The sequence below is a fragment of the Zootoca vivipara genome, chromosome 14 (assembly GCF_963506605.1).
Source record: "Zootoca vivipara chromosome 14, rZooViv1.1, whole genome shotgun sequence".
In the NCBI taxonomy this organism is placed as follows: Eukaryota; Metazoa; Chordata; class Lepidosauria; order Squamata; family Lacertidae; genus Zootoca; species Zootoca vivipara.
Window position 1 is genome coordinate 33,701,612 of NC_083289.1, and position 72,089 is coordinate 33,773,700.

The window sequence follows — 72,089 nt, forward strand, 5'->3', positions numbered from 1 at the left end:
CTGGCCCAGAGACCATGTAGAGCAAAGACAGCTTTGCTTGTCAAACCCAATAAAGCAAATCAGTGTGCTATCAATAGGATGGAAAATGACTCTCCTTCCAAAACAGTGCACTGAGGATCCCAAGAGCTATGATTTACCAAGCTAAACAATCCCCCTTGAATGTTGAGTGAGAGAACAAACTCTTAACATAATGATATCCTCCTCGCCCCCCCCCCTGCTTACTTTTTAAATTGCTTACGTCAGCTGTAAACATCGCAATACTGGGTGGGGGGGCAGAATTCAAATGAATTGCTTTTGGAATATTGAGACCTTCTCTTTTGTTTCTCAGGTTAATGCTTGAAAGTTGCAGAGGGAACTTGTTGTATAATTTACCTGGTCATTACCTTCTCCTCATAAATCCTTGATGCAAACTACCAGAAATGTGCAAGAAGGGCCTCAGTCTTGTTTTTTTTACAAACAAACAAACAAAAGTGGGACTTGTAACTAGGGATGGTTTGCATTTAAAGGGTGAACATAACTAATTTGCACTTTCCAAAATAATAAACAAACTGAAATAAACACACTTCTCTGAATTTTGCAGTGCAGCTGTCTCACCAAGTAATGTGTACAAAAATGCATCTACTAGAATAAAGTGTGCATAAGAATGGAAATATTAGCAGGGTGGATTTGATTTAAATCAAACTGATTTAAATCACGATTTAAATCACGATTTAAATCACTAGTCAGTAAGGCTTGATTTAAATCATAGTTTTCTACATAAAGACTAATTCTTGCTGGTATAACTTTAATATGCAAGTAGATGAAGATTTTTAGAATAACAACTTTTCATATTAGTTTTTTATCCCCAGTTTAATAGGTTAATCATTCATATTTGGACAACTTTACTGTTGTACTTAGGAAGGAGAAAAATAATCCTTACCTTAATAATAACAATTTAAATAGATTTATTCAACTGAAACAATAACATTACAGCATATGTTATTTGTTTAAACAAACATCCATGTTTGTTAACTAATTTGGCTAAACAAAAACAATATATATATATATATATATATATATATATATATATATATATATATATATATATATATAGAAACTTAGACTGTCAGCCCAGCCTACACATGAAAAACTTAAATACTGTCCACTCCAAACAATCAGAAAAATATTGTTTCTATTCTATTCACTGAACTTCTTGAAACTTAGCACTGAAGGGGTTGTTTCTGTATTCATAGGTTTGTAGAACAATAGGATTAAGGTCTTTTTCTCAACTCTGTTCATGTTATAACATTTTTGCTGTGAAGAAGAGGCATGTGATCTCTGTTGAGTCAAATTCAGTTTTGAGAACTGCAAAAGTAAACCAAGCACCTGCGATAATATCTTGTAGGCAGAGAAACTGCCCAATAATCTTACAAAAACCTCTGGAAGAGCATGACATTGTGAATGGATTAATTGAATTTATTTAGCCCCAAAATTAAACATATACAACCTTATTCTACATAGTTAAAAAACTAATCTTTATTTCATGATGGAATAACCTTTGGGTGGTAATACATTTTCCTCAAAAAGCATTTTATTTAAAAAAAATCCAATTTAAATCAAAAAAATCGATTTAAATCAAAAAAATTGATTTAAATCAAAAAAATCCGATTTTTTTTTATTTTTTTAAAAAAATCATTTATTTTTATCCACCCTGAATATTAGTAAGCATAACATACAAAGATGCATTATGCTGCATCTTGTATTGCTGTAGCCTGCCCTGGAGCCTTTAGGTGAAGGGTGGGTAATCAATCTAAATTACTCAATGTGTGTATTAGAATTAATTTGCACTCCAATGGTGATAAATTTTCTTGAGGGCTTTAAACACAAACACAAACACACACACACACACACACACACACACACACACACACCACGATGTGGAGATAATGAGAACTGAATTCAAACCTGGAAGAGGCCTCAGAGGCAAATCTGAAAGCATACTTTGTCCCGCAGAACACAATGAGGATGATTGAGAATGGAAGCAGCACATGCAGCCTCATTGCACCTGGATGTTGCCAACCTAGTGCCCATCTCCTATTGCCTGACCCTTATTTATTTTTTATTTTATTTTTTGGTATTTAATATATTTGTAGTCCACCTAATATTCAAGGGTCCCAGGGAGGCATACAATAAACTTCAAAACCACATTTAATAAATAAATAAATAAATAAATAAATAAATAAATAAAATACTCATAGATAACACAGGCAGGAAAAGCAAAATAAATAAATCACCATGCACTTCATTCTTCCCCAAAGGCCTGGGCAAAGAGGTGCATGTCTTTGCCTGGCATTAGAATGAACACAGTGTAGGGGCAATTGCAGAACTCAGAGGGAGAGCTATTGAAAAGCTGCAGGCACGCAACACAGGAGGTCTTCTTCCACGGGGGTGGGGTGGGCTGCACATGAACCTTGCTCAGCAAGGAGGCTGCCGACTGGGCTTCCTTTAACAAACTTGAGACTTCTGAAGAGTGTGCCAAGGACAGAGGACATCGGGAATGTCTATTATAATACACATATTCTTCCGGACCTCTCCCTCCCTGCACATTTTTCAAAACTGTCTTTTAAGCATTATTGAATTCTGTAAACTGCAATTATCAGCCCAGCTAATCTATAGCAACATGGCTATCCCCAGGCCATCCCATCATCTTCATGAAGCCACAAATCTCAATTATTAACTTAACTGAGAAGCCAAAACAATGATCTAGAGTTGAAGTCAGGATGTCAGGGCAGCAACTGCAGTTATCACAGCTGGAGGCTGAAGTGCTTAGCCAACAGTCAGTTCAGCACCATTAGCTGCCCACATGCAGCCACTCAAGAGAAGGGACATTATCAAGGTTAGCAAGTTCCTTCTTCTCTGAACATGCAACACGAAACACACACACACACACACACACACACACACACACACACAGAAAACACAAAGAAGAAATTCAGTGCAAGACGTGATAAGAGGAAAAGAGTAGAGAACCCAGTCTCAAGGTTTCAGCCACTTAAGCTGAATGAATGTTTAAAAAAATTGCTCAGAATTAAATATGTAAGGTGTAAGAGAGGGTGGGAAGCCTCAAAAGAAAGGGACATTAAAAAACAGATTAAATAAGTGCTCACTCAGTATTCTAGAAAAAGAGGAAGAAAAAGCATACTGCTCCTCTCTTTCATATACACTCTTTATGTAAATTAAAAATAATCACTTTGTGAGTGACCTTTTTAACATGGCCTGAGGGAGGAGGGGACTGGTTTATTAGCTCAGAAGTTAAAGGAGGGGAGTAAGGGGGGGTGTCCTTTTGAACGTGTGATTTCTCAATGCCTTTAGCTTTTTTGTGAAAAAGTCTGTTTAAATGTCAGAAGTGTGTGTTTTGATCGTGGGAGAGAAAATTGTGCTTATCTAACTAGAGCCATCTAACCCAGGTATCCTCTAGTGGGCTCCTTTATGTACTAATGAGTTGTGGTGGGCTTGCCTGGCTCTTAAGCAGTGGTCATTGGGTAGGTGGCATCACTAGCTACCCTTTAAATTGTTCTTTGCTTCCTGGCCAAGAGTGCTAGCTGCACCCTTTTCCAGACAATGATAGCTTGGCCACTGTGACTTCATGTTCAGGCTATTGCAATGTGTTCCATGTGGGGCTTCCCTTACAGCTGGTCAGAAGACTGACTAGATCAGGGTCCCTTCCAACTCTGCACAGAGATGCTGGGAGTCAAATCTGGGATGTTCTGCATGCAAATCAATTGCTCTACCATTAAACTATGGATCTTCCCAAATTGGAACACAAGGTGCTGCCTTACACTGAGCTGCCTTTATACTGTTGCATGACACCCTAATCTCTGAGTGGAGAAATATTCCAAGGGTTTCAGGCACTTACCCAGGGTTCATGTTTCCTTCAGAATGAGGGACAGTGGAGAGACTGTGGTGTCTTTATGAATTACAGCTTATTTACACATATATACAACCTGAGTCTACAATGGAGGGGTCAGCAGCATTAACACCCCAAGACATAGCTGCCAAGTTCCGGCCTGAGAAATAAGGGACTGGACCGGAAGTAGCAGACCGGAAGTAGCGCTGCCACCATTTTGGAACTGGGCGGAGCATGCTCAGAAGCTACTTTTGATGCTGCTCTGCCCTGTTCCAAAATGGCCGCCACACCAGAAGTCACACTGCAGCCATTTTGGAACTGGGCAAATCAGCATCAAAAGTCACTTCTGAGCACGCTCCGCCCAGTTCCAAAATGGCCGCCGCGCCAGAATAAACAAGAGAAAAACAAAAAATTCATTTTTTTGGCTGGGGACAACTGGAAAAACGGGAGTTTCCCGGGGAATACGGAAGACTTGGCAGCTATGCCCCAAGAGGTTCTTGCTTCTTCCATAGTCACAGCCTTGGATTTACACACAACTCTGCTTCCCAGCTGCCCAGCCTGTCAGCTTCCAGCTTCTACCTCTCTCGCACATTCAACTCTGTCCTTTGTCTTTCTAACTACCAGCAAGCTAAGGAAGGGGCCCTCTCACCCATTTTATGTCTGTCACAGAGACACTTCCTTTATTACCTTAATGGTTTGTTCTTAGAGGGCCATTACTAATAAACCTGTCTGGCTATATTAAGAATTTGAATCCTTGCTTAGATTTTAGCACCTTAGATCCTGGAATTAGAAGGGTCTCTGGCATACAGCCTACCCCCACCCACAACTCGTGACAATACATTGGTCCATATAGCTCAGTATTGTCTACAGTGAGAGGCACTGGATTTCTTGAGTCCTTCCCAGACCTATCTGGAAATGTTGGGGATTGAACCTGTGACATTCCAGACACAAAACAGCTGTTAAACCACTGAGCAATAGTTATAATGCTAAACTGTGGCTAAATGTAACCAGAAGTTGACACTTCCAAGCTCCTGCATCTCAGGGGCACAGGGACTTCCTCAGCTGGTGGGGGTCAGTGACAAGTCATTCAGTAAACCATAGTTTCTTGTTATGTCCAAAGGCAGTCATTGTTTGAGCCCACTGTCTCCATTATTTGCCATTTTCCTGTCCACTTTATTAGCAAGCCCATAATTTCATTGCAATACCCAACACAAAATATGCAGCATAATTAAAGAAAACATTGTCATTTCAAAGTCATGTTCCTTACCGTTTCATAATTAAGGAACAGGTCTTCTCCCACTGATTCTTTTCCATGTAGGTTTCCGATGTTGCTGAGGCTCCACTATTAAAATTTATAAGATTCTTATACAAATGAGATGCTTGGTGTGAACAGTAAGTGGGTTTGTGTCCTTGGCTTTAATGAATTTGTCCTGTTATTAAGCAATTAGCACATTACTAATTAAACATACAGTGCTAGAGTTGTAAGCCTTATTCAGGTTCTCACCAAAGCAAGGGAAGCGGTGAATTCAGTGTGCAAGTATGCAGCAAAAGCACTCCTGGGATTTTCTGCAATGTATGGCACATTTCATTTTTAAAGCTTTTAACAAGCCCTTCCTCTTCCTCCAAATACATATTTAGTGTCTGAAAGCTTCAAGAGTCTCAGAGCAAGTATTAAATTATCATTAGGATTAGTTACAGAATCCATCTAAAAAAGGATCCCACCCAGATTTTACAGTTCCATGTTGTTGTCTGAGTGAGAACTTTGCAGGGACATATCCCTTTCAGGGTTGGATTCTGCCATGGATTCTGATGACAGCCAGGTTGCTCACTGGGGCAATACTGTTGAGCACATAACCCCAATCCTGGCCCAACTGCACTGGCTGCCAGTTAATTTCTGGGTCCAGATCATAGTGCTGGTACTGACCTATATAAACAATTATATAAACAGCTCAGGACCTCAATACCTTAAGGACCACTTCTCCCCTACAAATTGACGCAAAGATTTGCCATTCAAGGCCCTTCTCTCCCCGAGAGGTTTGAAGGGTGACAACACCAGAATGGGCCTTTTTCTGTGGTGGCTCCCCATTTGTGGAATGCTCTCCCTAGGGAAGACTGCCTGCCACCATCATTACATGTCTTTAGGTGCCAGGCAATCCTCCCTGGGAAGAGCATTCCACATTCCATCATTATATGTCTTTACCCAGGCCTTTGGCCATTATACATTTTATTGCCTTTTAAAAATGGGAGGGACTGTTATTTTAATTGTTGCTGTGATTGTTTTATTTTTATTTTTATTATTACTATGCAATGTAGATTATGTTTTTAATGTTGTATCCTGGGATCTTCAGATACAGGGCAGTATACAAATTGAAAAATAAATAAAATACAATAAAATAATGCGTAGCATTTAAACGCAGCTTTTCACAGATTCTTTCAAAAAGGTCACACAAAATAGGTATCACCAAAAATTAAACAAGATGCAAGTAAGTTATTCTGCCCACTGTAACTTGCATTCTCATGCTTCCTATTTATTTCCACCTGAAATATCTGAATTAATCCACTTTGTATAATTTGACTAATCATCAGCATTTGGAATTAGCAGCAGCTGCACAGATATCCACTCTTCAAATAAAGGCAAAAAAGAGGGAATAAACCAGCCCTCCTTTGGTTGACAGCAATGATGGTGGCATGAGTTTTGTTTTTGCTTTTATTATAAGCAAGCATTGAACCTAAAGACTTAAAGAGAGGGAAGAAGGAACAAGGTTTGTAGGAGGGAAGAACAAGTATAATTTTGCAAATATCTAAAGGGCATAATAACAATGTTACGAACAAGCATAATGGAGTGTTAACATAAAAAAGTAACTGCCAATAATGATGCACTTTGATAAGTGGGAAATGTACTTGTCTGCACTCCATCATTACTTCTTCAATCACAGTCACACTTAAACCTTGAGGGACAATTCCATTTATGAATTGTTACAGTGGTGCAGCCAATCATTAGTAGCACTGTGAACTGTTATGTTCAAAGCTACAGTATTATGCAGCTTGGATGATGAGAGGTGCATCCTTTGCATTATCAGCAAGGGCTTATTTAGGGGAAGGGCCATAGCTCAGTAGTAAAACATCTGCTGTGTCTACAGAAGGTCCTAGGTTCAATCTCCAGCATCTCTGGGTAGGGCTGGGGAAGACTCCTTGTGTAAAATAATGGAGAACCACAGTCAGTCAGCATGGACAGTGGGGAAAGTGGTGGTGGGGGAGGAGGAAGAGGAGGAGGAGGAGGAGGAGGAGGAGGAGGAGGAGGAGGAGGAGGAGGAGGAGGAGGAGCATGGACCTCTGCCTAGAAAGCACGGGGCAAAAGGTAAGTGTGGACGAGCCCTCAGAATAAGACAGCTTCCTATGTTGCTATTGCTATTGTGGGAAAGGAAGCACAGGGAGGAGACCAAAGTCCTCTTATTCACTGGGGAAGAACATCAAAGCAATGGGAAGACTATCCCAACACCATCCATCAGCCAGAGAAGAAGAAGCTGCAGGGACCTATATTATGATGTGCCTATTCTTCCTCCAAGGGAGATCAAGGTGGTGAATGGGCTTCCTGCTGCCAATCTGCTTTGCAAACAGGAAGCCCCAGTTTCAATCTCTGGCATCTCCTCCAGGTACTGCTGAGACACCCCAGACAGCTGCTGCCACTCAGTGTAGACAATGGTGAGTCAGATGGTCTCCTGCCACCTTCCTATGTTGTTCCCAAGTTAGAAGAGGTGGAATTCAAAGTTGTATGAAATTGCCCAAGTCATGGTTAAGTGGCTCTCACATTCTTTCGGAGGAAGGGCCAGACCTGCTCGGTTGGTGATGCACCAAGCCCAGCACATAGCCCCACAGTCAGGTAGTTAGTCAGGTGAGAGTTAATACTGCCTAATTTAGTCTACAGTTGTACCTGTGGTTTGGCTTGTACAGTACAGTGGTTTGAAAGGTGTGATTTAGGTAGTTTTTCATCAAAATGCAAACAAAATCTTATCCCCCCTCCCCCCGGCCAAGTGTGTTACCACCATCATTTTATAAATCTATATCAAGTCTCCCACAACATCCTTGGTAATCACCGCCCCAACACCAAACCAAAACCAAAACATCTTAAAAGCAATGTTGGATATCACATGGAGTGGTGCTCAGGAACTGAAGCGGACACGGAGCAATGGATTCAAGCTACAAGAAAGAAGATTCCACCTAAACAGTAGGAAGACCTTCCTGACAGTAAGAGCTGTTCGACAGGGGAATTTGTGTGGCGATACCCCGAACTCTCCCCGGAATAAATAAAGACACAGGACACATTGCATAAGGTTAATGGGCGTAGAAGGCCACAACTTTATTGATTACGGATGTAGAAAGGTATTGGCTTAGGCATTGGATCTAACCATCTATATCTGACTCCAGCCCACTCTGCTGGCAGTCTGTGAAGGGTTAACCACAATTGGGTGAGCCCTGTGATGCAGATCAACTAGGAACTCACCCCGGGGCCACCACTAGGGGCGTGCCTTAGGCCCTCACCTACCACGGCTTCGGACATGGTCACGCCCCGGACTCCTTAAGGGAGTACCCTTCAGCATTTTGGGGGAGGTGATGGCAGCAACCCCCCCACTTGTAACCTTTCAGAGATAATCCAATGCCTACCACCAAAACCAAAGTTGTGACAAGTTGCTATGAGGTAGGTGAAAACCACCAGGCCAGAGCCAATTTGCCAAGTGGGAAAATCCCTACCAGGCCCCTCAACGGCGACCAACCAAGGTCCATAGGAATGTCGGAAGGAGAGACCTGCCTAAAGGGAGGGTGGGAGGGAAAACGCAGCAGCTGTGGGTCCTGGAAAAGAAAGAGGCTGATTCCCTGCCGCGTGCTCGCTTAAATCCGTGAGCCACGCCCCTTTGGTGCGTCCAGATTGGATGCGCCAAGGGAGCGTCGCAGCTGGGAGCCAGCCAATGGGTTTGGGGGGGGGGATGGCAACCATTTCCCCCATCACGTGTAGGCTTCGTGGTGCCCACAATCTCCCCTCCTCCTACGGCGGAAGGAACTTTGCTGCCAAGGAGTGTGGTGGAGTCTCCTTCTTTGGAGGTCTTTAAGTGGAGGCTTGAAAGCCATCTGTCAGGAATGCTTTGATGGTGTTTCCTGCTTGGCAGGGGGTTGGACTGGATGGCCCTTGTGGTCTCTCCCAGCTCTATGATTCTATGAAGACACCCCTAGGAAGAAGGCAGTCTCTCTTTTGCAGTTGCTGGGCAAGACTGGTAATGACAACCTAACTATTCTTCAGGGAAGCAAGGCTGCCATTAGGGATTATACAACTAAGCAGTCCCTCATAAGTTTCCAGACAACCCCACAGTTTCCTGGAAGAACACAGTTTGAATGTGACACCATTCTTCCATGATGTTATTGATCTATAACAGGGGTCCCCAAACTACGGCCCGGGGGCCAGATGCGGCCCAATCACCTTCTAAATCCGGCCCGTGGACGGTCCAGGAATCAGCATGTTTTTACATGAGTAGAATGTGTCCTTTTATTTAAAATGCATCTCTGGGTTATTTGTGGGGCATAGGAATTCGTTCATATATATTTTTCAAAATATAGTCCGGCCCCCCACAAGGTCTGAGGGACAGTGGACCGGCCCCCTGCTGAAAAAGTTTGCTGATCCCTGATCTATAATAAAGCCAACAGAACAAAGACCAATATCCTGGTAGGCCTGAATCCTCAGGGAAATAATGGATGCAATGGCAGCTATCCAAAAGAAGCAATTGTGTGTGCACCTGAGAATGTACACTTTAAAAGGCTGGTAATGGCCAAACCCAGGATGAGCTATCAGAGCCATTTCACAAACTTCACAGCGCTAGATTGGGTTGCTCAGCAAAGTCAAAAGGCAGGAAGCTCAAGACGGAGGGGGGGGGGGAATAGTTATTCTTGCCACAATGCATAAACTGATTTGTGGAATTTGCAAGCTCAATATGTGCAACTGGATAAACTCACAGAGCAGCTTGAATCTATCACTGTCTACAAAGTACAGTTGCTAAATGGAACTCCCTCCACCTTCAGGGCATGGTGTGTTCAACATACTTTAATATATACCTCTACAATTCCAGGCCTCCCCAACATCCCAGACTGTTGGCTGGACTTCCTGTCTCTCTCTCTCCCCTCCCCGCAATCATCCATGGGCTCAGTGCTATTTTTCTGGGAGTACTCAAGGGTATACAGTATTGTCACCTTTTTTTCTAGAAGAAAAGCACTGTGTGGGTTTGTACCCATTCCCAAACAAGACAACCTATGTCTGTCAGCTGTGTTGCTGCTGCATTTATGATTAAGGTTATAATAAGGTGGGTTACAATTAAGGCTTTGTCATTCAAAAGTGATTGAGATTTGCACTCACTATGGACTCAGGAGCAAAAACATTCCTTTTCCTAAATAAAGGGATAGTGTTCAACTGGGGGAAGGGAAAGCCAACATGGTTCCCTCTAGTTGTTGCTAGACTACAACTCCCAACATCACTGACCACTGGTCATGCTGGCTGGAGCTGATGGGAGTGGTGGTCTAGGAAAGTCGGGCAGGAACCATGTTGGCTACTCCCTCTTCTGATGAGCAGATTTAGAAATTTGGAAAGGCCCAAGAGATTCACGGAGTATAATATCTAACACAAGCAGTGTCGGATTTACGTATAAGCTAAACAAGCTATGGCTTAGGGCCCCACTCTCTTGGGGGGGGGGCAAAATTTTAACAAACTGCATGTACATTTCCAAAATATGATAAAAAAACAAATAAAATAAAACCTACATACAGCAACAGTGTGTTGTGTTTTGTGGCCTAGCCTGCTCCATAAAATATCACTGGTTTGCTCATTTCTATATATAGGGTACCTAGATTCTGCATGTGCAAATGGCTTTAGATACCTATTAGGTCCATAAATTACCATATAGCATATATTCAACACAAAAAAAAAACCAGTGACAATTTGTTGTTGACAAAGGACAGCTGGACATATAAAAGGCCCCATTACCTTCAGTAGCTTAGGGCCACACCAGACCTAAATCTGGCCCTGAACTCAAGGAACAAAAGTTGATGATATAATATGATACAACTCAGCATAGGAAGAACATTCTGGTGGTAAGAGCTGTTGTACAGTGGAATGCACTACCTTGGAATGTGGTGGGCTCTCTTTTAAACAAAGGTTAGATGGCCATCTGTTGAAGATTCTTGTGTTGTGAGTCCTGCAATACAGGAGGGGGGTGGACGATATTCCCATTGGGGTCACTTCCAACTAACTCCCCCCCCCCTTTCTTTAAGTGTAGGAAGGAAAGAATATTTTTAGTGAGATTTCCTCTATAAATTATTTATCCAAGCTCATATTTAATTAAAGGCTCTGGTGACAATTCCCAATATTTTTTATATTCACAGAAAACCAGCATTTATGTAGATAATGGTGCATTAAAATTTATGAAGTGTAGGTTTATTATAAATACAGGAAAATTGCTAATTGGCACTGGAATGACATATTATACTTCCAAACATTTAAATTATTAATAGTAATGACACACTTTCATTTAAATTCAACAGCTCCATATGTATACTATCTGCTTTATATATTTTCCTATTCATTACCTGAATTATATAGGGGTAATAAAATACATACTTACTAGAGATTGTACATTGTATTAGCTACTATTTTTAATAACTAGTGAATATTGGTGTTATCATAAACACAGGCCACCTCCCATGTCATATGACTGCGCTAAAAGTAATAATACAATTGTTTGGTAAAACCAAGGGCCAGTCCAGATGACCAACCACAGCGAGGCTTGGGGGTTTCATGACCCCTCCTATACTGAAGAGCATGTCTCTGAAACAAACCATAGTTAAGATTAAGTATGGTTTGTTGTGTGAGAAGGTGTGATTAATTTAAAAATAAATAAATAAGGGAATGCCTACAATCTTCTCCCCCCCCCATGTTATGTCCCATTTCTGTATGTAAAGAACATAATTTAAAACATTTTTTTGAATGTAAGTAAAACTCAGTTCCAGAGGCTAACAGTAATAGCAAAAATCACCCAAGAATCATTATTTACAAAGCACAGTAGAAATATAACAACTCTCACTTTTATTCTTAATGCTACTGCACACAAAAATGAATAACTGTGAGTTGCATAAAGTAGCATATTGAGATGGTGGCATTACATCATTCAGTTTTCTTATTCACATTCATTACAAAATCAAGCCATTGTGATCCATAACTATCCCTCTTTAATTATCCCAATTTTATTTCATTTCTTATTTTTTACCAGGGATAGTCCCTGATTTTGGGTATCTGTCCTGGTATATCTTTGTCCCTCATTTACCTTCGGGGAATACTTGCGGAAATTATAAGAAGAAAGTTTTTGTTGCCATTGTTATTATTATTGTCGTTGTTATTTGTTTCCTACCATTCCTCATACGGAGTCCAAGTTAGCTATGAACATCTAATGGCTAACAATGTGTAGCTATCTTTAATTTTGTTATTGCTGTTATAATTCTAACTGCCTATCTATTTAGTAAATGTTGCTGAACATATTTAAGCTGGAGGTATTATTCTATAATGAGTACCAACCCAACAGAGTCATTGTACTGTTTAGAATTATGTTTAATTGTCCTTAGTTTTTAATTAAGGATACACTTTATGGTCAAAATTTCAGAAGCCAGTGCAATGTAAGTTATCACAGAGTAAATGAATGGGGGCTTTTAATCAATGTGTAATATTTGTGTGTGCTGCAGGGGTATCTCAAAGAATTGCTCTTTTATTTATTTGTTGCCTTTATATTCCATCATTCATAAATGGATGATTCTAGGGCAAGCAACATACAACCCTCATAAAGCAATCAGTAAAATATTAACCAAAACAACAGTTAAATAAAATGCTATCACATATAATATACAGTCCACCAATACAAGATATAGTAGTGGATAACACTAGTTTAAATCAAATCCAGTCGCCACAAAAGCCCTGGAGATATTCTTTTTACCTGTTTCAGAAACAGATGGAGTGGTTAATCCTCTGTTCAGGAATAACCAAAGCTAATTTGCAGGGTTTATGACAGATTGCTGAGTATTTTGAGATTAGGAATTTCTCCCTGAGTGCATCTGATCCCTGTCCTTTCAAAGCAAACTGAGAATAATAATAGCATTAGGCACTTTCAGATTTTGTCTGATCAAGGTGTAGCTTGATATCCCTTACCAGCCATAATTGATATACTATTAATAGAAAACATTATGTGCTGAAGGAACCCAACTTTTGATTGTTCTCTCTAACATGGACAGCAACTCAGTCTATTTAGATGCAGGTTCCTCCAAAGTTTTACTGTGTGAAGTGTTCCTTAACCATTATTTAGGCTGCACTGCTAGGTGTTACTGAAGCTGAACTGGAGAACTGAGAAATAGCTTTGCAAGTTTATTTGCTTTCAAATCCACCCAAAATATTTTGTTCTCTATAAGTTGGAAGTTCAAGCAATATATCTAGTACATTTTCTTGCACTATGGGTAGTTTAATCCATTTCATTTCCCTAAGTGATGACCAGGGATGTCAGAGAATTTCAACAAAAACAGAAACAGGAGTGGAAATTGCTGATGATCAAGTATTTGTTCCAAGTCCGGGGGGGGGGGGGGAATCCAGCGAATATTGCCCACATTTGCTGCAGTTGTTGCTTTTAGTCTACAAAGCATACATAATTGATTGCATCCTCCCAACTTAATGGGGTGGAATGAAGTCATGACAATGTAACACACACAATTAATTACAAAACTTAAGTTGCATAATTTTGCAACGGCAGACAGTGAGATGAATAACATGGTTTCTGGTGAAGATGAACTACAGTGAAACAGAAACAGTGTTGCATGTGAGGATGGAACGGAGAATTGTGCCTTATTACACCCTGAGTGACAACTCATGAGATTGTATAGGATGCTGCGGAGAACACTCAGGGCTGGTCGACACATGCAATTGAATGAAATCCTAAAGACAGAGCAGACTGCACCAGTTCATGCTCACCAGGTTTTTGTTTGCTGCATTATTTCAAAAATGTTTGAAACACCAGTGACAAAGATTCTAGCCTAGCACACTAGACAACATTTTCTATTTGCAGAGCATCTTATGTAAGGGACTATTTTAAAAATGTGACCTCAAATCTGTGGTACAGTCTGTTCTACAACTTCAGAACTCTATCACCTCAGTCTGTTTGCATGTGTAGACCAGAAGATTGATGACGACCCTAGAGTTGCACCCATCAAATAGTCATCAAATCATTTCTTCCCTGCTTTTCAGCCTTTAAAGAGGGCCCCAAGGTTCACAAGGGATAAGACTATCCATGACTACTAGTTATAGTTGCTATTTAGTAACTCCACTATCAACAAAGGTGGTTCCGAATACTAGTTGGTGGAATCAGGAGTGGAAGAAGGTTACTGCACATAGCTCTCACTTTCCTGTACATACCCAAGAAGCAGGATGAGCTAGGCCTTGGGTCTGATCCAGCAGAGTTCTTCTTATGTAGCCCTGCTAGGAGTTTCCAATTCTCAGTGTGTAGGTGGGAAAATACATAATGATGGTAGGTCAAATATTCATTTTCCACTGTGATCATAGTGCTGTTGAGCACAATAGACTATTGCATTTATGATGAGCAATGACGTGGGTGGAATTATATGATATATTGATTACAATATATATGTTTGTCTCTTATGCCCTACAGTAGCAACCATAAATATAACCAAATAAACAGCTTAAATATGTTCAGTATTTATATGCTGAACAATTCATTATATAGATCAGTAGTTTCTAAATGAGCATCTAAAATAAAATTCCTACTCATATTAACTTTGAACATCACTTGAACAGAAGGGCTTTCTGCGGAAATCAATACATATTGATTGCTAGTGAATTGCTTCAGAAAGTCACCATTTGTCTTCCTGGTGCCCATTTTCATTTTTTTTTATTTTACATCTGGTTGGTCTCCTAGCTCCTCATTTGGACTACTTGCACAGCTGACACAGAAGCAAACTACACAAGCAAACTTTCCCCTACTCCCTCTTTCTGAACTCTTATTTGCCTTTTATCTTCTTCTTCTGTCTTGTTTCTCATCTTCCCCAAATGGGGAAAAAAAGGAAGACTGGATTTTCAAATAATTCCCCAGAGGATAAAAACTGTAACCATTGGTACATAATGAAATCATTAGCAGCTTCTTTTTCTTTCCAATAGTTTTGTGCCTATAACCCAAAGGGAATATGCAACTGGAGTCTTTTTCAAAACTTTTTGAGTTTTTGTTCTAATTTTAGTTATAATTATTCTACTTTAATCTGTTCTTCAATAATTATTCCATTGTTTATTCTTATAATGAAAACATCTTAATAATCTATGTTTCCGAGCACAATTCAAAATGTTGGTGCTGACCTTTAAAGCCCTAAACGGCCTCGGTCCAGTATACCTGAAGGAGCGTCTCCACCTCCATTGTTCTGCCCGGACACTGAGGTCCAGTGCCAAGGGCCTTCTGGCGGTTCCCTTGCTATGAGAAGCCAAGTTACAGGGAACCAGGCAGAGGGCCTTCTCAGTAGTGGCACCCACCCTGTGGAATGCCCACCCATCAGAGGTCAAAGAGAACAACAATTACCAGACCTTTAGAAGGCATCTCAAGGCAGCCCTGTTTAGGGGAGTTTTTAATGTTTGATGGATTTCTGTATTTTAATATTTTGTTGGAAGCCGCCCAGAGTGGCTTATTATTATTATTATTATTATTATTATTATTATTATTATTATTATTACTTTTCAATGGGTATCATTGTGAACAACTCCTATTTTCTAGTGTTAGCCTCAGTTACTGGACTGCAGACAGCTGTCCGTACATTTTATTAGGCATACTGCTAAAGTAAGTGCTAATAGCTTCATGCTCTCATATATATATTGCTCTGTTAATCAGATTTTCTGATATCTAGGATGGATGTTTTCACAGTAAGCAAAAATTGGCCTTCTACCAATCTACAGCCAGCTGATAGTAGCAAAAAGTTTAATGATGATCGTAACAGCTCAACAGGGCATAAATTACACTGGAATAAACTCCACTTATTTTTAAAAGGGATAAATGCTATTGTATGCTATTCTTTTTCAATGGTAGACTAAGGACACAAACCCTTTAACAGTTCATTTCCTGCTGTAGGAGTTGTGACAATGTGGTGTGCATGAATATACATACTGTATATTGGTTTATCTTAAATAAATACCAACTTTTAAGGATGCATTTCCCCCCCCCCCTTTGAGAATACACGACCAAACAACAATGGCATGAAACAAATCAAAACAAAAACAAATGTGCATAACATATTTCAGAAATGCTGAAGGTTGGAGAGAGGATAAAGCAAAGGCAGCTGCAAAGTCAAATATTAGCTTCCCATTTCAACTTCATTGCTGCCCACAAAGCAGCACAATCTATGTAAAGATCTAAAGATAATTTCACCTATCAAACTTGGGTGCGATATTGAGATTGCCACTTACAGGAAACTGGTGGAGGGAGGAGAGCAAGAATAATGGATGGGGAAGTTCAAGGGCCAAATGGGGTTGTCCGAGCCTCTATCTAACTCTTGCAACACTGCCCAGGCCGCAACCCTCACTTGCTCTGCTTTGAACCCTTCTAGCGTGTTTGTGCCTAGTTGGAACGTTTCCGTGAACTAGGCCACACTATACATTTAAAGCACCATTGTACCCCTTAAACAGTCTCGACTCCCAAAAAGCATTATGGGAGCTGTCCTTTGTTAAGGGTTCTGAGCAGGGGTGCCAACGTGAATAAAATATGGGAGGCAGGTAAGCACTGCACTGTATAATCGATCACATGATACAGCACATTCCCCTCAGAGAGCTGCAATTCCTGAAGTGGTTTAACAGTAAGTCTCTTTTCACCAGGAACTCTGGAAATTGTAGCTCTGGGAGGGGAATAGGGTCCTATTAACCCAGGCATGGCCAAACTTGGCCCTCCAGATGTTTCAGAACTAATAATAATAATAATAAATTTTATTTATACCCTGCCCTCCCCAGCCAAGACCAGGCTCAGGGCAGCTAACAACGAATATAAAACAATTAATTAAAATGCATCTTAAAAACAAGATTAAATACAACATTGAAATTAAAATGCAGCCTCATCAGAAAAAGGAAAAGGGGGGAGGGGATCAAGTTGATTCCAGGCCAAAGGCCAGGCGGAACAACTCTGTCTTACAGTCTCTGTGAAAAGAAATCAAATGCTGGAGGGCCCTGGTCACATGAGACAGAGCGTTCCACCAGGCCGGAGCCAATTTTGAAAAGGCCCTGGCTCTGGTTGAGGCTAATCTGACTTCCTTATGACCTACAATTCCCATCGTCCCTGACCACTGGTCCTGCTAGCTAGGGATGATGGGAATTGTAGTTCCAAAACATCTGGAGGGCCATGTTTGGCCATGCCTGTTTTAACCACTCGTAACAAACTACAGCTCCCAACTGTTTACAGTGTTTAAACATATGCTAGTTACAGGTAGGTAGCCGTGTTGGTCTGACGTAGTCAAAACAAAAAATCAAATCAAATCCTTCCAGTAGCACCTTAGAGACCAACTAAGTTTGCCATAGGTATGAGCTTTCGTGTGCATGCACACTTCTTAAGATAACAAAAGCTCATACCTATGGCAAACTTAGTTGGTCTCTAAGGTGCTACTGGAAGGATTTTTTTGTTTTTTTGTTTAAACATATGCTGTGAATGTGGCCCTAAAGCACCTTGTTCAACTGGATGGAGGATGGAGAAGGGTGTGTAGAAACCAGACTACAACACAAAGGTCAAATTTACAACTGTCTACTTTTGCCGGTGTCACGCTCAACACTGGAAGATTGACGCCCAATTCTGAAACAGCTGCCAGCACATAATTTTATGAGTTCCTATCAATGGTTTTTCAATTTATTTGGACGAAGGATTTCTGCTGCTTTAAAAAAAATGTTTACACTGATGGGCAGCTATTATTTTGATCTTCTTTACAACTTCTTACAACTTTTAAACTTTACAATTTTTTTTTAAAAAAAAACAAATACATAAAATACATTTTAAATCAAACCTTTTAAAGTTAGTAAACAGTGTTAAGTACTGCTGTCTAAACCCTAAATCAACTGTAGGAACTTAGTTTTTGAGCTATTATTGAATGCCATTATGATGGGGGTGGGGGGAACACCTGGGAAGAAACAAAAGAGGTGTGATTTTACTGTTAATATGTAAGTGCAAACCACTTCATCTCATTCCAGTAAGATGATTAGATTCAATTCACATTTCATAAAGGATTCACAGCTGAAATGTCAAAAATGAGGTAATGCTCAACATTTGCAAAACCCTGAAACCTGTTCCATAAAAAGCAATTTAAACATAACAGGTTGGTTAACCTTGAATAGTCAGATTAATGATCCAGCAAGAGCCACAACCTGATTTCAATGAATAAACAAAACTTCATAAGAAAACTTTAGAAACATTTTTGTCAGAACAAGAGAAAAAGCAGTTGGGAAGAAACTGGTGCCACAAACTAGTACTGCAAAGTTCTCAAAGAGCGACAGGAATAACAAGTCTTTCTGAATAAAATTCCTTCCTGCCAAGGATATGGGGAATAACTTTCTTTCTCTATTTCTCTATTTAGAAAGGAAATTTCTCTATTTAGAAAGGAAATTTCTCTATTTAGAAAGGGAATTTCTAAAAATAAATAAAATAAATAAATAAATAAGGTTTTGATAACATTAATAAAATAATAAGTGGGCATAAATCTTGGCAAATCAAGCAGTTTCAAAGTCAGAAAAGGGTTGCAGTTCAGTGGCAGAGCATCTGTGTGGCATCCAAAAGGTCCCGGGTTCAATCCCTGGCATCTCCAGGTAGGGCCCCCACCTGAAACTCTCAAAAGCTGCTACCAGTTGGAGTCAGCAATATTGAGCTAAACAGACCAATCTGACTCAGTATAAAGCAGCTTCCTACACTTCCTTCCTCTCAGAACAAGAAAACAAACACAAGCTGCAACTAATTTTCTTCTGGTGAGAGGGTGTGGTGTGTGTGTGTGTGCGCACACACACACACACACACACACACACATCCTTAGAGTAACTACAGTAGATCCAACCCCTTACAATGTGAGTCCTATTCTTCAGCCCAGCTCTCTGAACTCCACAAATTTCTGCCCCACCCCATAACCAAGTTCTATAAAAAGTACAAAGATGATAGATAGATGATAGATAGAGCAGAGGAGCCATAATGTTTGGAGTAATCGCCACAGCCTGTGAAGCTGTGAAGGTTCTCTGAAAGTTGCAAAATGCCTCCTGTGACTTTCAGATCATGTGGGTGACTAGCTGCCATCTCCCTGCCATGGTCTCTTTACCTCGCATAAAACTGCTCAAGCTGTTCCTCAACCAACAAAGGGGGGAAATTGGTCACGTTGAAGAGTTTAAGTCTATCATATGGTCTTGCTGATACCATATGCATTGGTAGCTGTGGGCCATTCCCATAATACTGCACCTGGATGATGGCTGGCACATCTGTTGCTCTGGGTGCTGTTTCAACAAGACCCCTGGCCACCAAACACTACTCCAATCAATCAGATCCAGACGACAGGAAAGTGATTCTGACAGCTGTGACACTGCCTGTAGCAGATGGAGCTCAGTAGCTACTGGCAGGGCCAACCACTGGTCACTAAAGTCCCTGACAAAACATTAGCGTCATTACTGAAAGGAAGTAGTGTTTTGGGCATGAAAAGATCTGCTAAAAATAGGTCTAGTTAAGAAAAGCAGCTAAGGTGCTGATCCGATGGCCAGGGTCATAATGCAACATGTGCCGTTGCGTACTACAACTTTAGACTCAGTTTAGTTTCTTGCATTTATATATCACTTCACACACCCAAGAGCATCCTGAAGTGTTTTAAAATAATCAAAACACAATAACATAATACAATGATAAAATACAGAGTGGGAAGGGCCATAACTCAGAATCTGCCTTGCTTGCAGGTCCCAGGTTCAATTCCTTCCATCTCCAGGTAGGGTTAGGATAAGACTCCTGTCTGGAAGTCTGAAAAGTGTAGAAGACACTGCCCTAGATGGATCCCAGGCCTGACTCAGGTTAAGCCAGCTTCCTATGTCCCTATGTTCATACAGAAGGGGGGGGGACTCACCTAAAACGCAGAATACCCACCTCATCTACACTGGATGAACACCAAGAACTCTGAGCATATTTTTTTTGTCCAAATGCCCCAGACAAGTAAGTGCTTTTGCCTGTTGTCAGAAAGATGCCAAGTCAGCACCAGGTGAGCTAACCTGAGGAGAACAATCCATAAATGCTAGCAAAGCTCTCTTCTACAAGGTTGCGCTTGTATTGTTGTTATAATAGGAAGGAAACATAGGAAGCTGCATTATGCCACTATGTAAGACCACTGGTCCATCTAGCTGCATGTTGTCTACACTGACTGCCAGTTAAGATATTCCAGAGACAGTCAACGTAAGTTACATATGCAAGATCACTTCGTGCAGATCAGATAAGCTTTAACATCCCTTAATCATCCTATTGTAATTACAATGCAGTTGGAATGGTTAAAGGATGCTACAGAAATTCTCATCGGAATATCTCACTACCCCCACCTACGATGTTTGATTTCTGGGTTATTTACTGTTTCCAATGAAATCAAAGCATTAGTATCCCCCCCCCCCAAGAACACAGTGCATAGCCTGTTTACCACAGCTTTGAGATTCTTCAGTTCATCAGAAACAAATACAAATAATTATTTAATCAATTTCAAAGGAAGCGAAGAATCAAAAACAATGCTGAAAATAGTGTAATTATTTACATAACATCTGTGGAGTATTAAAAAAAACAAAAAAACAAGGCCACTCATATTCGCCTTTGTGATTTCCATTCCTGACCTCTGATGTACATGTGAACTCTGGCAATTTCCACTCTAACTTCTTATGGAATTCTCTGGCATCCCGATCTGTAGACTCATGCACAGGAACAGAACAGGAAAGCTATGAGCTCAGAGGAGATTCTTGACATGTGATGCCTCATCAAGAGGCTGAACCATCCCAAAGATTAGCAGGAGATTTATTAGAAGAGGGTTCTTGCATTCAAGAAAGTGATTTTGTGTCCCAGCAGATATTTGATGTGATGTGTCCCTTCATTGAAAAATCAGGTCACCGATGCATCTTTCTATTATCTGTGGCCTAACACTCCATTACCAAGACGATATAAAAATTACATTTCTGATTAAAGTTTTTAGTGCCAAACATTTCATACGATTACAGACCAAAAGTCAAAATTTGCATTTAAATAGACATATTAAATACTCAGCAGCACACAGTAAGAGCGGAAAGGGGCTGGTTAAGTAACAGACAGCTGTGTGTGTGTGTGTGTGTGTGTGTGTGTGTGTGTGTGTGTGTGTATCAGCCAGACAAATAAAAAAAGTCAAAATATGCACTTCTTCATCTAACTCAAGTAAAGAAACTCAAGGTGGAGAAGTCATTTTTAATAGCACAATGAGAAATCTCTTATAGGGACACTTTTGGGAAGTGCTAACATATAATGAATAACAAAACCCAAACTTGCAACATTTTATGTTTTGAAGTATCTCTTCTAATTCACTCAATTTTCTCAAGCACTTTGGGCTTGTTAGCAGTTTACAGTGTTTTATGTCTCCTCAACTATTGCTGCCTTAAGAATGGGGGGTGGGGGTTTCCTTGGGAAAGATACTCTTAATGGGACCGCTTTCCGAGTGCACTGCCTAACACTTTGAAGGAGGAGGCTGATCATCTTGGGTAATTAGCCCAATAGCTCCTTGTTGGGGACCATGGAAATGGTCTTGTTCCTCCCTACCCGTCAGGTCGACTTTCCTTCATGGTGGGCACATGGACAGGTTTTCTCAAATCCCTGACAGGTCCATATGGACATAGACCACCCTTTAGTTAACTTGGTCTCAGAGTGTTGTGGGCCTTAAAGGACATTGCTAGAATTTTTATCTGGGGGCAGAAGCATGCAGCAAGCCAGGACATCTGATGCAGAATGAGTAGAATCTTGTGCATTCTCCAAATGTTGTGATGCAATTCCCTCACCAAATAATGTGTACAAAAACGCATGAATTAAGAGGAAGTGTGCATAAAAATGCATATATTGGTGAAAATAACATAAAAATCCATTATATTGGAGACAATTGCTTGCATATGGGGCAAAATGCATATAGAATGTTTATAGTAGGATAAATTTGCACTAAAATACTGGTGAATTTTCATGAGAACTGTTTAATAAAATAAAATAAAATCACAGTCTGATGCAGAAATATGGAGACACCAAAACTGACAGATTCACCCACCCTTATATTCTACACAGAGTTGGAGGGTTAACAGTTGTTCTTGTAGATAGGCCAGGGTGAGATCCACAGCATTCTTACAGCAGAAGTTTTTAGAGGCCAGATAGGATGGGATTGCTGGGATTTAGGGAAGAAACATGAATCACCTTTATGCATGAATTATTGCAGCACGGAAAACCTAGTTTATAGTGCAGGCAAGTGAAGCCTTGGAATATGGATCAGCCTAGCGGCCTTGTGTCCTTTCATCGGGGCCTGATAAGCATAATTGCAGCAGCCACCTCAGAAAAGCTTAATTGAGGCTTAATTATGTGGGATTTAATGAAATGCATCTGACAAACTGCTTGAAACCCTCTGGCAAGAGATGGCAAATAAGTGCTTATGAAAAATCCACTGCTGGATTTGAAGATAATTGTGAGAAGGATATAGAAAGCCTTGTGACTTAATACCTGCACAGTTCTGATTTATGCCTTCTTCTGAAGAGGTTATATTACAGAGAGCTCAGACTATGAAATTATTAGACTATCACAGAATGCAAGTTAAGCAAAGAGACACAGGGGTTTTTCAAGCGGGGTGTGTGTGCCTGTGCTGGCTGGGAAATTAATTCTTAGTTCAGCAAAATAAGTTTCAGGTATTGTGACAAGACCCTAATGCAGTCCTGCACCTTGAAAAAAAAAGTTTTCAAATCTTTATAAATCAAAGTGTCTTTAGTGAATTTTGTGAATTTACATGAAAAGGAAAACAAACAAAAAAACCACCCCCACAAAAAAACCCAAAGGTGAATGCCCACTTTATGTTGAAAGAGAAAATATTAAAGTATAGAATGTCTTACACATGCTAACATATCCCCACTATTTTACACCTCAATGTTATGACTGTTCCATACATTTCAGAGCAGGAAACGAGAGCTTTCCCTCCAAGGAGGCACTCAGCAGAGAGCTCTAGTCTATGATCACTCCTGGATGAATTTTCCAGCATGATGCATGCACTTGCAAACTTTTGATTGTTGCATACTTCTGGCTGAATTTATCTGCACCGTGCAGGTACGTGATTTTTCCACCCACACTTAACTGGGTGTGGGTTTTTTTACACATTCAGAGAAAGCTGTGAGTGGAGGGGGGTCCTTTCCCCCATCCTCTATACTCCCTGGGAAACTCAACAAACCAGCTGTACCTGGAACTGGGGGTGGAGAGTGAAGCTGAATGGGGAAGGGCTGTGGTCAGCCTAAGGAAATACCATCTACCTTGACCCTGCCCTTAGAAAGCAAGTCTAGGATTTAGAAACTAGGGAGATGCCTGCTGTTTCCAGGATATCGTGTCCCCCCTAAAAGAGGGCACGTGTTGCGGTGAGACCTGGAGACTGACCTCCTGTGTGGGTAAGATTGGTCAGCCACAACACCCGATTGGTAGGTCCCTCAATGTTGGGCTCAATCTGGCCAATGGGGCACAGTCCAAATAGATCGAGAGACCTATATATACCCATGCACATGACCCAGAGCTTCCTCTTTTGGCTTGTTCATTCAGAACACTTGCCCACCTCTCCCTACGTTTAGGACATTTTTGTGCTTGACCTTGCTATGCCATTGTGGGACATCTGTCATTGGGATAGGGACATGGCAGGAATTTCCCCCCACTTGGCTGATTGGCTGTTGCCATGTGGGTTTCACCTACCATGTAGGAAATCGTCACAACTTGTAAGGTTGCGGATAGGCACTGGTTCAGGTGGCAGGGATGGGAGAACGGTTTCACCATCCCTATGTGAAGAGTATTCCGTTAAAGGAATCCAGGGACTTAAATGGTTTGGTCAAGCCCTGAGAGGGGTTTGTGCCCATGCCTGAGTCCAGGGGGACATCTGGGTGGTGGACATAACCTGTTCCTGGCTTTCTGCCTATCCGGGTGTTCACCCTAGGCTGACCTATGCTAGTGCCCTGGGTCAGCGCTTCCTGCAAGGGTGCAGGGAGCTAGTCGAACCAGAGCCTATGCAACCACTCACTTTCTGTCATCAATAAAGTTGTGGCCTAAATTCTGCCAAAAGCCAAAACTAAAATTTGAGTCAAGTGTGAATTTATTTAGGGGGGGGGTCTCTGGGTCTGAACACACGACTTGTCTCACTGTGAGACTGTAAGCTGTCTGTTGTTGCTTCAGTTTTTTGTACACCGCTTACAAATTTATTTATTTATTAATTGTTCATATTTTGCATGGCACACTGGGCATGAATTATTTGTTTCACATCATGTCTCCCTCCCCTGAATATCTGTGCAGAAATATTTCCATATTTGTTCTATGCATTATTGCATCAATTTATGTGCACATTCCCTTTTATTCATAGGTAAATCACCCCACCGCCCAAACAGCAAATGAGATGAGAATGCATGCACAATATATATCACAGAAATTTTGCTTGTTTGCAATGGTTTATCCATACACTGTGTGTATGTGTGCATTAATGAGGGAGGGGGGAGGGTTGTGAAGGAACTGGAAGTTATTTGTTTTGAAAACTTCCAATCCATCAATTACAGAATTGATTTTGGAAATTATTCCTAGGTAAACCAGGATTCAATCATCTCATCCCATGAAGCCCTAGTGTAACATCTGTCCTGGGACAGCAGTCAAAACTCAAAACACTTCTCTGGTGCAGAAATTTTCTCAAATCTGGTTGCAAGAATCATAGACTCATGAAGTAAAAATCAAAAAATCAAAACTGGCATTGACCTTGCAGGTCATTTAGTAGGACTTTCTGCCCTTAGGCTGTATACCCTTTAGCTAAATCATTCTTGACAGGTGCCTATGGAGACTTTTCTTAAAATACTCCAAGGGAGGGCATACAGCATCTCCTCAAGGAATCTCAATCCTTGCACTGCAGAAAGGGACTTAAAATAAGTAAACTTTCCCCCTGCCTTCAAGTTTGCAATCATAAAAGTGCAACCCTATGTTTACTTACTGAGTTCAAGGGAACTTTCTCCCAGGAAAGTGAACATAGAATTGCAGCTTAAGGATCACACTGACACAATACATTTAAAGCACATTTATATCACTTTAATGGTTATGGCTTCTCCTCACAGAGATGCCATTCCCAGGATTATTTGGGTGAAAGTGAAGCAAATTAAATGTACAGTATAGTGTGGGTATGTGTTGATTAAGACCTCTCTCTCTCTCTCTCTCTCTCTCTCTCTCTCTCTCTCTGTGTGTGTGTGTGTGTGTGTGTGTGTGTGTGTGTGTTCGTGTTCATATAATCATTGGTGGATACACCAAAGAATTGTTTTCCTCATCTTCTTCCTGACATCCTCTCTTTCCTAGACTCCAAAAGCAGTTAATCAAGTGGTGGGAGAGGAGGAGGGGGTAAAGATTGGGAGAGACAGAGAGAATGAGGACAACAGCTGAGGACTTAGGAAGGACATCCGTCAATCAAAAGAGACTCTTTGAAGCTAATCTGTAGGGTTTTTTCCCCCTCTTTGCTTTTCTCACTTCAAATATCGCCTGCCCCCCTTTTGTATGTGATGCATAACAAACAGCCAGAAAGTCATGTTATTTCCTTCTCCTAAAGCACCACTATACAGTGGTACCTCGGTTTATGAACACAATTGGTTCCGGAAGTCTGTTCATAAACTGAAGCGTTCATAAACTGAAGCGAACTTTCCCATTGAAAGTAAGGGAAAGTGGATTAATCTGTTCCAGACGGTTCGCGGAGTACTTAAACTGAAGCGTTCATAAAATGAAGCGAACTTTCCCATTGAAAGTAATGGAAAGTGGATTAATCCGTTCCAGACGGGTCCGCGGAGTACTCAACCTGAAGCGTACTTAACCCGAAGCATGGGTGTAATTGGTTCTTCATATACTGAAGCGTTCATAAACTGAAGTGAACTTTCCCACTGAAAGTAATGGAAAGTGAATTAATCCATTCCAGATGGGTCCGCGGAGTTCGTAAACCGAAAATTCATAAACCAAGGTGTTCATAAACCGAGGTTCCACTGTAAATTAAATCAGTGTCTTTTAGAAAAAATTGTTACAGGAAACATATGCTTAGGCAATGGTGGCTGGTGCCCATTGGGAGTGGTAGGTCAGAAGGTAAAAATATCAACATTAGGTGGAGCCAGAGCCAAAGTCAGGCAGAGCCACCTGCTGGCGGGTTATAAGTCAGAAGGCAGGTAGATGGGGACTTGGTTTGAGAGAGGACAGGTTGGTGGGACTATGCCTTGCTTGTTTGTTTGTTTGCTGCCTTTCCCCCTGAAGGTGGCACACATGGTTCTCCCCTCCTCAGTTAATCCCTACAACCATCCTGTGGGGTATATGTTAGGCTAAGAAGCAGTGTCGCCTAGTGAACTTAGGGACTTGAGCTGTGGTCTCCCAGGTCTTAGTCCAACACTCTCTACACCACATTGGACCAAATGGACCAGCTCCCACTGTGTTTATGGGTATGAGGGGAAGAAATGCCAAGGGTATTGAACTGTAAGAGGATCCTCTTGAGTGGAATCAAGTTTGATAGAACACAGTGGGATACATTTTAAAGCAGATTGTATAGGGTTGCCCTGCTAAATGTGCTTCCAGTTTTCAAAGTCAGCTTCAAAATCCTAGAATGTGACATTGAAGTCTCAGATCTTGAAAATGTTCAAGCTATTCTGGTCCAGCTTGTTAAAAGCTGGTTATTTTGATGATTGTTTTGAACTGCAGGAATCACATCGCTCGGGTAATAGCAAATGTTTCTTTTCTTCCACTCCACACCTGATGCCCCCTGCCAAAGCAATGCTGTTTTATTGTCCCCACTCCTCTATATTTGATAGAAAGGCATTAGTAGAACTCACTCATGGCATGTGTGTGTTTTTAATAGTTCAGGTCAAGGATGGGGAACCAGTCCTCCAGATGTTGTTAGATTACAACTCCCCACACCACTGACCATGATGACTAAGGCAGATAGGAACTGGAGTGCAACATATGGAGGACCACAGGTCCCACCACCACTGGTTTAGGGCCACTAAAAGTTGGAGCTATCAAATCCACACTTTCTGAAAGAATATAGGGACCAAAGCACAGCTATCCTTCAAAATGGCATTTATCTGATTTTGTAATGCAATATATAACTGGATATATTACGGCGAATGTACCTAAACTTGAAAGTATTAGTGAAAATAATATACGGAATGCATTATATTAGGGGAAACTGTTTGCAAAAATGTATACCTCAGTCAAAACAGCATGTAGAAAGGTGTTGCTTAGGAGAAAATGCAAAATATATATTAGGCAAAAATGCATATATTAGGAATATTTTCATCACCATTTTTAAATAAAATAAAATAGAAAATGGCTGCAAAATGTAGAATACTGAGTTTAATATTTAAAAAATGAAATGGGCAGATCCTTCTATCCCAATATATGACATGACAGGAAACTTCAGCAACGACCATCTTCAAGTGTGCAGTGGAGTCTTTCCTACATTGGTAACACTGTGTGAGATTTTAAGGAACAGTAGCAACAGAAGAGACCTGATAATAACCAGAGCTGGGAGCCTGTGTGTGTTTTATTGAAATTTTTACTTGCAGATAACAAAGATGAAAATTACATAGAAAGAAAAACATAAAGAAAGAACGTCCCACCTAGGAAAAGAGAGGGAATTACTCAAAGTGGATATGTCCTCCACTCCATGATTATTTAAAATGAAAAAAGTATACCAAATATGTAAAAACTCTGAAATACACTAAATCATATTAATCAGTTAAACCTACAATCAAACGTTACAGAGCAGTGACATTTTTCAGTGAAAACCACAATCCAAATTAGACATAGTTTAACTAATGTCTTGTATTAGACCAAATATCATAAGCAAATCATGTATTCCGTATTTTAACACAGTGGGAAGGAGTGCAGCACATAGTGTTTCTTTTCATTAACATAGGTAATAAATCTATATGGTTTGCTGATGAAATAGTCTCTTTCCTCTTGACCTCTTGAAACTTTTAACTTACAAGTGCGTCTTTCAGCTAATGCCAGCTGCCAAAACTTAATCATACCAAAAGTCCAATGTCACTCCCATAATTCCCAACAATTCTCTGGCGGAAGACTACCTGGGGAAAAGAAGAAGGTGACTCCCACATTCAGGTGAATTGGAGCACAGGATGGGCGAGTGGAGCAAAAGTAAAGCAGAGCAAAGGTGGGGCCTGATAGGGTGCTTTGGGACTCAGCAATTGCCAGATGACACCATAAGGCTCAGCTGAAAAAAGCTGGCAGCTCTTAATGTTGAATAAAAGCAGTTATTTGTTTGCTGGAGATCCACTGCCTTGCACAGAAAGTTACTGACTCAGACTATTGATCCATCCAACTTAGTATTGTCTACCCTGACTGATAACTGAGGATGGATAAACCTGGCCATTTTGGGGTTTTTTTCTCAGTTCAGTTCTCCACATTTCGGCATCAGTTTGTGATTTTAAAAAGTCCTTCTTAAGAGTTTACAACAGGAGTTCTCAGAAAGCCAGTACAACCTTTAGCTAAAGATCCACCTGCTGAGGTTCTGCTGCCCAAGGGGAATAGAAACAGATCACAGAACTCCTTGAGTCATCTTTAGAAGGACAGTCATGGAAAGTCAAAACAACTGCCCGATTCCAATGAGTAACACATGCTCAGAATCAATTTACACTTTGACAACTAACAAATTAAGAACATGAGAAGGACCCACCTAGCCCACAATCCTGTTATCACACTGGCAAACCTGACCTGAGCACAAGAGCACCCTCCCCTCCTGTGGTTTTCAGCAACAGGTATTCAGAAGTATTACTGCTTTCAATCGTAAAGACAGAGCAGAGCCATCATAGCTTATAGCCATGTCCTCCTCCATGAATTTGCCCAGAACATTTTTGAAAGCCATCCAAGATGGTGGACATCACTGCCTCCTGTGGGAGGAAATTCCAGATTTTAACTATATGTTGTTTGAAGAAGTGCTTTCTTTTTTTTCTGTCCTGGATGAACATTCAGTTTCATTGGATGTCCATGAGTTACGCAAGAGGGAGAAAAACTTTTTATCTATCCCTTTATACTCCCAGAGCTGGACCTGGATGGGTGAAGTCTTCATTCATGTCCACTCCAAACCCCTGTCCTCTAGGAGTCCAGCTTGGTGCTGGTTGGCTCCTGAGTTCCTGTGGGTTTTCCTGAACCAAACACATATATGAGAGGCAGGAAACCAGCCTGCCCAGTGCACTGAAGCTGGGAATCACTGTAAGCTCCCTCCAACCCTCCCTGCCACACTGGGCTGAAAACACCACGCCTGGTAAGTGGGGTGGGGGTGGGACAGGTATTTTGGACACAAGCATACAGACTCGCTCACTTTCACTCTTTCTCTTGCTTTGACTGTTGGCCCGCCCTAATCCTGCTGCCACTTCTGACATTACCTTCCTCCATCCTTTATCCTAGCACAAGAGCCATCCCCCTTCACAGCTGTGCTTTCTGCAAGTAGGACTCATCAGTAGACTGCTACATGAAAAGGACTCATGTCCGCTCCTCTTCCTTTACAATCCTCATGAAAATACACGAATAAGCATTTCCCCCCTTAATATATACTTTTGTGTCCAACATTTCTCAATATAATGCATTTTTGTAAGTTATCTTCACTAATTAATTTTTGCATTGCTATGCACCCCCCCCCCCAATAATATATGTTTTCATTTGTGTTATTTTGTTGGAGAACTGCATTGCAAAATTCAGAAAAGTGTGAATATAAAAGGATAGCTGCATTGCAGTTTCAGTGTTGTTTCAGGAAATGCCAATTGGTAGGATTGCATTAAAATGTGAATCTGAGATTCATCCTAGCCTTGCTGGGTTTTCTCTTGTGACTGGATATGCCACAAATTGAACCTGGGACTTTTTGCATTCAAAGCATGTGTTGTATCAGAGAGCTTTGGCTCCTTACCATGCTTCCTCGGTAACATGATTTACCGCTTGTTTCTGAGATAAACATATGCATTGTTCTTTATACTAAATGTGCCATAAAACTGCATTTCAATAATAGCCTATTATTATAAACCATGGGTGTACTCAGGAGAAATCACTACATAGCTGGAGAAAATAATTGACCGCACTCTTTCTCCCAAAACAGGGCCAAGATTATGACTGGTTATTGTTAAACACAGGCATTCACGTTCAAGCCTTTATTGCATACTTAACACAAGGTGATAAATCAGCTGCTTTTGAGGTCATCAAGGGAAATCACCATTTGCAAATAATATATTTCAGAACATTATGAAAAAAATGTGTCGCTGAACTATTTAAAAGGACCCAGAAAAATGAACGGGGACGTAGCAAAGATATATTTATTCCTTCCAGTTATGTAATGAATCTTTGGCATGAATAACACCATTGATTATGCTTTTTGCAATACCCTACCTGCTTTTTGGAAATATTTATTTATCCCACCTCTCCACACTGTGGTTTTGTAAGCCACCTCAGACAATCAACCTCTTCATAAAAGCTATGTCATGCATTTTTTCCTGTGCAATTCTAGAGATTTCTACCCAGAAGTAAGCAACATTTAGTTTAATTTCACTTATTCCTGGGCAAGTGAGTATGGGATCGTAGCTTTAGGGTGCAATCCTTGGCTTGAGTTATGCTCATTGAAAGGTGTTAGGATTATGTTGTTTGTTTGATTGATTCGCTTTGAGAAGCTCTGCTAGTCCAGACATGCTGTTCTCTCTCTCTCCCATAACAAAAGAACTGATGAAAATCTAACGAAGCTGAATGCTGCAAGATTCAGGACAGATAAAAGGAAGTCATTCTTCACACAGCACAGATAAACTATGGAACTCACTCCCACAGGAGGCAACGATACCCACCAACAACAGCTGAAGTGTCACAGGTTTCCCATCCCAGGTTTAAAAGATAAACCCAGCAATGGGATTTTGGCAAGGTTCTCAAACCAGACAACCAAAGCATTTTAATCAAAATGTCTCCTTTAAAAAAAACAACCCACCAACATAGATGGCGTCCAAAGAAACTGGACAAATTAATGGAGGATAAGACTAGCAGTGGCTAATAGCCATGATGGCTATGCTCAACCTTCATGGTTAGAGGCAGTTGTTGGAAACCCAAGGGGGGAAAGTTCCCTTGCACTTGGGTTCCACTTGTGGGTTTCCCAAAGGCAACTTGTTGACCACCAATGGGATGGGCCATTGATGGGATGGGCCACTTGATGGGCCATTGGCCGGATTCATTTGACTCTTCTCACTTTCTTATCCCTACACAGGGGAGACCTGGACTCTGGTCCTTGCCCTGAAAAAAAGTTATCCAGGTAACTTGGTCACTCCTTCTGCCTAACATAACTCACATGGTAGTTGCAATAATAAAACGGAATAACTATATACTTGTCACTCTGAGCTTCTTGAAGTTGAAGGTAGATACAAATATGTTTTAGGATTAAAAGCTGTAAGTAAATTACCCAAATGAGCCAGGCTACTCTTTCTAAGATAATACACTAATCCAGAATACAAGATATTACGGCCTCAAGTTCACTACTTCGGATGCAAGATGTGTATCGCCCACACTTTATGCTACATATCTGCAGGGGTGACAATGACAAAAATGAGATTCTAGGGGGTAAAGTGTTCTCTCCATCTTTTAAAGACACACAGAGGCACTAATAGCCTGGCTTCACCACAGTGCTTTGATTCCTAGAACTTTATCATTAAAGATTTTGGTCACTCAACTGCAGTGGGTAATTATCACATAAATTAGCAGAGACAGAGAAGAAGGAGACGGGCATAAAAATGGGAATATAAGGCGAGGGCCTTGCCTAATGCAGCAAAGCACTGGACTTAATTGTCCTGTAATATTTTCAAGCTTGACACCAGCAATGATCCAACACTCCAGTGGGATATCGCTTAGGCAGGAGAGAGAATGCTGGTTAATAAGGTACGATTTACCCCCTGGTATCACACTTTTATCTGCTGACCTGTCACAATAAAACAATTCTGAAGATATATTTTCAGAAATTGGTGATTAGCGCAGCAAGGGAAGGCTGCAGAGCAAAAGGGGTTATTTTCTGTATGCTCTCTCTCTCTCTCTCTCTCTCTCTCTCTCTCTCTCCCCCCCCCCACCCACCCACACCTTCAAGACTAATGTGCTGGTTTGTGGGCAGGAAAGGTGGAAGAACAGCAAAGAGGAACTAATTGGGTCAGTTACTACCGTAACACCGGCAACACAAAAAAATGGGGTGGCGTGGGGTGGGTTAACATGAAGGGAAAAGAAAATTAACTCATTGCATTAAAAGTTTGCATTATTAATTCATCATAAATCCAGGGAAAGGCACAACTACAGCTTTGCATGGCATTGGGACTTCCTAAGACCAATGGCATGAGGCAATGCACCCAGAAGTGGGTATGCAAAGCTGAACCTAGTGAAACAAGAATGACAGTAGTATTTCTCTCTCTCTCTCTCTCTCTCTCTCTCTCTCTCTCTCTCTCTCTCTCTCTCTCTCACACACACACACACACACACACACACACACACACACACACAGCGCCCCCTTTTCTTTTAAGGGGATTCCACACAGAGACAGCAACTCAGAGATGAGTTATTTTCAATATGACTGAATAAAACACCTTAATTTCTTATTAACATTCCAGAGATGAAGTTGTCACAGTAGGAAAAAAACAGTCTTGCAGCACCTCAGATACTAAAAATACTTGATTTGTTTGGGATTCAGAGGAAGCAATGGCTTCCTGTTCGTTTACTCCACCACTCCACCACCACTTACTCTTCATATTTGTTGTCAATGCCAGATTTACATATAAGCTAGACAAGCTATAGCTTAGGGCCCCACTCTCTTGCACCCCCCCCAAAAAAAAATAAAGGGGAAAAAAACAAAACCCTGGATGTACATTTCCAAAATATAAGATTAAAAACCCAATAAAATAAAACCTACATGCAGCAACAGTGTTTTGTGTTGTGTAGCATATATTCAACACACACAAAAAACAAATTGCCGTTGACAAAGGACAGCTGGACATATAAAGGGCCCCATTACCTTCAGTAGCTTAGGGCCTCATAAAACCAAAATCCAGCCCTGTTTGTTGTGACGATTTCTTATATTATAATAATTTCTTATATGTGTTAAGGTCTTGGGTTCCAGACTCACTGGTGCTTCACTTCTCCTCCCCTCCTTCCTTCCTTTTCTTTTTTGTGACATGGTAAAAAAAACCATAGTAACTCTTCTTTACCCTTCCGTCCCCCAATAGATCCCCCCCCCCCATTGACCAGGTACTTAATGCACACACTATTTTCGGTAGATGAAGGCTCACCCTTTCACATTGGTGCACATTTATTTTTGTTGCTTTGATTTCATAAGTTTTGAATTACAGCCTGAAACCAATTCCCAACAATGCAGTTTTTTCCCAAGGAGGTTCCCCACCACCACCTTCAGCTCAAGAAATCTCAGCCTTTGACCAGACAAGCAGGCAGCACTTTACAAAAATAGCATACACCTTTCAAACAAAAAATAAAATAAAAAATCAAGTTTGAGGGACTAGGTTAGAAAAGAGAGAGAGAGAGAGAGAAGGCATTCCAATATGTTCTTACATGGTGGTACATAATGAGAAGCAGCTACATCTCATTGCCTATGGAAGATTGCTGGACACATCATAAAACCTGTGCTATATAATTTAATATCACTATAATGCTCCATTATGAAGACACAGAGAATGAATAAGGAGGAAGTCTAAATTGCTGGTGTGCTACATTAAGGAAAGCAGTCAATTAAATCAAAGTTTTGATAGCTTGTGCAAAAGTTTAACTTCATACCTGTCTATTGGCCATGACATTCATAATTAGAACTAGACTCCTCTTTTTTGTTGCCCCCCACCACCACCACCATTTTTATTTGAAAAAGGTACTGGGTAGGGGAAAGGACCCCTATTCCCTTAGCACAGGCATCCCCAAACTGCGGCTCTCCAGATGTTTTGGCCTACAACTCCCATGATCCCTAGCTAACAGGACCAGTGGTCAGGGAAGATGGAAATTGTAGTCCAAAACATCTGGAGGGCCGAAGTTTGGGGATGCCTGCCTTAGCACAACAGTGGGCAACATGAAACCTGTTCAAGGCTTGAGGAGGAGTGGCTCCAAAGCAGAGAACCCCAAATTTGCATGTGCACACTGTTCCAGAAACAGTTGGAGACATTTTTGTTTCAACAGGCTTTCCCAGCTGGATAATGGGTCTTCAGCACAAGTGTCCACTTGTTAGGGTTTTAGTCTTGCTTTTAAAATTTATTTGTTGCTTTTTCATTGATTTCAATTATGTGTCATTCAACTTGAGATGGTAGTTTAGACAAAGAAGAAGAAGAAGAAGAAGAAGAAGAAGAAGAAGAAGAAGAAGAAGAAGAAGAAGAAGAAGAAGAAGAAGAAGAAGAAGAAGAAGGAGGAGGAGGAGGAGGAGGAGGAGGAGGAGGAGGAGGAGGAGGAGGAGGAGGAGGAGGAGGAGGAGGAGGAGGAGGAGACGACTGTTTTGGCATTAAGCGGAATATATTGTTATTTCTTTGTTTACATGTATTGGAAATCTTACACTGGAATTTTATTTATTTATAGTTGCAAAGGACAATAGCTAGCACACTCAATTTGCAGATGATGTGGGATATGAATTAATAAACAATAAACAAACAGCATCATATTTTATCTGTGTAATTAACCCTTCAACTTTGTACTCTCCAGATGTTTTGGCTTTCAACTCCTATTGCTCTTTGGAGTTCTGATCTGAAATATCTTGGGGCGGCAGGGGAACACACCTGGTTGACAAAGAAGAATGGTGCAAGTAATATAACTATTTTCTGATTCACTCAAGACAACACAAGAGCAGAAAGGAATAGTGAAATAAAATGTGCTGATAATTGATTTTGCAAGCTTCCACATGACTGGCCCTTCCTCCTTTGTCTTACCCATGTTAATTTTTATATTCTACTTCTCCCCCCCTCCCTCCCATGTTAATTGCTGGTAATAACTCTTTAACATCAATACTTGTTTTCAGATGCTTGCTCACTGCCTCTTGATATTTAATCTCCTGAAGGTGCTTGTCAATAAACGTGGCAGCTTTATCCAATTCCACCTTTTATTTATTATTTATTTATTTTCAATGGAGCGGGTAGGGAAAACTGTCTGAATATAGTTTGTAAAGTGATACTAAGATCAAAAGACAAACTCATCCTCATCATTTCCCTGCTTTTTTAAAATAAAAAAATAAAAATAAATATTTCTCACCTCATCCTTCACAATGACACACATATATGATCTATATATTCTAAATTTAGAAATACGCACACACACATTTCAGCATCAGCAATACAGCTGTGAAGAAAAACTGTTTGCTCCTCCACAAATAGTCCTTGGCACACATTTTTGCTCACCGACATTAGCTGTCAGGACTATGCTGAACAAAATGTGATTTTATACTAAGAAAAATAGAGTTCTTTGTCAGGTGAGGCAGAGCTGCTGTGCTAGCTTTCTGGCCAGTGGGCTGCTGTTGCTTACCAGCAGGGAGAGGAACAAAGTGGCAGGGAGGCTGGTGCAGTGCAAACACACCAATAGAGCCCATTCATCACTCCCGCTGGTACATTTGCACCATGCTGACCTACCTGTCACCTCGTTCCCCTCCTGCTCCCTCTCAGTAAGCAACAGTGACCCATCTGCTGGGTAGTATTTGGGACCTATTGACAACTCTTAGCACCCTTAAGAAACTACAGCTCCCAGGATTATTTGTGGGAACCCATGCCTGTTCAGAGTGCTTTAAATGTATGTTGTGAATGTGGCCAGAAACAGGCATTGCTTACCACAGGGAAGCTGCAGATTGTGAAGTCCAGACTTCGCCCACCTCCCCCCTAGCCTTCAACTAGGTGTTTCTTAAGCCAGGCCTACCACCACGAGTGTACCCATTGCCATTGGGACCCTCCACAACTCCACACCAAAGTAGTCACCAAAGTAGTCACCGAAGTCTTAATAAGACCTATGGTTGTTGTTGCTTTAAAATAAGATTCAGATTTAGGGTCTTCCCATACTTTATGGGCAGTGGTCAATCTGTCTGTCCCCCCTCTCTCTTACTTTTACACACACAACCATTTGAAATAGAATTTTGAAAACAGGGATGAATGAATCTCTTAATTTTGATTTCTCTCAGAGTCTCATAGTAGTTGTAGAACTTAGCCTAAGTTGATCTTTACAGAATCATTTATGGTCTTTGAACAGGACAAACATGCTTTCTGCTTGTTTTGTTTTGTTTTGTTTTGAAAAGACACTTATTAGACACTGTTAGAGGTTTTCCAATTTGCTTCAGAGAATCTGACATTCAGATACTGGTTAACATTGAAACTGGGATATTTATGCACATTGAGATGCATTTGACTATTTGGGGCAAATGATTTTTCCTCAAACAAGAATCTGCTCACTGGACAGGTAAAGGCTTCTTGGTAGCTTGCAACGTGACAAGATTTTGAGATTTACAGGATAAGGAACAGGAAGTGAACAGCCTTTGGTATTGATCAGCAACTTTCTTTGACCTTTAGGCAGGGCACAAAATTGCCTGACACTTCAAAGTGCTGCAGCTTCAGCATAGGAGTAAAAAAGGCTGTCAACAAAAGACTACATTGTATTGAACAGACCATCTGATAAAACAATATCTGTAGGAAGCTTTCACCTGCAGAGCAGTGGTCACTATACATTTTATTATATACATTTATTAAACCAACCTAATCACTGGCTAACATGGAGTTGGGTAAGAACATGGTATAGAGTAGCACTGCTGCCACTCAAGGAAGAGTCCCATTTTTGCAGCCTGCAAAAGGGGGGGGGGCATCATTCAAGATTCTGCTTGGCATGGTTGAAAACCTGAAGCATCTGAGACTGGCTGCGGTTAATCCTCAGAGCCCCCTTTAGTAACAGAGCTGTGCAATATCAAGATCTGAAATTGGCATTTCTAGTTTTGCAAGGCATGCTGTAAATAATAGGACCCTGGTCTATTGCCCTTGCCTGGTCAAACAGTGCATTCTGCTTCATACATTAAAGACACACTTAAAGAACCTGGAAGCCTGAGCCTGAATTCCGCACCCTCTCAAAATTCCCCATGTGTTTTATTATTTTTTTGGCATATAACATTTATCACTCTCATTCTTCCGATAAGTAGTTCCGATAAGCCTACATAAGTTTACCCAACTTTTACAACCACTATGTAAAAATAGACAAATTGTGGCTAGCCCAAGGTCACCCAATGTGGATGCATTATTAATTCCCTGTTTGTTTGGTTTATTTTTATTTTTTAAAAAGAAGCACAAATTCTCACCTCCCTAATTCCCAGTTTGAAATTAATTAAGCTTTGTTTTACTGGGTGCCCCCTTCTTGGCACTTGTTAAGTTTATTACTTTCGGGTTTTATAGGTTAAATCTGTTTTGTGCGGAGTTGTTACATTAAACAGTAGAAGAACATGTCTGAGCAAAGGCTGTCCCTTTGAAAGTGTTCATGTTAAATAGAATGTGCTTCCTTAGCATTGCCTCTGGGTAGACGCAGCAGCCAGTCAAGGCTTCAACACTTCTGTGACATCAACAACAAAAGGAAATGCACACACACAGTAATCCATGTGCAATATAACTTCAATGCATGTACAATTCAAAAACAAAACCTATAATGTATTTCTCCCAAAGCCACACCCACAGCTAATATTCTGTATACAGTAGGGGTTACATTCCAGGGATCGTGCCTAAAGCCAAAATTGTATATGGTCAAAACCCATTGGGTTCAACAGTGGGTGGGATTGCTAATACATTTTTTCCTGGGACTCCACCCTCTTCCTGCCCCCTTTTATTTTATTCATTTATTTTGCCATGCACATAAAGCTGAATGTGCACAAGTTAAATGTGTGTACTTTGTTGACTTACTGTATACCATTGTAAAATGCTTCCCAGTTCTTCAGGTGGTGTGAATTTATGGGGGAAGGCTATTACCCAGTCTAGCTGAACTCAAAGGTCTAACTATACCATCTAATCCAAACCAGTCACAAAGTATTTCTACCTCTTCTGCTTCACCCTCCAGCATCATTGAATGTCACATCCCAATGGCTGGAGACAGAATCCAGAGTATTAGGGACCATTCAGCTCTCTTTCTTAACTCTCTTATCAGGTTGGTCAGGGGAAGATATAGTGACAGTTCTGTTCATGATAATCGTGACACCCAAACTGATAGCAATATTTTGTAAGTGAAAAATGATTAAGCAAATAAGTCTAGTGCTGACTTTGCTCATTGCAACCTGCTAGAAAAAGATTGCTTGCTGTTAACATCTCAGATTTCTCCTGAAAAAGTTACTTTCTTAAAAGAACATTGTGCTTAAATCATGTTCTATTTCCCCATTCCTTGAAGTTCATTATCATCTATAGATCTGTGGTATTTGTCCTTTTGGATTTATTCTGCTGAGCTAAGGCTTTTTAAAAGAAAAGTTTAAATTGTAACTTCCGTAGGACACCTTGGCTAACTCTGTGTTGTGATTCCAAACTGTCCATTTTAGCCATGTACAGCTTGCTATAAGAATTACACCAATGGTTTTGCAAATTTGAGCTCTTGCTGACAAATGCTTTTGTGGATTTTCATTATCCTCTGAGAAGTTTAGACTCCAACCAATTCTGAACTTTTTACAGATTTCCCAGTAAACCTATTCAGTTACCAATACAGTTGGTTTTCTATACATTTGTTTTCAGAAGTTGGGTGTTTTGTGTGTGTGTGTGTGTGTGTGTGTGTGTGTGTGTGTGTGTGTATATATATATATATATATATATATATATATATATATATATAGTACAAATATATAGTTTTCACTCAAAAAACAGACCTTTCCCTTGGAAAATGTCCTCAAAATTTCAAATAAGAATTTGCCAGGAATATGACCTTACATCACAGTTTCAGCGGTGTAGCTGGACATACATAGCTACAACACACGGCCAACTTTTGTAAGGCAAAGCACTACAGACCTTAATCCTAAGCCCTAGGTGATGGGACCAGTGGCCGTGATCTTAGTTTTTTTGATGTTGACCTTCAGACCATATTTTGCGCTCTCCTCTTTCACCCTCATTAAAAGGTTCTTTAATTCCTCCTCACTTTCTGCCATCAAGGTTGTGTCATCAGCATATCTGAGGTTGTTGATATTTCTTCTGGCAATCTTAATTCCGTCTTGGGATTCATCTAGTCCAGCCTTTTGCATGATGAATTCTGCATATTAGTTAAATAAGCAGGGAGACAATATACAGCCTTGTCGTACTCTGGCCACTGCTGAGTTTTCCAAACTTGCTGGCATATTGAGTGTAGAACCTTAACACATCATTTTTTAAAAAAATTAAATAGTTCAGCTGGAATATCATCAATTCCACTGGCCTTGTTATTAGCAGTGCTTTCTAAAGCCTATTTGACTCCACTGTCCAGGATGTCTGGCTCAAGGTCAGCAACCACACTACCTAGGATGTATGAGAGACCTCCATATCTTTCTGGTATAATTCCTCTATGTATTCTTGCCACCTCTTCTTGATGTCTTCTGCTTCTGTTAGGTCCTTTCCACTTGTGTCCTTTATTATGGTAATCTTTGTATTAAATGTTCCTTTCATATCTCCAATTTTCTTGAACAGATCTCTGGTTTTCCCCATTTTGTTGTTTTCCTCTATTTCTTTGCATTGCTCGTTTAAGAAGGTCCTCTTGTCTCTCCTTGCTATTTTTTTGGAAATCAGCACATACTCAGGGTTTATGTAAAATAAAAAAATTCCTTCAGTAGCACCTTAAAGACCAACTAAGTTTTTATTTTGGTATGAGCTTTCGTGTGCATGCACACTTAGGGATATGTAATTGTAATAACAACAACAGCAGCAACAAGAAGAAGAAAGATAAGCCTAAGAACTACCCAGCAATTAAAAGGAGTAGGGGCTTTCTATTACCTTATGGTCAGATTCCCTTACAAGTAAAACTGAGTATTTTATACACTATGATTAAAATTTGATTGGTGCCAATAATTTGTGCAGATGCTTACAACCCTGATAAAAGGCACCTCCCCTCCCAAAACCATCAAAATGCTTATACCTATTATTTATATTGATTTATTGAACCTATTAATCACGTCTTTCTTTCTTTCTTTCTTTCTTTCTTTCTTTCTTTCTTTCTTTCTTTTTTCCTTTCTTTTTACAAAAAGTAACTCAAAGCAGCTTACAAAAATATAGATTATACCACAATGAATATAGACTGTTGTTGCCAAGAAAGAAGTGGAACTCAGAGAAGTTTACTAAAGTACCTTCCACTGCAGTCATTGACTGCAAATCCATCAGGACAGCTCCAGAATTCTTCCCTCATCCTCTCTTCCATTTAAACACTAGCAGAGATGACTGACACGTTCTAATGAGGAGTCACAAAATGCATAGATGATTTCAAGCTATTGAAAAACAGCAATCCTATAAACTTGAAGGACTGGGAAGTTTACAGGTATGGTTGACTGCCTGAGCAACCTGCCAGTCTCTGAAAGATTTCTATTTTGGTATAATGAAAAGGAAGTAGGTTGATATGCATATGAGAAGTGGGCATTGACTTAAAAAACATTTCACTGTATTTCTGAAGACTGGACACACCAGTAGAATAATAGCCATAGTCTAGGTAGGAAGTTTAATTGGGCTTGTTTTCTGCATCATGGCTGTCAAGCCTCAAGAGATGCTTGAAGGAATTTAAATATAATATTAAAAAAAAAACCACAACCTTTTGAGACAGGACCCAAACAAGGAAGGAAAATGAGAATTGGTCAAGGCTTAATCCATTATTTTTAATGACCTTCAATTGGAAACATTTAACAGAACAGCAAGTGGCACAGTTGAAAGAGAAAGCGGCAACATTCATATGCTAATAAGTTCAGCTCACCTATTCTATACTGAGCTTCTTGTATGATTATTTCAAAGCTAAGTGCATGGAAAAAGAAACAAATTGAATATAGGCACATACCATGCAATAGCTGAAACAATGATAATCTCTTATAAAGAGGCAAGCGCGCGCGCACACACACACACACACACACACACGCTAAGCGGTTCCTTCAGAAAGTACAGCTCTCTGTAACTTATGAGCACAAATGGGGGATTCACTTGTCAAATCAATCTTATGGCAGTATTATGTGCCTGATGATACTAACCAGTGTTTGCAGCTGAAGTACTATATCAGTTTCTCCACTGCCATTTGCAATCCTGCAGCTCTAAAACCTGCACTTTAAAAAAACCTAAAACAATAGTTCTTAATGGCCACTCCCAATACAATGTTACTGGTTTTTGTTTTTCGACTATTAAATAAAATGTTATTAACAAAAACGTGTGTGTGTGTGTGTGTGTGTCTTCTTTACTTGATGCTGTTAGTCACAGAGTGAAGGGGCCATCTGCATTTCCTGGAGTGGGGGTGGGGATTCCATCTTCAGGGAGCCATTACTGAGAAGTCCTATCCTGTGTCACAGCCAGCAGGCTACAGGTATTGGTAGGATATTGAGAATGGCTCTCCCTACCACTTATTCCTTTGGGGGCAGTCCCCCCCCCCCAGTACAATGGATTTTCTCTTTTTTTACTCCTACTCAAAGTAGGACCACTGAAATTTATGGGCATGACTAATTTAGGTCAATTACTTCCAGTGGGTCTACTTTGTTTATAACTTAGTTGAATATAACCCATCATCCCTGTGAGGTTGCCAGTGCTTTGGACACACCCAGCCAAAAAAAGACTCCCCCATAGGGTCACATGAAGGTACCCCTGACCGTTAGGTCCAGTCGCGGACAACTCTGGGGTTGCACACTCATCTCACTCTATAGGCTGAGGGAGCCAGCATTTGTCTGCAGACAGCTTCGAGGTCATATGGCCAGCAGGACTAAGCTGCTTCTGGTGAACCAGAGCAGCGCACAGAAACGCCGCTTACCTTCCCGCCGGAGTGGTACCTATTTATCTACTTGCACTTGATGTGTTTTTGAACCGCTAGGTGGGCAGGAGCCGGGACCGAGCAACGGGAGCTCACCCCGTCATGGGGATTCAAACCACCAACCTTCCGACCAGCAAGCCCTAAGCTCTGTGGATTAGACGACAGCGCAACCCGTGTCCCCGGGTCACATAGGTAGACTGCTATTAGATGTTTCAGAAATGGATGGCACATAACCATGTGGATCTTTAAACTAATTATTTTTTTAAAAAAATCCTGGTGGAAATGGGATGGAATGGGCATTGTGTGAAAGGGCCATAAATTGGATTGAGACTTTTCTGTCCATTCCTGCCTTGATGTTATTCCTTCCAGAACTTACTAAATATCCATCAAACTTAAAGAATCACAGCCCTCCCTGTCTCCCTCTCATTTCTTTCAGTTATCTGCCTCCAGAGATATGTTAGATAATTTGAGATGGAACACTCACACAGCAAAAGGCTATGAGAAGATCTGTCCATATTTGCTTAAAGCTTTCTGTTCCTGATTCTGAGCTTCAGCCTTCTAGTACAGCTCAAAACAGTTTTAAAAAGTTACCTTTGTTTATGTAATCCATATGGCCAGACATTTTGATCTTGTTTCTTTCAAATTGGATTGTAGTTTGCCTAGCAAACAGTTAACCTAAACCAGCGTTTCTCAACCGCTGTTCCGCGGCACACTAGTGCGCCGCGAGACGCTGGCTGGTGTGCCGCGACGTGCGGCAACGAGAAGGGCGATTTGCATTGTCACGTGCCTGGCGACCGCCAATAGACAGCACTGACCCGCCGGAAAGGAAGCCGGCCGGGTCACGACGCGGGGCGAGCGCAGCTCTCAACAGCCACCACCACGGGAGGGTGGTTTTAGACAAACTTAAAGAAGCTGGCTGGATGAGCTCAACCTGAAACTTGCTGAGCAAAGGATTGTGCTGGCAGAGAAATCAGCGGCTTGTGAAGCCTTATTACAGGAGATTGCAACCAACACAGCAATTGGCAAGTGTTTCTTACAGTCATAATTATATAGTCAATATAGGGCGGCACAGAGTTAATTTTTTTAACTTTTTTAATGGTGGTGTGCATCGTGATTTTTTTTCATGGAACAAGTGTGCCTTGGCCCAAAAAAGGTTGAGAAACACTGACCTAAACCCACCTTGCGTCAGAAGGAAATGGAAAACTACCTGGTAATAAAGAGTCAGTTTTTATACATCTAATGATGTTTGTACCTAATAGCACCAATAGAGAGTTGGCGTGTTTGGTTGTTGTTGTTGTTCTTTAAAAAATCCCCTTTTCAGGCCTTTTGAAGTTTCAGTTTGTTGATTATGGTACCTGGATTAAATTGGCAACATGACACTAAACTAGGTGAAATGGGAAACTTTCCAGTGCATCAACACTATGCATTGTCTTTTAAAATAAATTCTGATTATGTTTATTTTATAACTCAAAATGAAGAAAAATTAACTTCTAAAGCCCCTGAAAATCAATTATGTTGAATTTCATCACTAGAGTTTCCCAATTTCCTACTTACCTGTGTCTTATAAATTATATTAACACACGCTGAGCTTTTAAAAAGAACTGAGTTCATAAACAAGCATCCAAGGATGTGTTAGCAAAGTTCAGATAGGAAAATTTGCTGAACACAGGACCTACTTGGCATTTTTGAAAGAGTCACTACCTGAAGCCTAAGAATGCCCTGTCAAGCTTATTAATGGCCTTGCAAATCCATCGTATAATTTCACCATGCCTAATGAAAAAGAGGCTTCAAAAATGATTCTCAAAGGCAGAAATAATGCTGGTTAAACATTCTGTTATATCTCTTTGTTTCACCACTGAATTCACATTTGGGGTGGACATGGATATTCTCCATACTTTGTGTGTGCCTCAATATATTGTTTCCTGCAGTGTAAAACCCAGTACAAAGAAAAACTCTGAAACATGTGTGTGTGTGTGTGTGTAAAGGCTCTGTTACTATGGTGTGGGGTGGGGATAGTGGGGGTCCAAACAGCAGTCTCACCTACATTTGAAAATCAATATCTAAAGAATGAGTCAGGCATCATTAACACTAATACCAACCAACTGAAAAACATTTAGCTGGTCAACTGTTTTTAATTAGTAATGCAGAAAGCTACTTTACACTGGCTTTGTCCACACATAACTCTAAGCCAAGGGTGAGGAATCTCCAACTTGTGAGCAAAACCTGGCTCTCCAGGCCTCTCTATTTGTTTTACACTGCTGTTTGGTGGATCTACGCACATCTGTGCTATGACATAATATATGATGTCATACATACAGGAAGAGCCTAGCACTGCTCGCAAAAGTCTTTCTTTGAATATCTGAAAATAGGAAGCTCAAAAAAATAATGCACAGAGCTATTTGAAAGCCCTTTGTAAATAGCCCCACACTGCTCTTTAAACCTCTTGTTTTCAGAGGCTTAAGGAGCCATGCAGGGCTGCCCGCAAATGGCTTTCAAATACCCTATGCTGTACATTCTAGTCTTGACAGTCAGGGTTCCAAAAAAGCTCATCACCACACTAAAATGCCAGGAGCTTAACAGGTGGGCAGCTCCAAGCAGCCTGGGGTGCTGAGATTAATATATGGCCCATCATCTAGGAAAGATTCCCCACCTCTGCTCTAAGCCATGGCTTGGGGGGCTTAAATGTGGCTTATTTGTGACACAGCCACTGAGTCATACCACCAGGCCTTGTATTGTACAGCAGTAACTCTGGAGTTTCACAGAGGAATCTTTCCTCCACCCACTCCAGCCCTACCTGGAGATGCCAGGGATTGAACCTAAGATCTTTGACACACTATGTGCTTTATATCACTGAGGAACAGTGCTTCAGTGTATGAAATTCAAGCTCCCTTCAGTGTATGAAATTTAAATGCCATTGCTTCTGGAGTTTTTTTTTTTTGCTGTATTCCTATTGCCTTGTTAGGGACGTAGGTGGCGCTGTGGGTTAAACCACAGAGCCTAGGGCTTGCTGATCAGAAGGTCGGCGGTTCGAATCCCCGCGGCAGGCTGAGCTCCCGTTGCTCGGTCCCACCTCCTGCCAACCTAGCAGTTCAAAAGCACGTCAAAGTGCAAGTAGATAAATAGGTACCGCTACCTATGGCCACTGGTCCCATCACCAGTGATGGCCACTGGTCCCATCACCAGTGATGGCCACTGGTCCCATCACCTCCTGGCAAATAGAAGGGGAAGAAATGGAGGCAGTGAGAGATTTTACTTTCTTGGGCTCCTTGATCACTGCAGATGGTGACAGCAGTCACGAAATCAAAAGACGCCTGCTTCTTGGGAGAAAAGCAATGACAAACCTAGACAGCATCTTAAAAAGCAGAGACATCACTTTGCCGACAAAGGTCCGTATAGTTAAAGCTATGGTTTTCCCAGTAGTGATGTATGGAAGTGAGAGCTGGACCATAAAGAAGGCTGATCGCCGAAGAATTGATGCTTTTGAATTATGGTGCTGGAGGAGACTCTTGAGAGTCCCATGGACTGCTAGAAGATCAAACCTATCCATTCTTAAGGAAATCAGCCCTGAGTGCTCCCTGGAAGGACAGATCGTGAAGCTGAGGCTCCAATACTTTGGCCACCTCATGAGAAGAGAAGAATCCTTGGAAAAGACCCTGATGTTGGGAAAGATTGAGGGCACTAGGAGAAGGGGACGACAGAGGACAAGATGGTTGGACAGTGTTCTCGAAGCTACGAACATGAGTTTGACCAAACTGCGGGAGGCAGTGCAGGACAGGAGTGCCTGGCGTGCTATGGTCCATGGGGTCACGAAGAGTCGGACACGACTAAACGACTAAACAACAACAACACAGCGGGAAGGTAAACGGCGTTTCCGTGCGCTGCTCTGGTTCGCCAGAAGCGGCTTAGTCATGCTGGCCACATGACATGGAAGCTGTATGCCGGATCCCTCGGCCAATAGAGCGAGATGAGCGCCGCAACCCCAGAGTCGGTCACGACTGGACCTAATGGTCAGGGGTCCCTTTACCCTTTACCTTTATTGCCTTGTTTATGGGTTATTGAAATTATTTTCTTGAAATGCATTATTTTGGTTTTATGCTATGCCTTTTGAAACCCAAAGCTTCTTTTTGTAAATCACCTGCAGACTTCTCATCACAAGGGGCTAATAAGTCTAAACTGTCAAAACAAATGTGCATGTTGCCGAACCTTGAGGTTTGAACTAAGGCCACTTTATTTCAGAATAAAACCTATACAACCCTTACAGAGGGGAAATACTATTGGTGCAACATCAAACATCAACCTGAGCAAACAGAAGCCTGTGGTGCAACTAAAACTGCATGACTATTCAGCCTGCCTCCCATTCCCAGCCACACAATGAAAAATGAGTAGGAAGGTCTATGCTGCTCTACCCCCACCCACAAAGCTGATGGAGCAGTTTAGCCTCGAGGGTAGTCCTATCCACCCATAGAACCACAGAGAACAGAGATTTAAGCCCTTAGGGACAGCCCATCATTCATGAAGGTGCCTAAGGTGGGTCACTGGGCTGAAACACAACTACTGCATTCCCTTTCCTGCACCTGAGCTGCCGAAAGTGACTGAATTAAATAGCAGATTAACCTAATTAACAGTAATGCAGGTAAGAAGGTCATCTAAATGTCCACCATCCAGTTATTCAATATGGAGTAGGCAAAAAAAAAAAACTCAACCCAAACCCATTCTGGATCCGCGAAAAATTCCTACATGGCCCCAAAGCGACCAACAAGTCACACTGAGAGTCAGGGAGGGCAGGTGCTGTTGCCATGGAAAAAAGAGCAAAGGAGGGAGGCAGCCACCCAGCCCTTAAAAGGAAGGCACCCACCCCAACCACAAGAGCATCAATGAATGATGCAAGAGCATCAGACTGGCCAGTACTTAGTTGGAATAGTCAATGGAATGAGCCACCTTTGTAGAACTTGACAAACATATGAGCACTCTTAATCAAAATACTGCTTTTATTTCTATTCATTTCCAATTTATATAAAATGTTTAAAAAGTAGTTTCAAAAAGTAATCAGGTGTGGCCTCAAATTACAGCCCCATTGATTAAAATGTGCCCTCCCTGATTCCATTTCAAAAAGCAAGCGAGCGATATGCCAAATGAACTAAGCTGCAGTTAGGATTTCACAGTACAGTAAAATGTCTCAATTATCTTAAGCGGTATGAGTCAATACGTTTCCTTTTTTTACAATTGTAGTGCAAAATACAATGAAGTTTCATCACATATACACACTGCTAATAGCATTGATTGATTGGTATTTTTTTTTTTTGTAGCATTCTGCTTTTACCATTCAGAGTTCAACCAATGGTACTTATCCTATATAATAATGTCCAAGATGTCCCTGCGTCCAAGCTGTCCCGTGTGTCCCTGGGTCACTGCGCATGTGCCCCAGGGATACAGGGATTGGACAGCAGAGACTGCGCGCGCGCACTCTCCCCCCCCTGCCTCCTCCAACCGCCGCTCCTGCCGGACACCGCCTCACTGCAGGGCACGTCAGGGAAGCGAGGGTGGAGGCCGGTGAAGGCCTCCTCACAACCCTCCCTGGCCGTGAGGAGCGGCGGTTGGAGGAGGCAGGGGGGGGAGAGTGTGCGCGTCCTTCCTGTCGGCAGCTGGGGGAGAGGAACGGAGGAGGAGAACGCAGTGCTTTCTCCTCCTCCGTTCCTGTCCCCCTGCCGCCAACAGCAAGGACAGGTCCCAGGGTTCGGAGAAGCGCTGCGCAAGCGCTTCTCCGAACCCTGGGATGTCTGCTTGCTGTCGGCGGCTGCGGGAGAGGAACGGAGGAGGAGAACGCAGCGCTTTCTCCTCCTCCGTTTCTGTCCCCCTGCCGCCAACAGCAAGGACAGGTCCCAGGGTTCGGAGAAGCGCTGCGCAAGCGCTTCTCCGAACCCTGGGATGTCTGCTTGCTGTCGGCGGCTGCGGGAGAGGAACGGAGGAGGAGAACGCAGCGCTTTCTCCTCCTCCGTTTCTGTCCCCCTGCCGCCAACAGCAAGGACAGGTCCCAGGGTTCGGAGAAGCGCTGCGCAAGCGCTTCTCCGAACCCTGGGATGTCTGCTTGCTGTCGGCGGCTGCGGGAGAGGAACGGAGGAGGAGAACACAGCGCTTTCTCCTCCTCCGTTCCTGTCCCCCTGCCGCCAACAGCAAGGACAGGTCCCAGGGTTCGGAGAAGCGCTGCGCAAGCGCTTCTCCGAACCCTGGGATGTCTGCTTGCTGTCGGCGGCTGCGGGAGAGGAACGGAGGAGGAGAACGCAGCGCTTTCTCCTCCTCCGTTTCTGTCCCCCTGCCGCCAACAGCAAGGACAGGTCCCAGGGTTCGGAGAAGCGCTGCGCAAGCGCTTCTCCGAACCCTGGGATGTCTGCTTGCTGTCGGCGGCTGCGGGAGAGGAACGGAGGAGGAGAACGCAGCGCTTTCTCCTCCTCCGTTTCTGTCCCCCTGCCGCCAACAGCAAGGACAGGTCCCAGGGTTCGGAGAAGCGCTGCGCAAGCGCTTCTCCGAACCCTGGGATGTCTGCTTGCTGTCGGCGGCTGCGGGAGAGGAACCTGCAGACTTCTCATCACAAGGGGCTAATAAGTCTAAACTGTCAAAACAAATGTGCATGTTGCCGAACCTTGAGGTTTGAACTAAGGCCACTTTATTTCAGAATAAAACCTATACAACCCTTACAGAGGGGAAATACTATTGGTGCAACATCAAACATCAACCTGAGCAAACAGAAGCCTGTGGTGCAACTAAAACTGCATGACTATTCAGCCTGCCTCCCATTCCCAGCCACACAATGAAAAATGAGTAGGAAGGTCTATGCTGCTCTACCCCCACCCACAAAGCTGATGGAGCAGTTTAGCCTCGAGGGTAGTCCTATCCACCCATAGAACCACAGAGAACAGAGATTTAAGCCCTTAGGGACAGCCCATCATTCATGAAGGTGCCTAAGGTGGGTCACTGGGCTGAAACACAACTACTGCATTCCCTTTCCTGCACCTGAGCTGCCGAAAGTGACTGAATTAAATAGCAGATTAACCTAATTAACAGTAATGCAGGTAAGAAGGTCATCTAAATGTCCACCATCCAGTTATTCAATATGGAGTAGGCAAAAAAAAAAAAAACTCAACCCAAACCCATTCTGGATCCGCGAAAAATTCCTACATGGCCCCAAAGCGACCAACAAGTCACACTGAGAGTCAGGGAGGGCAGGTGCTGTTGCCATGGAAAAAAGAGCAAAGGAGGGAGGCAGCCACCCAGCCCTTAAAAGGAAGGCACCCACCCCAACCACAAGAGCATCAATGAATGATGCAAGAGCATCAGACTGGCCAGTACTTAGTTGGAATAGTCAATGGAATGAGCCACCTTTGTAGAACTTGACAAACATATGAGCACTCTTAATCAAAATACTGCTTTTATTTCTATTCATTTCCAATTTATATAAAATGTTTAAAAAGTAGTTTCAAAAAGTAATCAGGTGTGGCCTCAAATTACAGCCCCATTGATTAAAATGTGCCCTCCCTGATTCCATTTCAAAAAGCAAGCGAGCGATATGCCAAATGAACTAAGCTGCAGTTAGGATTTCACAGTACAGTAAAATGTCTCAATTATCTTAAGCGGTATGAGTCAATACGTTTCCTTTTTTTACAATTGTAGTGCAAAATACAATGAAGTTTCATCACATATACACACTGCTAATAGCATTGATTGATTGGTATTTTTTTTTTTGTAGCATTCTGCTTTTACCATTCAGAGTTCAACCAATGGTACTTATCCTATATAATAATGTCCAAGATGTCCCTGCGTCCAAGCTGTCCCGTGTGTCCCTGGGTCACTGCGCATGTGCCCCAGGGATACAGGGATTGGACAGCAGAGACTGCGCGCGCGCACTCTCCCCCCCCCTGCCTCCTCCAACCGCCGCTCCTGCCGGACACCGCCTCACTGCAGGGCACGTCAGGGAAGCGAGGGTGGAGGCCGGTGAAGGCCTCCTCACAACCCTCCCTGGCCGTGAGGAGCGGCGGTTGGAGGAGGCAGGGGGGGGAGAGTGTGCGCGTCCTTCCTGTCGGCAGCTGGGGGAGAGGAACGGAGGAGGAGAACGCAGTGCTTTCTCCTCCTCCGTTCCTGTCCCCCTGCCGCCAACAGCAAGGACAGGTCCCAGGGTTCGGAGAAGCGCTGCGCAAGCGCTTCTCCGAACCCTGGGATGTCTGCTTGCTGTCGGCGGCTGCGGGAGAGGAACGGAGGAGGAGAACGCAGCGCTTTCTCCTCCTCCGTTTCTGTCCCCCTGCCGCCAACAGCAAGGACAGGTCCCAGGGTTCGGAGAAGCGCTGCACAAGCGCCTCTCCGAACTCCAGGATGTTCTAGCGCCCGTTATTAAACGGGCTGAAATACACTAGTTACCAATAAGTACACACACACACACACACACACACACACACACACACACACACATACACACACCGATTACTTTCTCTCTTTCTTGGCTGATAGTCAATCATTTGTCAGAGCTCTGAGTCAGACCTGGGACTATCACAAATTTAATGGTTGTAATTGTAAATAATGGTCTTAGTAAGCAAAGACTCCAGGGTCAATCCCCATGTAAGGCTGTTGGGTGTGGTGTTGGGAGAACCTCTTAGAACTCTGGACAGCCACTCCAGTTAGTGGGGAGAATACTGGAGTAGATGGGCCAATGACTCGGTTTAAGCCAGCTTCCTTTGTTCCTATGAATAGGTAAAGAAACAGTGATCTGTTTCCATTAATGCTTTATTTTTAAAATATAATAATAATAATAATAATAATGATAATAATGATAATGATAATAACGATAATAACGATAATACAAGGTTACAATTATATCTGAACATACAGATACCCAATTAGAATTTGAAACTGAGAATAAGGAGGGGAAAAGGAAGATAAGGAAAAAGAACAATTTGAAAATGAAAAAAAGAAGAAGCCAGGAATAGAGAGGACAAGCATATAAAATTATAAGTGTGACATCAATCGAATAAACCGCCCAAGAGAAACTATAGTAAACCTGACAAGGGGAAAGGGTAAGTTGAGATCCAAACACATAATATTGTTAAGTTATCCAGTCTATTTTATTCAACTTCCTGCATCTATTTTATGCACAATCTTAAAAACTCCCTCCGCCACCTGCATAGCTTATTTATTTACAAGTCTCTCTTGTGCCATGAGAAACAAGACTGTTAAGGAGAGGTTTATGTTCTCTAAATAACAAACTAGATATTTGCACAAAACGTATTCCTTTGCTTCCTCAGGCCCATGCCTTCAAGAGACCAGCAAATATAGAGTAAGGTCACGTTACGGAACCCTCACACTCAGGATGTACAAACGCAGCAACGTTTGCATCAGAGGGGAGAAGAGCTGACCTCCCCATCCCCTTGCGTGTCCTTGTAGCTTGACCCATAAAACTAGGCAGAATGTACAGCAGCAAAAGATATTTAATCTGCTGTGGGGGAAACTGCCTGTGCAGGACCAGGTTGGCCCATAAGCATTGGAAATCGATAGCTCACAGCCATTTGTTCCTGATCAGAGCGTGATTTGAGGGAGAATGTCAAAGCAATCCTTTTTCACAGCACAAAGCCAATTTGTTTTATTTTATTTTATTTTCCACCAGGTCATTTAGCCGTGTGAGGTGACCCTTGCAATGCGGTGAAAATCAAATATTTCTACCAGACTGACTTTCCTTGTTCTCCTGATGTGCGCTGGAAAGCTTTGATCCTCTGGGGTCTGGGTGAAGCGAAGAGGCAACTTTTAACAGGGAAAGTTACAGAGAGGGGTGTGTGTGTGTGTGTGAAGCAGCAGGTGGGTGAGGGAAGTGAAGAGGGGGAGAAACGGGCCTCTTGATTCTGTGCTCAGACTAAAAAGGGAATGTTTCTCCAAAGCTAAAAGAATGTGGCATTTCCTCAGCTGGAGCCAGTGAAAGTGTGCTGGTCTCAGACATCGGCTTCATCTAACAGCACCCGGCCACCTGCTCCTTGAATTCTGCTGTTAAAAGACGTTAGCGGACCATCTGTTATGGGGTGGCACGCTGAGGATTTTTGGTCCTGTTCATATTCATTGGGGGGGGGGAAGCAGCGGTATTTAATCAATCTGCTTGGAATTGCTTTATATGATTAGCGTGTAATGATTCAGGTAGGTCACAGACACGGACATCTTTTTTATTACTGCACTAGTGGATTTTAGCCCGTTTAAAAACGGGCGCTAGAGGAAGCGGCCTGCCGGGACTGGCTTGGCGGTGGCGGGTCTTCCCGCCACCACCAAGCCAGTTCGCAGCGGGGGCTTTTCGCCGTTTGCCTTCCCCTGAGGGGGAGGCAAACGGCGAAAAACCCCGCCGCGCCGCAAATCGGCTCCGGGACTGGCTTGGCGGTGGCGGGTCTTCCCGCCACCGCCAAGCCAGTCCGCAGTGGGGGTTTTTCGCCGTTTGCCTTCCCCTGGGGGAGGCAAACGGCGAAAAACCCCGCCGCGCCGCAAATCGGCTCCGGGACTGGCTTGGCGGTGGCGGGTCTTCCCGCCACCGCCAAGCCAGTCCGCAGCGGGGGGTTTTCGCCGTTTGCCTTCCCCTGGGGGAGGCAAACGGCGAAAAACCCCGCCGCGCCGCAATTCGGCTCCGGGACTGGCTTGGCGGTGGCGGGATGTTCCCGCCACCGCCAAGCCAGTCCGCAGCGGGGGCTTTTCGCCGTTTGCCTTCCCCTGGGGGAGGCAAACAGCGAAAAACCCCGCCGCGCTGCAATTCGGCTCCGGGACTGGCTTGGCGGTGGCGGGAAAAAGGGGAGGAATTCCTCCCCTTCTTCCCGCCGCTGCCAAGCCAAAGCGGGCCTCCCTCCGCGCCCGCTGCCGCTTCGGCTTCCTCGGGTTCCCCGAGGAAGCGCCGTCCCATGCCGGAGGTGTGCGGCAAGGCTGCCGGGGGGGGGAGCGCTTCTCTCCCCCGCCGCCTCACCGCGCACCTCCAGCATGAGACTGGGCTTCGGAGCGGCGGTTGGCGGAGCGGCAGTTGGCTGTTCCCTGTGTCCCGAGAGCACGGGTCCAATCCCTGTGTCCCTGGTTGTCCCTCCGTCCAATCCCTGTGTCTCTGGGGGACATGCGCAGTACCCCAGGGACACACGGGACATCTGGACGCAGGGACAACATGGACATTATTATATAGGATTAGACAGCTAGAAGCACACATCAATCCCATAAAAGATACAAGGGTTGATGCACTTTGGGGAAAATATATTCAGCCACCAAAAAAACCCCCCAATAATAATAAAAAATGCAAATGTGATAGATAATGACTCATACAAGGAGGGGGGAGAGACAGGAAGAGAGTTAGCTTCAGGCTGATGTGCTCTCTCTCTCTCTCTCTCTCTCTCTCTCTCACACACACACACACACACACACACACACAGCCTAGCAAAAAGAAAAAGGGTGTCAAAAGAAGTAGCAGGTGCTAGCCAGCACCTAGAATCCTTGTTCCTTACATGGCCCTGTGATTATGCCTGCCCTACCCACTAACTTTATCCCTTCCTGGTCAGGTGGCTAAATCTATGCATCTTTTCCCACAATGCCTCTGCTTTTTTAGGGCAATGCCAAGGAAACTTTTTTCAGCCGAGGGGCCACATTCCCGTATGGGCAGCCTTTCAGGGGCCACACTCATTGGGATGGGTGGGGCCAGAGGCAAAAGTACATGGAGTTACAGGTGTGAACTTTGTCACTCTTTAGCCACACAAAAGCCAGAGGTTTTTATACCCTACTTTCCCAAACAAGCGAGAGGCATCATTGCAGTTGAAGTGCACATTTCCTGGCAGACAAAAGCACTGGGGTGTGTGTGAAAGGCATGGCAATTAAGGGATGCTGCATGGGGATGGCCTAGTGACAGTCCCAAGAGTCAGACAGAGATCTGGAGAGGTGGTGATGAAATTTGGTCCACAGTTGAGAACATCAGGGTCCTCAGAAACCCACTCTGAACATAGTAACATAAAAAGAGCCTGCTGAATCAGGCCAGTCACTCACCTAGTCAAGCATCTTGTCCGGTGTCCCCACCCAGATGCCTGTGGGAAAGCTGCAAACAGGAGCTGAGCACAAGAACCCTCTCCTGTCCTGTGGTTTCCAGCAACTGGTATTCAAAAGTACTACTGCCTCCAATCGTGGAGGCAGATTAGTGCCAACATGGATAGTAGCTATTGGATAGCCTTATCCTCCATAACTTTGTCCAGCCCTCCTTTGAGGCTATCCAAACAGTGGTCATCCAGTGTCTCCTGTGGGAGTGAGTTCCATGTGCTGCATGAAGAAGTACTTTATTTTATCTGTCCTGAATCTTCCAACATCCAGCTTTATTGCATATGATATTTGCAGTGCGCACTGATGGCAAAGTGAATTCACTTTGCTCAAACCTCGATGCAATGGTTAACACAAAACATAGGGAAGTTCCAACCACAATATCTGAAGCAGCTGTGTGGGATCACTTTTAGTTATGGCAGCATTTGATTGTAGAAAAGAGGCTGGAGGATGCATGTGTTTATATATATATATATACATATACATACATACATACATACATACATACATACATACATACATACATACATACACTGCTGGATGCCAGACTTGAGATTTTCTGTGCCAAACATCAAGTTTTCTTGGGCCAGCTCTGCAAGTTTTCCCTCTTTCCATGGTTCTTGGATGTCCAGTGCTGATGCTGGACATTCTACAGCTTCACAGGCCATGGAAATAGCAATACCTGTATTAATTTGCAGAAACCTATCTTGTGCAGCGAATTGTGTAAGTTTATTTTGTTTCCAAGTCAACTGAATGGATACTATTTTAAAGATATGACATCATTTAAAGTGTTATCATTCATGTGTCACATACACCTCGAAGGGGTTCTCTTTTTAAATATCTCTTTAGTAGATTACTCACCTGCCTATTGTCCGAAATAAAATTCTAACTAGAATACTATAATAGCCATCCTATAAATCAGTAATGTACTACATGTGTAGGTCATGTCACAGGCGAATAGAGCAAAATGTCTGGCCATATGGTGGACTTAAGAGCCAGCTCATCTACATTCTCTGTTACCAGGCAACGCCTCGGACTTCAGTCTCAGATTGGTGAAATAATAATGACCCCTTAACCCTTAAAAATGATTGATATTCACAGTACTAGTCAGGTTACAGTCACAAGGGGGAAATACTGGCAGCAATTAGGCACTAAGGAATTTGGCAACATTCAAACATTTTCCCCAAATCCAAAAAGCATCATTATTGTTTCCTTTATGTAATGCAAATCTATAGGCTTGTTTCTACAAGGCTTCTTCTCCCCACCTTAGTCTGCATGTGCAGATATTGAAATATATTAATCACACACAAATTGTTTGGCTTCCTAACAATGCCCCACTAATTAGCCGAGGAACTGCCACCTCCCATAAGTTGGAGATTCCTCCACCACCTCTGCCTTGCTGTGCTGTGGTGACAGAATTTCTTTTTCACCCCCCCCCCCCCCGCAACATGTCAACTGTGTCAAATGCTGCTAACTGCCACAGTGCTGCTCCATGACAGATAGGACCGCTTGTGGCAGAGATGAAAAACTAAAGAGTAACACATTTAGCAATGAAAGGAACAGATTTGTAAAGAACGCTCAGGGTGAATAGCTGCTACTTGGAAGTATAACCAAAACACCGTTCCTTGAAATGCAAAGTTCTAACTTCCCCACCCCCTTGTGGCAAAGAGGAGAGTTATTAGATACACAAGCACTTTCCCCTTATAAATTAGATTTGCATTCCTTTGTGGTTTTCAGACTGTATTCTAGGGGAACCCTGGGCTTTCTCAGAGGCTTATTCCTCAAGGAGAAAACTGGGTAACTATAGGGAAGCTTGCCTCCTGGTCCCAAATTCCCCCCTTCAACATGCAGACAACAGGGGCATAGCTGTCAAGTTCTCCCTTTTTTAAGGGAAAGTCCCTTATGCTGAATAGGCTTCCTTGCAAGAAAAGGGAAAACTTGACAGCTACCCTGTTTCTCCAAAAAATAAGACGTAGCCATAAAATAAGCTGTAGCAGGATTTTTAAGTATTAAAGGAATATAAGCCATACCCTGAAAATAAGACATAGTGATAGGCGCAGCAGCAATGCCAGCCGTGGCAGGAGGAGGAGGAGGAGGGGAAAAAATAAGACATCCCCTGAAAATAAGCCATAGTGTGGTTTTTTGAGGAAAAATAAATATAAGACGGTGTCTTATTTTCGGAGAAACACGGATTGAATAGGGGAATGTTGAATACATTCTTCCAGGGCACACTCTCGGTCCGCATGATGAAACAGAAAAGCCAAAGGACAGGGCCAGAATGACACTTTTAGAGGCCCTAAGCACTGATAATATTATGATGCCCCCATTCAAAATAAAAACAATATTAATCCATAATATATATATATATTTCTGAAATAACATAAAACTTACATGTATGCTGAAATGTACATGCATGGATGTCATGTGCAACACACGACAGGGTCTACTTCCTCACATTATTTTGATTTATATTAGTAGGACACCCTCTGGTTTAGTTAGTGACAATAAATAAAAAGAACAGAAAAAAAGGAGAAAGAGTGTGCACTGGAGTGTAAGGAAGTCTAAGAATTCTGACTTTCCCCATTATGACTACTTCAGTGCTTTTGTGAAATAGCAAATGTCAAATTATTTCCAATTCTCCCTCCCTCTCCCCCTCTTTCTCTCCCCAGCCCCCTGCTTTGTTGGTGCTCTAAGCATGTGTTTGGTCTGCCTATTGGGTAACCCAGCACTGCCAAAGGAGCTGGACCCACAAGCAACATGAACTGGGTGACCATGGAACACCCTCCCAAATCTTCTGCAATATCCAGAAACCTTGTAGGAAATGTGCTATGGTTCATCAGCAAAGTAGCATGCAAATGGTTCTGTGAATGAAGTGTGAAAACCTTGAGTATGTCAAATTTCTATGGAGTGAGACAATATCTACTCTGAAATGCCTCATTTTCCAGACAACACTATTGTTCGGTGGGAGTTAATGATCCCAACTAGGGTCCAACAAGTGTGTATGCAATAGCGCTTTCCTGGTCCCTCCCTAACCCCTCAAAACCCATCAATGAATGTGGAATGGCATAGTTTGTGATATTGTGAGGCTCCATATCATATTGGATCTAAGTCAACAACGATCCTACATTTTGTGGAATTGCTTCAGACAGACTGCAGTTTTATTTAGGAGAGAATAAGGTATGAATTAATTACAAAACTTAGGTACCACTGTATTTCTAGGCTCAGGATGTGTGTTCATGGATGATTACTTTCCTTACTGCAACCCATTCAAGTCCTTTATGATATAAATACACACCGGTGGATCAAACTAAGAACAGGCATGGTTCACTGAATGTTACCAGCTTACAATGCTAAAAGTAAAATGAGATGCTTTAGAAAAGTATGGGGGAAACAGATTAATCCAAAACGACGCTGTCACATCTAATCTTTTGGTGTTTTTTTAAGTGAGAAAATTAACAAAAAAAATGTAAGCTGTAATTATTCGAAAATGTCAGTAAATTTATTCATTAGATTAATCCAAAAGATCTAGAGGACCGAGAATACTGGCTAATCTTTCAGGTAACAACAAAAACATTACTTTATACTGTTTTTCAGCTGATATACACAAACACACAACTATGAGGAAATAAGAAATCCACAGATGATCCATTAAGTAATTCAGATTTCTGTTTCATTAAAGATCATTTTCATTGTGAACCTGTTTATATTTACTCATTTGTCCACAAGGAACAGATTCAAATACTGCTTAAGGAGAAATCTATTAATCACATTATCAGCACCCCACCACTCAGCTGTCTCCTTCTTTTCCTTCTTTCCAACTCCTCAACTACAGGGTTCTCACAACAAACTTTTAAACACAGACCCATATTCAACAGAACACAACAATCTTTTCATTTTGTGCATCTGAAGATGCAAATCAAGCTGGGCTGAGGCTTGAGAACTATGCATCCCATCAACATAGAAAAGAAACCAGAGAGAGTTGCACTTACAGAATGAATGCTCCGCTCTAGAAAACTGTAGGCTCCACTTACATGAGGCTTCTGTGTAGTTTCCTGAAAATAAAACAAACAAACACAAAACCCATCACACTATGTTCTTGCTGTACCATCCTCTACATCCTAACCCCAAGAGTACAAAGAATTAGGAAAGGCAAAAGTAAGTAAATATTCACACAGCAAGAAGAAGAAGTGTGCATGCACACGAAAGCTCATACCAAAATAAAAACTTAGTTGGTCTTTAAGGTGCTACTGAAGGAATTTTTTTATTTTACTTCGATCCAGACCAACACGGCTACCTACCTGTACACAGCAAATAGTTACTGTATGGAATTTGTTCCAACAAATATTTAGTGATCGCCACCAACTGGGATGACGTTAAAAGAGGGTGAGATAAATTCATTGAGGATAAGGCTGTGTGCTACCTCCAGTACCAGAGGCCTCTGAACAGCAGTTGGTGCAAATCAGAAGCATGCAAAGTGTACAGATGTGCTCAGGTCCTGCTAGTGGGATGCTGGATAGGATGAGCTATGTTCTGACTATGAAGTGGTTTCTGTGATTAAAAGATTGGTGTAGGTATGTATGTGTGACCTTTCCCTTGGAGAAGAGAGAAAGATCGAGACTCATGTATTCCCTTCTCATTCTCTTCCAAGAGGCGAATGCCTGAAGCAGAATATCCCATGAATATTTGAATGGCAAACATACAATTGTTCAGTCAATTAACTTCAGGGTTTTCAGGTTCTCAGGAAGAATCTCAGGGGGAGAGGAAAGGTAATATCTGATCAAGCACAGAAAAGTATTTATATCCCAATAACTGTACGGTCTAATGGATGGTTTTACAAGTTTCCTCACTTCTTCCCTGAGCAAGATTACACAGCATCCATCTTAATGACTAGCCAACAGATCGAAACCATCACAGTGAAAATGCAAAACTGCTGATGAATAATTTGAGTAGAAACCCAGATTTGTGTGAGTTTCTTCTCTCTATCACTCACCATTGCTGGGAGAGTGTAGTGGTATATATTTTTATCCGTTGTGTAAGCGTAAGTTTGAAAAAAAAAAGTGGGGTGCGGGATTGTTCAGAGTGCCATAAAGGTCACCCCCCCCTTTCAATATACAGATGCACACTGTATATTTGAGGAAAATTCAATGCACATTTAAAGCATATAGTTTCCCTCAGAATCTTGGGAACTGTAGTTAGGGGTGCTGCAATTGTAGCTCTGTGATGGCGAAAGTATAATTCCCAGGATTCTTCAGGGGAAGTCATGTGGTTTGAATGCACATTGAATGTACATTAAATGTATGTTGCGGATCTTTCCAGAAGCTAAATGCACACATTCTGGGAAAAAAAAACAGAAATCTGAAATCCGACTTGAGTAGTAATTTGGATCAAGAGCAATGATGACACATGCAGGAGATTACTGTCAACCAAACATCAAATGCGAACACACACACACAAAATCAAACCACACATTTAATCCATTTAAAAAACAAAAACAAAGCAAAACAGTCGAGTTATAAATAGACCTACATAGAGAATTGCTGATCATTTAAATTTCCAGCTCCAATTAGACAAAGTTATCACCAACTGAAAGCCAGATTATCTTTGTTTTATAGGAAAGCCAAAAAGAAAAGAGGAAAAAAGCTTTTGAACTATGAGCAGGGCTATAATTAGACAACTTGGATTATTACTCCTGTTTTGAGGCTTGCTCTCCTTTTTGTCATTGTTACTGTTTTTGTTTGGCCTCAGTTTAATTTCCTGTCAGCCTTACAAGAGATTTCTAATGTTTGGGCTGTAGAATAAGTTCTGATTAAAAATAATCTTCCCAATTACAGCTTGGCACGAGCTAAGACTGCCACGTGTTCCCTGCCACTAACCTCTGGGTTTATGTCTGCAGTAATTGTGTCTATATCAGCCCCTAACTGCAAATGAAAACCCAGGGGGCATATTCAGGCATCTAGCTTCCAGAGCCTTACCCATATCTCTTAATTTGCACTGTCTGTCAAAAGGAGATGCTCTCCAATGTACTAAAATGAAATCCTCAGAAACGGGAGGTCAAATGAACAAGGGGAAATGGGAGGGTTTGGAATTGAAAGCGGGGGGAGATGTAGCAGAAATCTGAGGCTCAGATACGAGGGTGCCTCAACACTCTTCATTATAATTCCAATCCCTGTCCACATGCACATTGAAACTGGTCAACAAATTTCAAGGTGGCATTTTCTCTTTCATTACAGCATCTTCTCAATCCAAACATCCCATGCCTAAACTCCTAAAATAAAATAAAATGCTGAAGTTATGTCTTGCTGCTTCCAGTTTCCCTCTCATAAATGCATAGCCAATTCATGTGGTAAAATGCAACAAAACAAGAGTAAAGGAAATAACAGGTTTTTCAAACAGCTTAGATTTAGCATATGGACGAACGCTTATTGATTGATGCTGAAACATCAAGTGAATAAATTTCTGCAAGTTAAACATAATAATAATAATAATAATAATAATAATAATAATAATAATAATAATAATAATAATAATATATTATTTATACCCCGCCCATCTGGCTGGGTTTCCCCAGCCACTCTGGGTGGCTTCCAACAGAAAAATACAATACAATAATGGTTTAAACATTAAAAGCCTCCCTAAACAGGGCTGCCTTCAGATGTCTTCTAAAAGTCTGGTAGTTGTTTTTCTCTTTGACATTTGATGGGAGCGCATTCCACAGGGTGGGCACCACTACCAAGAAGGCCCTGAGTTAAACATAGCAGGCTTATCACCTCCCAGTGGAAGGCTGGTTCATTAGGGCAAATGGGGCACTGCCCAACCGAGTTCACTGTGTCTTCAGACAGCCCCCCCCTACACAAACCTGCCTGTTGTCTTACGTATAACCAGTCCAGGGAGTGGCACTGCATGTCAGCTGATTCACAGCATTGCTTTTGTAGAACCCAGCATAGAGGAAGACGTGGACAAACCCACAATTAGTTGTCTTTGTCTGTTATTGGCCCTGGTTCCATCTACTGTTGGGCTCCATGCCTTCTACCCTACCAGTCTCACTAGACACCAACCACCACTATGCCTAGCGTCACACATAACACAAAGCTCGTCACACCTCCTCCAGTGGACCAAGCCTGCACATTCACCTTTCACCCTTCAACTGGTGAGAAATCAAGACAGATAGGCATAGATATGTGCCCAGCGAAACTTGTTTTCTTCTTTCCCCACACAAAATCAGAGAATGATATCATGATATACTGCAAGGGGCTTAGCTCACTCATTACATTCTGGGGTGTGTGGTTTTTAGATAGATATTAATTTCTGGTCTAATTTCTGCCTGCCTGTCCACTTTTTCTCTGGAATCAAGTGTGGTGCCTCTGATACTCTCAGTCTGTGGGTTTTTGTTTTTTTGTTTTGTTTTTTGAAGGGAAAGGAAGTTGGACAATATATTTTCTACCTCACTGAGTGGTGTGTAGCAGTTCCATATTTAGTAAAACATCAGAAATAGGGTGTTCTGTTAATTTTAGGGTTGGAACTGCAGCTCTGCAGCTCCTTGCATTCCTCCTGCTCAACCTGCATGCTTTAAAATGAGCAGCATGTTCCAAAAGCACTAAAGAGAAAAACAAATAAATGAACGAAAACCTCCAGTACATTATCCTCTCAAAGAAACCACCACAGTTGAGTTACCTCGGGATATCTTACCACCGAGTGGAATAAGAACGAGTGAAACCATCTGTCTAGCTTCCTCTCCTGTCAGTAAATCCCACAGAGGTCAATAGAGGTATTAATGTGATTAAATTATTCAAATACTTTAGGGGTTCCATTTTCTGGTCCTGAAATTTTAATCAGTACTATGATCACCCAGAACTGCTGTGCCTGTACATACACAATTGCAAAAATAAAATACTTTGAAGAATAGAACTATTACTTTTGAACCAGCATTCAATTTAGCACCATTATGTGTCAGAATATGGCGAAGATAAGCATTAGGAAGTCACAATTGTTTTGCTCATTCATCAGCGTTTTATATCAACTCCTATTTTTCAGCACAACGTTTTCCCCATTTCTATTATCAAGATTAATAACCCAACAATGCACAAAAGCATAGACTGGACTGAGGTAGGGAGAAGGGTGGAGGGAAGAAAAATACTATGATTTACTTCCTCTGATTACTGTTTTATTTACACTGCTGAGAACATTCTATTTTTCTGCTTCATAATTTAGCACTTGTCCCATAAAGGAACATTAAGGCAAATCACCCCTTCTGTTTAACCACAGCATGCTAAACTGTACTCTAAAGTAATCCACTTTAGAAAACAACAGCAGCAACAGCAACAGCAGCAACAACAGCAACAGTGTTTTCCTATAGCACTTCAACCAGATAACCAGAAATAAGGAGAGGAGACATAGGGAAGTGGTTTGAAGTAAGGCCAACCACATTGCATTAATGATCTGCAGAGGTAAAAATCCATGAGCAACTTATACTGCTGCCTAGCTTTACTAATCAAAAGGTAAGCCTGTCTCTGCCCAGAGTGTGGGTTAGTATTTTACACTACCTGTTCTTACTGTTTAAACATGTGTAAGTGATGTGCAAAAGTGCAACACAGAAACAATAAAATGCTATAATGGGAAATAGAGGATACAACACAAAACACAAAATAATGGGGCCCTGTCCTATAGGTCAGGCAGGGAAATACAAGGCATTTGAAGCACCAGAAGGAAGAGTATTCCAGAGTGCAAGGGCAATGGTAGAAAATGCCCATTTTTGTCTTACTGCTCTATGACATTCTGTAGGATGTGGTGCCTTGAGTAAAATGTCCCCAATGAAGGGAAAGGTAGCCTTTCAGATGATACAAGCATCCCAACATCAGAACTAGGAATAAGGAACTCACCATACCTCCTCTGATGAAAGAGGTATGTGCGGGGTCCTGGGTCCTGGGTCCTTTTGGCTTATTATATCTCATGATAGACATAGTACCAACGATGTATGGGTTGGAGCACACTAGGAGGCAGGGCTGGAAGTCAAAAAAACAAGCCACTTCTGGTGCAGTTCCTGAGCATGCTCCAGGGCCTGGGGAAGAACAGGTGGAAGATATATACTGTATAACCATCTGCCTGTTTCCTCTCTCTCCCTTCTTCAAAATATGTGGTGCCTAGCCCACTATCCTGCTATGCAGTGTGAGTTAGCTGGTTGCCACAGGTGGGGCACAGCAAGAAGTTCTGTCTTCTCCCGTGGATGGTTGGTGGGCAGGGATTTTTCCACTAACTTCATACTGCAGTGTTGGAGAAGTGATTAGAGGTGAGAGCTGGATAATGAAGTTTTATCTGGACACTTGACAGCTGTGTATAGGAAATAGAAGAAGTTGGCACAAGTTGTGAATACCTTGAGACACTTTTCCAGGTGAACAGTGACCCCAGAGACTGTGGGAACAGCAACACAGGGCTGTGGGAACCATGGAGCAGGGTATAGATCACTTCTGAGGTTAACCTTCACTTGTCACTCACTTGGAGCTGTGTTGCTCTAAGGATGCATGAATCAGGAAGAGCTGCCGCCTCATATGAATGGGTATGACAGGGAGAAAGAAGTGGAATTTGCATCACATTTCACCCATGTGGGGTAGGTTCACCCAATTTCTCGCACATGGTCTTTTCCCCCTGAGCAGCTCATACCACCCAACTGTTGGCATCTGTCTGTGTCAGGAGACAATGGAAGAATGTGCCGACAGGGGCAAACTGTTGGAGTTACAGCTCTAGCTGTGACTACAGAAACCGATAAGGGAGAGACATGTTTTGTTGCAGCTGGGCCAAATGAAGGTGTCTGACTGTGTTGATGCAGGTGTACCATGGCGTTTCTTCTTTCTGCGCTCCTCCCAGCTGTCATTCCTCCTCTGGTCACTGCTGTTGTTCATAAAGTGGTCCTAGTTATATCCCACACCTTGTGTCTTGCCTCTTTATTTCTGGTCTCCTAACACAATGCTAATTACACAAATGCAATTAACATGAATGTTGTGTTGTTGTTCTGTAAACAACACCATGGGGAAACAGAACAGTAGAAAAGGTGAAGTTTTAACTCATTCTCTCCCTGCCACGGTCACAGCAGTAATCACCTCTGGTATTTGCATTTCAAGGGGATTTCGAATTGGCACCATTTGGGATATATCCAGGCAATTAATGTCACATCTGGCTTGGCCCTCAGAATCTCCTGCATCTCATAAAGTAGCATCCACCAGCTCTTTCATCCTCATTAGTCACTCTGCTATGGCTTCTCCTGAGGGAAGAAATTATTATCCTGCAGTCTGATAATAGCAGGTGGACCCTCACTTTTCATGAACTGCTTGGTTGCATCTGTGTGTGCCTGGAACAGAAGGCGGTGTTCTCAATATGGCAGTGATCATTCAGAGAACAATTATGCTGAAGCTCTATGAACAGATATCATACTGTCTATAATGCTGATCATATGGCTTGGGTAGGTTTGTATAATCAGAAGCAGGTTCTTCGTAAGTACAGGGTTGTGGCCATTTATGTTCTACTCAGAGTAGACCCACTGACATTTATGTGCATCCAAGTCTATTAATTTCAATGTGTCAGTAGAACCTAATTGCATACATCCCATATTTTTTATAGTGGGTTGGAGCCAGCATCCTATTTTACTGTATTCCAGCCTGAAGCTGAATCTCACAGACATGGAGGCAAGGCAGGAGGCTACGTAAACCTAGCTATGAAAAGGCTGGTCAGAAGTTTCAGGACCATGGAAAGCTCCAAGTGAGCAACTTTCTCCAGGAAGCTTAAGAGCATGTTGTTGTTGTTTAGTCGTTTAGTCGTGTCCGACTCTTCGTGACCCCATGGACCATAGCACGCCAGGCACTCCTGTCTTGCACTGCCTCCCGCAGTTTGGTCAAACTCATGTTCGTAGCTTCAAGAACACTGTCCAACCATCTCGTCCTCTGTCGTCCCCTTCTCCTAGTGCCCTCAATCTTTCCCAACATCAGAGTCTTTTCCAAGGATTCTTCTCTTCTCATGAGGTGGCCAAAGTATTGGAGCCTCAGCTTCACGATCTGTCCTTCCAGTGAGCACTCAGGGCTGATTTCCTTAAGAATGGATAGGTTTGATCTTCTTGCAGTCCATGGGACTCTCAAGAGTCTCCTCCAGCACCATAATTCAAAAGCATCAATTCTTCGGCGATCAGCCTTCTTGATGGTCCAGCTCTCACTTCCATACATCACTACTGGGAAAACCATAGCTTTAACTATACGGACCTTTGTAGGCAAGGTGATGTCTCTGCTTTTTAAGATGCTGTCTAGGTTTGTCATTGCTTTTCTCCCAAGAAGCAGGCGTCTTTTAATTTCGTGACTGCTGTCACCATCTGCAGTGATCAAGGAGCCCAAGAAAGTAAAATCTCTCACTGCCTCCATTTATTCCCCTTCTATTTGCCAGGAGGTGATGGGACCAGTGGCCATGATCTTGGTTTTTTTTGATGTTGAGCTTCAGACCATATTTTGCGCTCTCCTTTAAGAGCATACTGAGGCACTTTAAGCCTCTTCCAGGCTCAATCCCCTTAAAGCCTATAGCTTGCAAGTGGGCACTACTCCTCCATTCTATAGCCTCCCATCTAATGCACTCTGTGCACCACTGATCCAGTGAAGTGTGATGGGAGGCATTTGTTTCCTCAGACTCAGCTGCCCACAAGGATCCAGAGGCCCCAGAGGCTCTGGTGGTCCAGGAGCTTATTTCAGGGGCTCCTGTCTGACAGTTTGAGTCACAGTATTGACCTGATCTCCAGCAGCCAGCTCAGAAGCCTAGCCTTCATCAGGCTCCTTAGATGGTGCCTCTGTAACCTCTGACTGTGTTTGGGTTTGCCAGAGAACCAACCCCGCCATTGCTTAGAACTCAAAATAGGTTGCAACTGCTTTAATGAAACAATATAAAGAAACAACCTGAATTGTGGTGTGGGCATGTGCTTTAGTAGAAATGCAATCCTTCCGCAAAAGAAGAATAGTTTGGATTTGATATCCCACTTTATCACTTCCCTAAGGTGTCTCAAAGCAGCTAACGATCTCTTTTCCCTTCCTCCCCCACAACAAACACTCTGTGAGGTGAGTGAGGTTGAGAGACTTCAGAGAAGTATGACTAGCCCAAGGTCACCCAGCAGCTGCATGTGGAAGAGCAGGGACGTGAACCCGGTTCACCAGATTACAAGTCTACCGCTCTTAACCACTACACTGCACTGGCTCTCCACAAAAGACTTTACCATCCAGCATGTTCCCAGGCAGAAGGGAGATGGTTATTAAGCTTCTCCCTTCAGGACATTTCCCTGCAATCCATATCCATCCATTTCTTTAAGGCAATCAATGAAACAATACCTTCCTTACATCTGTAAGAAGAAATTCTATTGTTCCCAGATTGCTTGATGGAGAGGTTTAGAAAAAGATCAGATCCGCTGCCAAACAACTGATCAATAACTTCCTTTACTCATTCCATATATTAAAGCATCTTGAAGCTAGAGCTCAAACTGAGGGCAAACTTGTTAAAACAATTCCAGAAAGTACATGCTTTTCAGAACCTCTCTCCCTGCTGATCCCTATCTTCAGTTTCCAAGCAATATTTAGCACCAAAAATATTGTTACTTAAAGAATACTCTTAGGCATATAACAAAAAGAAGCCAACCTTATTAAAAAATAATTGATGCCTCTAAACATAGGTTGCCCTCCTGTACTTCAAATTTCTGGACAATATGTAGTGAGCAAATAATAACATTTGAAATTGAGGCATATGCTTCAGATGTCATCTTAAAATGCACTGCTTGGTGCTCTCCACTTCTCCATGCACAAAAAAACAGTACCAGGGACAGTGCTGCAAAGATAAGATTCTTTTGGATGAGAGAGTGTTGCAGAGTTCAAGTACTGCTAATATTTGCTGTGTTTACAAATATAGACAAAGGACAAGCAAGTAGACTCCTAGAATACTTAGGCATAAGACCCCAGAGAGCAACTTATGTAGCACACCAGTACATAGGTGGCACCTCAACTTTTGGTAAATACCAGCTAGGAAATAAATTGTTCTCAGGGCAAAACTAGGTGTGTGTTTAATGTGCATGGTATTATTATTATTATTATTATTATTATATTATTATTATTATTATTATTATTATTATTATTATTATTATTAAAAATGCAAACAGTGCCACCGCCATTGGAAATTCCCCATTCTTACCAAGGTAAATAGCAACTTCAGTAACTGTGAGAAACTGAGTACATAAGGAAAGGAAGGCAGGGGAGGAAGAAAGATACAGATACAAGATTATTTTTTGGGGGGGTATTGATACATCACAGTTTATTGAAATGAGTCTGTTATGTCTGAACTAGTCAAAATTTTCTTTGAATAATGTTTGTAGCCCACTCATTATATGTAAAGTATGGAATTAGAATTGGAATAAATATTTTGCAACAAGTGAAGCAAACCTCCAAGTTCCATGTTGGGCAACATATTTAGGAAATCGGATGGCAGGAGTTTTGGTAAGACTGGTGAATTTATTCAGGGGATTCCCATGCATTCTGAATGTGGCTGGTTGGCGGTGGGGGACAGACAGCACTATGAATAAAATTATTGAACACCAGCCTGGGAAGGTAGGCTGTCTAGGAGAAGGAAAACACTGATCCTAAAATTCCACTGCCTTGCAGAATATCTTCGGGAGAAGAAAAGGCTAAGGAGTAAACACTACACAAATCCAGAGTGGAGTCCCTAAGAAAATTGGATGGCACCTTCTATGTCTCCTTCCAGCAATCCCTGCAGCCAAGCTGGTGCCAAGTGTATTGCTCTTCTTTCCTTCAGACTTCAGTGAGGTCAGAGGGAGGTCTTGTCATCTGGGCGACCCAGTACCTCCATACACACTGCCCAGGTTTGTGCTCTAGGGAGGTCACTTCAGTGCTGATAACACAACAATTTCACTCCCCCCCCCCGGAGGTGGGACGCAGGTGGCGCTGTGGGTTAAACCACAGAGCCTAGGGCTTGCTGATCAGAAGGTCAGCGGTTCGAATCCCTGCGACGGGGTGAACTCCCGTTGCTCAGTCCCAGCTCCTGCCAACCTAGCAGTTCGAAAGCACGTCAAAGTGCAAGTAGATAAATAGGGACCGCTCCGGCAGGAAGGTAAACGGCGTTTCCTTGTGCTGCTCTGGTTCACTAGAAGCGGCTTTGTCATGCTGGCCACATGACCTGGAAGCTGTACACCGGCTCCCTCGGCCAATAATGTGAGATGAGCACCACAACCCCAGAGTCGGTCACGACTGGACCTAATGGTCAGGGGTCCCTTTACCTTTTAGCCCCGGAGGTACACTCTATTGTCTCTCAAGACAGATAGATGCCAACCCCAACTAATTGTTGTGACAGTATGTTCCTATCAGATTTTTTTTTACTCTAGGGCCAGTAGCCAGACCATGAAGCTTATCAACACATTGTTTGAATTATGCAGAATTGGCATTTTAAAATGAATTATGAAGTTTCAGAAGTTTTATTTCTGCACTGTTTCTGTATGAAAATATTTATTAGTCCCTAGACAGCTCCACATGTGGTTGACTTGGGTACCTCTAAATAATTTAAACTTTTCTGCGGTAACTTATTTCAGCAAATCCTTTGATGCAAGGCAGGAAGAGAGCATTTATTACAAGCAGCAAGGCGAACCCATATAATTAATATTTTGATGCATTTCACCTTCCTGGATGTTTGCTCTTACAGTATTAGCTTCGTATGAAATAAATAACACTTTTCTGACAACTTGTTATCCCACTTTTAGACAAGATGCTTCAATTTATATAATTACTTTACTTGATTTATTGATGCATCTCTGCTTATGTTACATATTCTGTTAATGTGCTATCAATGTAATTAGTTGTTTCTAGGCGGAAATCACTGTTTTTAATCAAGCTAGCATTTTTATTGCTTCTACACAATCAAAACACCCTTTCATGACTTGATAGGAGAGCTCTTTATCGCTCTTTCTCCTCATTTCTCTTTGACGTGTTTACAGTTGTGTTGGGGGGGGGAGGCTGGCACTGATAGTGTTTTCCCCGGCTCAATACAGTGCTCCAGGAGCATTTTCTCATAACTTGAGCTAAAGAGAGCAATAGTTTGGAAGCACATTTTAATCAAAATTTTGAGAAAACAAGCCCAGGTTTTGTGGCAGACATTTTGTGGCCAAAATGTTGTCGCTCTCTGGATAGTCAGCTTTTCTTTTCCTTTTTTCTTAGGACTGCAGTCCTGGGACTCAGCTAGATGGGTAAAGAAAAAGCAATTCATATGTGTTGTATATGTGATATAACATTGTGCTGCCAGATTGCGCTGTGGAGTCCCATTTTTCTCTTCCTGTTTTCCCTGTTTAAATTTATAATGCATTTAACTGAAGCGCTTCTTTGATGCGCCTAGATCCAGTCCTGCTCTACCCTCTCACCACTTACTTCCGAGTAATCAATAAATATGCACTGTTAAAAAAAAAAACAATAATGGTATTCCCATTTCAATGAGCTTCCTGACCTCTAGGTCCAGTCTTTTCAGGTAAGAGAGCTCACCCATCATAAGCCTGTTAACCAAGGTTGGTTGGTATGCGTGGTGGGAGACAGGGCAATGGCCAAAGCTGGAGGGGAGAGGATACAGTGGCCACATTCACAAGTCATGCTCAGCCAAACCAAGGCTTAGCATGAAAATGAAAATATGTTGGCTCCTGAGGAGGAGACAGCAGCACAATATCTTGTGGTATAAAAATGTGTAGTGAATGGCTATCACTGAGAATATATAATCAGTCGTACCTACAGGTTAAAAACAGTTTCTATCCAGGGCTTTTAGGGTGCTGAATGGAAAATAATATAGTGCAACTGACTTTCGGGGTTGGTGTGTTATGGGACAAGAACACAAAGTGCAATGAGATTGAGTGTCTGGGGGGGGGGAGAGGCTCAGTTAATTTCATTGTACACAGGTTGTACATTGACAATAAAGGTATTATTATTATTATTATTATTATTAAACACTGATAAATGGAACAGGGAGAACCAGATAATTTTTATGCAATATGGTGGTCATTTATTCGATATACAAATGAAAGTCGTCCAAAGCATCTTTGCAGATATGGCTTTCCTCGATAGTATTGCTTGAACCAAATTCTTCTCTGTAGGGAATGGGAACACATGAAGTTCAGAGAGCCAGAGCAACATCTTGTGGAATAAGTACTTTCTTTAATAAAGAGATTTAGCAATAAAGGATTAGCCACAAAAAGATGAAGAAGCCTGCACCCAAGTTCTGGTTTTGGACTTTCCACAGGCATCTGGTTGGCCACTGTGAGAACAGGATGCTGGACTAGATCACTGGCCTGATCCAGTGGTCTATTCTTATGCTCTTCATCCTGCATAGCACTTCTCATTCTGAAGAAATGGATTACAGAGATATCTCATTTTTTTAAAAAACAAACAAACAAACTAGTGAAAGAAATATTGTTACACTTACAAATTCTGCTGGTTTATTTCAGCCTCAACGTTTCTAAATAATGGAGAATATAAAAACAATTAACTTTGGCATTACAAAAAAAAATGTAAGAGGGCTGCCAGCAATTTAAGTCAAGGCTTGCCCAGTGATAGTCACAGGAATTTATAATAGGACCTGAGAAAAGAATAAGTACCTTTCACCAGATGTACTGTGAATCACACCTTCATTGCAGCTGCGATCCTTGGGGTTTACCCTCCCTAATCACAGCTGAGCAATAAAGGAGGCTCATTAAATGGAATGTAACAGACACTGAATGTAACAGATTAACTGTGCTAAGCAACCTCAGCTTCAAATAGAGAGGGCTGGAGATCATTTCAAAGTTCAAACGAATTTTAAAGGGAGAGGGAGAGAGTCTGACAGCAAATGCTGTCAGGGAGCTTTTGTGCAATTTAGTTATGAGTTATGAACTGAGCAGTTTATTTGTGCAAAGTGGTGTAAGATCCATAGGCTAGCCTCATTCAGTCATTCCCAAGTGGCATGCAATGTAATAAGTGCTTACAGTGGTGGTAAGGTAGTTCTGTTGCACTGGGAGGCCCCTTGTGCTCGTTCCACAATGGCCATATCCTCTATATATGAAGAGCTGTGAAAAAGCAGCTGGTGATGGAGGTTGGAAGAAATCCTGTGAGCCATCTAGTTCAGCCTCTCTTGCTTCGTAATGGGATAAGTCCTCCCCCTTTTTTAAAAAAAGGTTATGCCTCAGCTAACTGTGTATCTGGGAGATGTGTCACCATGCAAGTTTTTGAAATCTGAGTCCACTCCCAGCCTTCTGTCTTCCCCTCTCACTTGCAAAGCAGACCAGGGGTGCTTAGCAGTTCTGCATCAAAACGTAGAGTCGCAGAGACAAAGCAACCCAAATGGAAGGTCCCCTTTCTTGAGTGTCTTGCCAGAAAGTCCCTTCACAATGGGAGAGGGGTGAGACATCTGAAAGTTTGCATTGACACCTGAAAGCTTGCATTGCATTTGTCACCTTTCAGGGATTATTCAACTGTGATTCCTGCATTTCAGGGGGTTGAAAAGATGACCCTTGGTCCAATTCATGTAATAGATTTTTAATCTCTCTTGGGAATCATGATAAAGATTTGCATGCCTCTAAATTTCATCAAATTCTGTCCAGAAATAAAATTATACATATAAATAAATAAAGCTGCACAGCAGAAAAGCTTGTTGATGGATTAGGCTTAATTTGGTTAAGGTTACGTTGGTTACGTTGTCTGCAAATTCCATCTACTTCTGTGCAGATGAAAAAAGTTAAACCATTTTGTCCACTCATAATAATTAATTTGGAGAGGTGGGAATGGATCTGAAGCAAGACTCTGAATCAAATTGGCAGACCATGAAGCATTTCAGGCTGAAACCAT